This window comes from Hylobates moloch, unplaced genomic scaffold (assembly GCF_009828535.3).
Source record: "Hylobates moloch isolate HMO894 unplaced genomic scaffold, HMol_V3 SCAFFOLD_5, whole genome shotgun sequence".
In the NCBI taxonomy this organism is placed as follows: domain Eukaryota; kingdom Metazoa; phylum Chordata; class Mammalia; order Primates; family Hylobatidae; genus Hylobates; species Hylobates moloch.
The window spans coordinates 126,038,743-126,110,831 of NW_026652280.1; the positions used below are offsets into that span (position 1 = coordinate 126,038,743).

Here is a 72,089-nt window from a genome sequence, read left to right on the forward strand (position 1 = left end):
CAATGGCAAGAAAAGCCAAATTGACAAATGGGATCTAATTAAACTAAAGAGCTTCTGCACAGCAAAAGAAACTACCATCAGAGTGGACAGGCAACCTACAGAATGGGACAAAATTTTTGCAACCTACTCATCTGATAAAGGGCTAATATCCAGAATCTACAATGAACTCCAACAAATTTACAAGAAAAAAACAAACAACCCCATCAAAAAGTGGGCGAAGGATATGAACAGACACTTCTCAAAAGAAGATATTTATGCAGGCAAAAGACACGTGAAAAAATGCTCATCATCACTGGCCATCAGAGAAATGCAAATCAAAATCACAATGAGATACCATCTCACACCAGTTAGAATGGCGATCATTAAAAAGTCAGGAAACAACAGGTGCTAGAGAGGATGTGGAGAAATAGGAACACTTTTACACTGTTGGTGGGACTGTAAACTATTTCAACCATTGTGGAAGTCAGTGTGATAATCCCTCAGGGATCCAGAACTAGAAATACCATTTGACCCAGCCATCTCATTACTGGGTATATACCCAAAGGATGATAAATCATGCTGCTATAAAGACACATGCACACATATGTTTGTAGTGGCACTATTCACAATAGCAAAGACTTGGAACCAACTTAAACGTCCAACGACGATAGATTGGATTAAGAAAATGTGGCACATATACACCGTGGAATACTATGCAGCCATAAAAAATGATGAGTTCATGTCCTTTGTAGGGACATGGATGAATCTGGAAACCATCATTCTCAGCAAACTATTGCAAGGACAAAAAAACAAGCACTGCATGTTCTCACTCATAGGTGGGAACTGAACAATGAGAATACATGGACACAGGAAGGGGAACATCACACACTGGGGACTGTTGTGGGGTGGGGGGAGGGGAGAGGGATAGCACTAGGAGATATACCTAATGCTAAATGATGAGTTAATGGGTGCAGCACACCAACATGGCACATGTATACATATGTAACAAACCTGCACATTGTGCACATGTACCCTAAAACTTAAAGTATAATAGTAATAAAATAAAATAAAATTTAAAAAATAAATAAATAAAAATTAAAAAAATGTCTGGAATACAACTAAAGTAGTGTTCAGGGAGAACTATTTAGTACTAACAGCCTACATAAGAAAAGAAAGGTCTGAAACAAATGGCCTCCAAGTTAAATTTAAGAAACTTTAAAAAAAAAAAGCAAATGCAAAGAAAACAGAAAGATAAGAAATATTAGAGAAGAAATCAACAAATTTGTCAACATATAAATAAAAGGGAAAATCAATGAAATCAAAGCTGATTCTTTGGGAGCACTAATAATATTTGTAACTCTCTAGCCAATCTGGTCAGGCAAAAAGAAGAAACATCACTATAGACATTACAAACATTAAAATAGTAATAAGGGAATATCAGCAACAACTTAATGCCAATAAATTTTAAAGCTTAGATGAAATGGACAATTGTCTTGAAAGTCACAAGTACCAAAACTCACTTAAAAAGAAATTGATAGCCTAAATAGCCCTATATATTTTTTAAAATTAAATTTTTGGTTAATAATCTTCCACCAAAAAACTTTAGATCAAGCTTGTTTACTGATAAATTCTACAAAGCATTTAAGGAAGAAATATTACTAATTCTCCATAAAATGTTACATTGAACAGGAAAGAACACTTTCCAGCTCATTCTGTGAACAAGTAGGGGAACAGTTTGAGGCAGATGGAAATTGAGATGCTTATGAGATATCTATGGAGATGACCAATAGATCTCAGGAAGCAGAGAGGCTGAGTCTTGGAATGTATATTTGAAATTATGATCATTGAAACTGTAAGAAAGATGAGATCATCAGGGGAGAGTATCTAAAATGAGAGGAGAACCGAGTATGGAATCCATGGCACAACATTCAAAGAATGCATGAAAGAAGGTTGTGAGGGAAGTAAGAGCCAGAGAAGCAAGAGAAAAACTAGTATAATGTGATGTAACAAAAATAGAGAGATTTAAGGATTAAGGTGTGGTCAACTATCAATGCTGAAAAGAGGATGAATAAGAACAGAAAATTGTCTATTGCATTTGGTGCTATGAGAGGCTGAAATTTTCACACTACAATTCAGATGTACAAAAAACCCTGTATTATCTAGCACTGATTTGCTCTTGTCATGATTCATCATTTCTGCTGATACCAGAAAAAGTATTTCAATTAATTGAAAGCATTTATTTCACTTTAAAAGCATTTTTTATATTTACCGATCCTTTCAACATTCCTTCCCTGCCCTCTTTTCCTCCTCTTGGGTGCCATAGGGCATATGGAGGCAGTGGGAGTCTCGTGCTCCCCAAGCTGTTGCTGGCGCATTCTGACCTCTGCTGGATGACCATTGTCCTGTGCAGTGTTGCCAGTGTAGCTGCTCCCGCCTAATCTTGGCATCACATTATTAACTACTGAGAACTGTAGACCTTGCCATTTTGTCTGGTCGTAATGTTCCCACACTTTATGGTTTTCTAATTCCAGTTCCAGGTCACTTCTTGTCCGCTAACCTCCTCAGGCCTCTTTCCCAATGCTTCTCTATTGCTCTCATGCTGCATTAGAAAATACAAGTCTTCTTGGAGAAACTTCCACTTGTGGGGAAGGGGAGTACTAATTCCAATGCTTATTTAGTTCCCTCGAAAATATTTAAATGATTCTACTCCATTGCCCCTTCCATATTTGATCCCAAAGCAGAGAGCAGCAAGGATATTTGTGTTTAATATCTTGTCACTTTTTTCTTTCTTGGCTTCTCTTCCCAGCAGTAGAAGAGCTTTCTCCCCATCTATGTATCAGGGGCCTACTGTACATTTTTCATCTTCTCTATATTCTGGTTTATTACACTGTATCTTGAAGCTCTTACTATAATAGAAGAATTTCTGGAATGTAGAAAAGTGTTTCACTTTCTATATAGTCTTCCTTATAAAGCCATTGTATTCCTGTGGATTTAAATAAATCTGGTTGAAATCTCAAACTGAGCAATGATTCTTTCTTACCTGGCATCTCTCTGCCTCCATGAAACAATGAATGGCTGAGTGGAGAAACTGTGGGACAAGCAGAAATTAGAGATTATCAGAAATGAAAATAGCTTTATATTTCAAAATTATCCCCATTTTATTAGTTAAGAAAATATTACTAGTGAACTAGTCTTATAAGGGCTGGTAGAGATAGGGGATTGAAGACAGGAAAAAGTGTTTGAATGAGAGACTATTTCCAGAAAATGTAACAAGAGGCAGTTGTAGATTTGAAAGAAAGTTTAGAGGCCAGGTGTGGTGGCTCAAGCCTGTAATCCCAGCACTTTGGGAGGCTGAGGTGGGCGGACCACCTGAGGTCCGGAGTTTGAGACCAGCCTGGCCAACACAGTGAAACCCTGTCTCTACAAAAGATACAAAAAATAACTGGGTGTGGTGGTGGGCACCTGTAGTCCAGGCTACTTGGGAGGCTGAGGCAGGAGAATTGTTTGAACCCGGGAGTTGGAGGTTGCAGTGAGCCAAGATCACACCACTGTACTCCAGCCTGGGCAACATAGTGAGGTTCTGTCTCAAAAAAAAAAAAAAAGTTTGGCCTTAGACAGGAAAGGTCTTTTCAAAACTCAGGGTTCAATTAATACCTTCTAGGGTAAATACTTACTTTTATTAGAAGAGTGTTTCCCAAATATAGGGACAAAAATCACTGCAGATACTTTTAAAAATTTAATTTCCAGGCCCCACCTAACAGAGTCTATAACAGTAGGTTTGGAATAGTGCACAAGACTCTGTATTTTTAATGAGTATCCCATGAAATTCTCATGATGAGGAGAGTTTGGGAAATACTGCCAGGACACTAGTAAATGGCAAGTGTGTAACATTAAGAGTTAACTCAAAAATGACTAGACCATTTAAATAAGAGGAACTCAAACAAATAAGAAGCAAGGCTTTATGAGATTGTCACAAGGCAAAATAAACTGGCTTTTTCAGTTTTCTGCCTGGGAGCATGAAATTATTTTCACAAAAATGTAGAGTGTCCATAAAACTTGGCAAGACAACAACAGAAATCCCAGTGAAAAGCAAGTCCTTGAGTCTGCTGCTTTTTAAGTAGGATTCATGTGAATATTTCTAAATTTCTAAGTACCAAATATGACCCCAAGCCAAAGTAATAATGTTCATTTTTATCATGCATTCAAGGTTCTATATTTAATAGTCCTTCTTGTTAGATTTAGCATAATAATATTCAATGTCTGGTAATTGAATGAATTGTAATTGCATGCAAGCTAGATTAAAGAAAAGAAGAAAAGTAGTCATAACAGTCTTAATTACAAATTCTGATTTTAAAAATCTTTTTACATAGACTAAAACTTTCATTTGAGAAAGTTAGTTAAAATTCGTCACAATACAATTCAATTTAGTGGTGATTCACCATGCCCGCCTTACCCACAAAATCAATGTCGTCTCCTCATTCTTCTTCTTTTCAAGACTGAAACGCTCCCTTTGCAATGTTTTACTGCTCCATAATGCCCCCAAAGCCCCTTTCAATGAGAAAAGAACTAAAAGCAATAAAATGCTCTCTCCCAATAGCATTGTTCTTCACTAAAAAAAACAGACATTTGGTTCCATTCAATTTGTTATACTCAAGCAAGCCTTGCAGATTAGCCCCTTTTGAGAGAAACCATGCTCTTCAATAGCAGCAAAGCCTGAAAAGCCACGGCACACTTTTTTTTCTTTTTTTTTTTTTCAGAAGTGAATTTTCACTATCATTGTGACTAAAACAAAAGCTTTTCCCAAGAACATTACAAATGTTCCTTTTCTCTCTGCAGGGAAGCCTGGCCATTATGAATCCATAGCAGAAATTACTTGTTAGTGTTAGGATTAGTTTAAATATTTTATTTTTCTCCTCAAGACTCCATTGAAGTCGATTAAGCAAAGGACACAAAAAAGATTCCCTAGGTCTCTGTTTGGCTAAATGTAAGAAAACTTTATCTAAAATAAAGTGAGGGAAAAAAGTTACCCATTGGAAGGGATCTTAAAGTTTATCTGGCCAAAACTCTTAATTTTACACAAAAGAAAACTGAAGCTCCTTAATATGTAAGATGATTGACGCCAGTTATTGCCTTCCTCAGTAATTTTAGTGGTCACTTTGATTGGTTCTAGCATATTCCCCAAATCTGCAATTAGCAGAGCAAAAGAGGCATTTCTGAGGAGTTGATATGGGAATCAGACTTTTAAAAATTTCTTTGTTAGATCATTATTTGAACATGCATTTCCTCAAGAAATGTTTGTGAGCCTGTATAGACTTTTCTTTATTTGTAAGAAATCTTGATTTCTGTCTGATAATTTCCCTACATCATTCATCCAGAGCAGAAAAGGTGATGGTGATGGTTACATGATGTAGACTGCCATGAATTTTTTCAACCTGTTATTTAGTCATGGTTTGACTACCACAAAATCAGAATAAGAGATTGCAAGTTTCCCATAAATTCAGAAAATATTCTAGCAGCTGAGAACCAATACTATCAAAAGTCTATAGTGAGATTTGAATCCATTTCTAAGAAAACCAGACAATGAAACCTATGAGGTTACTAAAATTTTACTGATATAATATTATGAAAGTGCTTGTGTATCTCCACAGAAATCAACCATTTACTTCCTTCCCAGTAGAATATTGGACAAATAAATGAGATAGTTTCATATTCAGATTTATAGACAATATCAAAGATATCTGCTACAGAGGGAAAGCCCTGGCAGCTAGGACTATGCTTCACTTTAATGGCAGTCAGCCAGAGAAGATGATTGCATCCAACAGCAATCACTCCTACTTCAGAGACCAGGAGAGTCAGGGAAAAAAGTTTTCTTCTTCCCCAAAGTTGTCAGCTACCATCCAGATCTAAGACTTGCCTGTCTTCCTTTACCCGTCTCATTTCTGTTACGTCCCTCTAAAGGCTCACTTTCTTTCTTCCCCCCCCCTTCCTCTTTCTTTCTCTCTTTCCTTCTTTCTTTCTTTCTCTTTCTTTCCTTCTTTCTTTCCTCCTTTCTTTCTTCCTTTCTTTCTTTCCTCTTTCTTTCTTTCTGTCTGTCTGTCTGTCTGTCTTTCTTTCCTTTTTCTTTCTTTCTAGACAGGGTCTCACTCTGTCACCCAGGCTGAAGTGCAGTGGTGTGATCACGGCTTACCACAGCCTCGACTTCCTGGGCTCACGTGGTTCTCCCACCTCAGCCTCTTGGGTAGCTGCGACTACAGGTATGAGCCATCACTCCTTGCTAATTTTTTGTTACTTTTTGGTAGAGATAGGGTTTTGTCATGTTGCCCAGGCTGGTCTCGAACTCCTGGGCTCAAGTGGTCTGCCTGCCTTGGCCTCCTAAAGTGCTGAGATTACAGGTGTGAGCCACTGCGCCCAGCCTAAAGCCCCTCCTAACCAAAATCAGCAAGAAAAAAGAATCTAACCCTGTCCTTAAGGTGACGTTACAGTGCCCTGGGTTATTGACAAGGGCTAGGGCTCAGCAAAACTTCAGGTCATGTATAGCATCTTACTCGAAAATGAAAAGGGTTTATAGGCAGCTGTTTACTAGAAATCCATCTCTAGGCAGTGATGAGGACAGCTGACTTGGCTTCCCTGCAAATGGTGATGGTTTCTAGTGAAAGGCAAGTATGGTCTCTCTGAATGCCTTGGCTCAGCTTGCAGGAGTCTTCCTTGTGTTTGCCATTCTCTCTGTGTTGAATTCTCTCCTTTATCTGACGCCTCTCTATGCCACGTTATCCCTTTGAACACGTTATACTGTTTCCTCTAAAGTCTTATCACACAACTCTCCTTCTCATTACCCAGCATAGATTAAAAGTGGGAGGGAGGTGGGCAAGGTAATTTGCTTCTCTCTTTGCTCTCTTTCTAATGCATACACTCTATTCCCCCCGTCCCTCTAGGCCCTTGATTTTCAAGAATTTGCTCTATGAAATGTAAATTTTTATTAAAAGTTCCACCACCCAGATCAAGCAACAGAACAAAAACAGACCCAAAAGGAGCTCTTCTACTCCTTCTAGTCACTGTCACCAAAGGGGTAACTAATATCCTGACTTTTAACACCATGTATTAGTTTTGCCTGCTTTTGAGCTACGTATAAATGAAATTATATAGTATGGTCTCTTTTACCAATTGTTTCTTTTACTTCTTTTTGTGAGAGTCACCCATGTTGTATGTAGTCATAGTTCAAGAAACTACCTTTGAAGTCTAAAAAGAGTTCATTAACTGCTCTATTTGCATTTTTTATACCAATCTGAAATCTTCCATAGCAATGTGGATATTTGTGGTAAAGAGATGACAGATTGGAAAAGTCAAAGAAATAAAAGAACAAAAGTTAACATTTCCAGATCTTATTGTCAAAAAAGGTACAATTTTTAAAATACTAGTTTAATGTATTTGGGGATATATCCACAGTATACATAATTCTATTTTATGTATTAAATGTGTATATATGATATCATAGATTCCTTTTTTTTTTTTTTTTTTGAGACGGAGTCTCATTCTGTCACCCAGGCTGGAGTGCAGTGGCACAATCCCAGCTCACTGCAAGCTCTGCATCCCGGGTTCACGCCATTCTCCCACCACAGCCTCCTGAGTAGCTGGGACTACAAGCACCCACCACCACGCCCAGCTAATTTTGTTTTTGTATTTTTAGTAGAGACGGGGTTTCACCATGTTAGCCAGGATGGTCTTGATCTTCTGACCTCGTGATCTGCCCGCCTCGGCCTCCCAAAGTGCGGGGATTACAGGCGTGAACCACCGCACCTGGCGATTCTTTTCAAATATTTTATTTTTTACAGCTTTATAGAGGTATGATTGATATATATTAAACAGCACATATTAAACTATACAATTTGATGTCTGACATATGTGAAATCCATGAAACTATCACCACAATTAGTATTATAAAATATCCATCATTCAAAAATTTTCTTTGTGCTCCTTTGCAATTTATCCCTCCCTACCTCCCATCCTGCCCCAAAGCAACCACTGATCTGTTGCCTTTTATTACTCTGGATTAGTTTGTAGGTGGGCTTCATTTAATCAGTTTAAGTCCTGATATTTAAAAAAAGGCCCTCGTTTTCCATTTTCAGGAAGAATTTATGTAGGATTAGTAATATTTCTTCTTTAATTGTTTGGTAGAATTCACCAATGAAGTCATCTGGGCCTGGAATTTTCTTTTGAGACCACACATTTAACTTCTTTATTAGATATAGAGCTATTCACATTGTCTATTCCATTTCAATGAGCTTAGGTAACTTGTTTCTTTCAAGGAATCTGTCCATTGTTGTCAAATTTATTGGCATAAACTTGTTTATAATTTTCTTATTTTCCTTCAAATGTCTATACGATCTGGAGTGATATGTCCTCTCTCATTCCCAATATCAGTCTGGCTAGAGGTTTATGAATTTTGCTATTTTTCTCAAATAACCAGTTTTGGGTTTTATTGAATCACCGCTGTTTGCCTGTTTATTATTTTTAATCTTATCTTTAAATTTGCCTTTTCCCTGGTTACTTTGAGTTTTATTTTATCTCCTTTTTCTAGTTTCCTATGTAGAACTATAGATCATTGATTTGAGACCTTGTTTACAGTGTAAACATTTAGTGCTATATATTACTCTCTAAGCATTGCTTTAGCTGTATATCACAGATTTTTAATGAGATGTGCTTCCCCTTTCCTTTAGATCAAAATGCTTTGTAAAGATCTTTCAGTTATTAAAGGCATAATAATGTTTTATGTTATAAACAACGTAATGGCAGTAAACCCAACTGAAATGAAATGGATAAATTTCCTGAAAGACACCAACTACCACAACTTGCTCAACAAGAATAGGAAGCTGAAATAGTCAGTGGTCAAGTGAAAAAAATTTTGAATTTTTTTTTTTTTTTGAGATGGAGTCTTGCTCTGTTGCCCAGGCTGGAGTGCAGTGGAGCAATCTTGGCTCACTGCAAGCTCCGCCCCCTGGGTTCACACCATGCTCCTACCTCAGCCTCCCGAGTAGCTGGGACTACAGGCATCTGCCACCACGCCTGGCTAATTTTTTTAGTAGAGATGAGGTTTCACCACATTAGCCAGGATGGTCTCGATCTCTTGACCTCATGATCCGCCCACCTCAGCCTCCCAAAGTGCTGAGACTACAGGCGTGAGCCACTGCACCCAGCCAAAAAATTGAATTTATAGCTAATATCTTTCCCAGGAAGAATACTCTGGGCCCAGATGGCTTCACTAGTGAATCCTATTAAATGTTTAAGGAAGCAATGAGTCTAATTTTACAGAAACTTTCCCTAAAAATGAAATAGGAGGAAATGTTTTCCAACTCATTCTATGAGGCTAGCATTACTTATACCAAAACTAGACAAAAGATACTACAAGAAAAAAAAAACTGCAGATCGACTTTCTTCATTAACACAGGCCCAACCAAATGAGCTAATCTCAGTAATGAAAAAAAGTTAATTTAATATTTAACGGTGAATGCCGTTTTCTATATTAACAGACACAAAAAGAAACAAGAAAAACCACACGATCATCTCAATAGATGTATACAAAGTACTTGACAAAATTCAGTGTCTATTTATTATAAAAATCTCTCAACAAGAAAGAATAAAAGGGAATTTTCAACCTGATATAGCATCTAAGATAATTCACAGTTAACATCATAGTTAAAATACATTTTACATCATAACATTTACATCATACATGTAAATGACCTAATGCCTTTTTTCCTAAGATTAGGACTAAAGCACAAATATATGTTTTATCTACCTTTATTCAACATACTACTGGAAGTTCTAGCCAGTGCAATAAATAAAGGTAACAGAGTATAAGTTGAAAAGAAAGAAGTAAAACTATCTATATTCTCAGAAGATGTGATCATCTATGTAGAAAATCTTAAAGAATCTATGAAAAAAGCTACTAGAACTGAAGTAGGGAGTTTAGCAAGGTTGAAGAATACCCAATCAGTATACAAAATTGATTGTATACTCATATATTAGGAACAAACAACTGGAAATTGAAATTTAAAAACCTATATCATCTATAACCACATCAAAAACCATGATATACTTAAAGATAAATTTAGCCAAGAATGTGTAAGACTTGCACACTGAAAACAATAAAACATTGGTGAAAAAAACTAAAGAAGACCTAAGAAGATAAAACTATACATATATGTGTTGGAAGACTCAACATTTTTAGGATAATAATTCTTCCCAAATTAACGTATAGATTCAATGAATCCTGATCAAAATACTTGCAAGGTTTTTTACAGAAGTTGACAAGCAGATTCTAAAATTCATATGGAAAGGCAAAGGATCTAATCTAGCCAAAACTTTTTGAAGAAGTTTAAAATTGGAGATCTCACACTATCTGATTTCAAGGCTTATAATAACGCTACGGTAATCATGACAGTGTCATATGTGTATGAAAAGATATATCAATCTATGGAACACAAAAGAAAGTTCAGAAATAGCCCCACACACGCGTGCCTGTAGTCCCAGCTACTCAGGAGGCTGAAGCAGGAGAATTGCTTGAGCCCGGGAGGCAGAGGTTGCAGTGAGCCAAGATCATGCCACTGCACTCGAGCCTGGCGACAGAGCAAAACTCTATCTCAAAAAAAAAAAAAAAAAGAAAGAAAAAGAAAATAGCCCCACACAAATATGGCCAATCAATTCTTTGCAAAAATGTCAAGGTAATTCATGAGAGAAAAAGTCCTTTCAACAAATTGTGCTATAATGGTTGAATACACATATGCAAAAATGACTTTCACCATAGCCTCACATCATACACAAAATTAATTTGGATTGGGTCATAGACATAAATGTAAAACTAAAAGTATGATGCCTCTAGAAAAAAAATGAATGAGAAAATCTTTGTTGCCTTGGGATAGGCAAAGCCACTATTTAAAAAAATGAAAATACGGCCGGGCGCGGTGGCTCACCCCAGCACTTTGGGAGGCCGAGGCGGGCGGATCACGAGGTCAGGGGATCCAGACCATCCTGGCTAACACAGTGAAACCCCGTCTCTAATAAAAATACAAAAAATTAACCGGGCGAGGTGGCGGGCGCCTGTAGTCCCAGCTACGCGGGAGGCTGAGGCAGGAGAATGGCGTGAACCCCGGGGGGCGGAGCCTGCAGTGAACCGAGATCGCGCCATTGCACTCCAGCCTGGGCGACAGTGAGACTCTGTCTCAAAAAAAAAAAAAAAATGCAAGCCACTGCAATTACTGAAAGAAAACATTTGCTAAATGTATATTTGATAAAGAATTTCTATTCAGAATATGTAAGAGAACTCTTAGAATTCAATAAGAAGACAACCTGATAAAAATTTGGGTGATGGTTTTTAACAGATGCTTCCCCAAATAAGATATATAAAAATGATAAATACATGAAAAGATGCTCAATCTAATTAGTTACTAGGAAATTGAAACTACAGTAAGATACCATGACCCAATACTAGAATGGCAAAAATTTTAAATGCAAATGCCAAGTGTTTATGTAGTTGTAGAGTAACTGGGACCAAATCCTAGGTCTGTCTCTTTCTTTCTCTCCCTCTCTCCATATATATATATATATGTATATATATATATATTCCACATAAATATCTGTATTTAAATATTTATACCAGACTTATTAACAATAACCAAAACTCATAAACAACCCAATTGTCTACTGATGACTAGATAAATAAGCTTTACCATAAGCATTCAGTGGTATGCTCTAACAATAAAAAATAACAAACCGTTGATATACATAATGACATAAATAAACCTCAGGAGAGTCGAGCTAAGTGAAGGAAGACAGACGTAAAAGACTATATACTCCCCGTCTCTACTAAAAATACAAAAAATTAGCCGGGCGTGGTGGCGGGCGCCTGTAGTCCCAGCTACTCCGAGAGGCTGAGGCAGGAGAATGGCGTGAACCCGGGAGGCGGAGCTTGCAGTGAGCCGAGATCGCGCCACTGCACTCCAGCCTGGGCGACAGAGCAAGACTCTGTCTCAAAAAAAAAAAAAAAAGAAAAGACTATATACTGTACAATCTCATTTATATAAAGTTCTAGAATAGGCAAGAGTATAGTGACCAAAAACAGATTGATTTTTGCCAACGGCCAGAGGAGATTCACTGCAATGGAGCCTGACGGAAATCTTAAAGTGATAAAAAAAAGTTGTATTTGTTGATTGTGGTGGTAGTTAATGAATTTTATTGTATGAAAGTTATACCTCAAATAAATATAATTTTGAAGATACTACGAATAACAGTATAAAAATCCAAACTCCATAGAAATAAATTTTTAAAAGGAATAAGGCATTTATGAAATTAAAAAAACATTTCTGTAAGACATCAAAGATAATCTAAAAATAATAACTATACTTTGTTCATGGATTAGAAGACTCAATGCTTTAAAAATATCAATTCTATTCAAAGTGATCTATATATTCAATATAATTTGAGTTAAAAATCTTAAATTTTTGTTCTATATCTTAACAAAATGACTTTAAAATTCATATGGAAGTTCAAAAACTAGAATAATCAACAGACATTTATAAAAAGAAATATATATTAATTTATGAATATAAATATATATATTCATATATATAATGAGCTTTTCAATAAATGATATAAGGACAATTGTTTCATGCCCACCCTGCATTGTATAAAAAATCCATTCCAACTATACAGCCATAAAAAAGAACGAGATCATGTTCTTTGCAGAGACATGGATGAAGCTGGAGGTCATTATCCTTAGCAAACTAACACAGAAAACCAAATGCCACAAGTTCTCACTCATAAGTGGAAGCTAAATGATGAGAACACATGGACACATACAGGGGAACACACACACTGGAGCCTTTTGGAGGGAGGAGGGTGGGAAGAGGGAGAGGATCAAGAAAATCAGCTGATGGGTACTAGGGTTAATACTTGGGTAATAAAATAATCTGTACAGCAGACCCCCATGACACAAGTTTACCCATGTAACAAACTTAAACTTGTACCCCTTAACTTAAAACTTAAAAAAAATCCATTCCAAGTGGAGAAAAATGAATGACCTATAACTACACAACACAAACATATCATGAAAAACATAACTTTGAGTGAAAGAATAGTTACAAGGCAAATGTATAATTGGATTGTATTTATATAAAATGCAAAATCTAGCAAAACTAAGTAATGTACTACTTAAGGATACACAGGCAGGTATAAAACCTCCAATGGGGCCAGGCGTGGTGGCTCACGCCTGTAATCCCAGCACTTTGGGAGGCCGAGGCCAGTGGATCACGAGGTCAGGAGATCGAGACCATCCTGGCTAACACAGTGAAACCCCGTCTCTACTAAAAATACAAAAAAATTAGCGGGCGTGGTGCCGGGCGCCTGTAGTCCCAGCTACTCGGGAGACTGAGGCGGGAGAATGGTGTGAACCCGGGAGGCGGAGCTTGCTGTGAGCCGAGATGCGAGATGGCGCCACTGCACTCCAGCCTGGGCGACAGAGCGAGACTCCATCTCAAAAAAAAAAAAAAACAAAAAACAAACAAAAAAAAAACCTCCAGAGGAAGCATGGAAATGATCAATGTATGATTCATGACATTTATGGGTTACTGCTCAGTGAGGGAAGAGTGTTGCCATCACTATATGGTATATAAAAGGCTCTGAAGAATAGCTATACTATCTCTTGCTTTTAATGTTCTGTACACAGGTGTTCCTTTGTTGCCCATTAACAAGTGCATGTTCATCTGCATTAAATCTTTTTGTGTATATTTTTCTAAATTAAAAAATTGCAGATTCCAAGGACCAAAAACCAAACATTTCTATTCAATATCTTAGTCTGGCACCAAGAAATCTAAATTTTTATCAAGTTCCTACAGTAATTTTAATAATAGTAGTCTGAGGGTCACATTTTGAGTATCTGTATTATTTCCATAGTTTGAATATTTTACTCTTGTAACTTGGCATTTCAGAAAGAGCTACAATGTCAATCACTAAAGGAGGCAGTTTATAATAAATAAACATACAACCGTTCTAATTCCAGAAATTATCACTTTACTATACAAAAAAACCTAAACATTTACAAAAGAAAATAAAAAGAAGTTGCATTTTTAGGCCACATTGGGAAAGTTGCACAGGAGTCTGATGAACAAACTTCGTGAAACATCTCCGTACCATGCCAGTACTATACAGAGAAACCCAGTCAACCATTATACCATAGGTTGAGATATTTAGTACCTGAAAGTCAACCCAGTGCTCTCTTTGTTTATTATTTGTCTATAAAAATATAAAACCCGGCATCTTTACAAAACCTGAAATTATTGTCAATAAACTTTATAGGAATGAAATTTTGTTAAAGGGAATAAAATAGAAGAAAGGTGACAAAGGTCAGCTATCAGTCCATATTAATGTGAAATTTTCCTAACATGCATTAAATTATAATAGTCAGTCCAAGCAACACCAGTTATTTTAACAATCTAAATATAGAGTGTTGCTATTTTAAGCAATCTTGCTATGGCATAATTTTATTTTACATATGTACAAATTATGTTATTGTATATACAGATCAAGGAACTCCTCCAGTTCTCTCATCTTGATGGCAGTTACTGTATTTCAGGCAGCAAGTTTTCCTTTGACTTCTTGCTCACAGCAAGGGACATAGATGGGCATTTCTTTCCAAGTTCAATACATTCAGGGAAGTCTGCCTCTCAGCTCATTGTTTTTCTCATGGAATGATGAGCAGTATCAAGGATTTGCACAGATAAATAGTGTCTCCAGTTGAACATATCAAGCATTAGCTACACTTTTGATTTCTGTGCTTCTACAAGACTATATGACCCCTTCATGTTGGCTTTTCTTGCAAAGTAAATTATCATTCCAATGGCAGGTATTATTAAGGAGGATGCAAAATAGAGCCCGAGAAGCTCAGGAGAAAAATAGTCTTTGTTGTTTTCTCTTCCTGGAAAATAACAAAATGGATACAATTAATGTCTAGTACAAAAAGATAGCATTTAATAACAACAGTTACATGCTTTTTTATAACAGTACAACTAGTTCTCCAAAGAGAAGGGAATTAAAGCAGTGATAAGGACCATCAGGACCCAAGATGCATATTTCTCCGAATTATCCAAATAATCAGTTGGTGGTTGCTATGGTCATGATGGATCTAAAGACGATAGTTGTTGGCTTCCACAAACTTGGATTCAAATAGATTCAGGTTCAGTTGTAAAATGGAAGGGAGGATACAAGTTTTTAGGGCTCTTTGAACAAGAACAGGAATTGGAGAGAGGCACTTGCTTTGGGAAATAAAAATATCTGCTAAAGAACTGGGACTCTGATGACCATGAATTGAAATGATTAATCAGTTCTCTAAGAAAATCCTTATAATATGCAGAGTGTGACCATTATAGCTAAATGCCACAAATAAGATCGTAAGAGAAAAAAAGAATTTTGCCAATGGCTTTTTCAGAGATATATAAAAGTTTCTATGTTTTTTATGTCAGAAATAGGGCATATTAATATGCTTTTCCTCTTCAGCATTTATATCATCTTTTGATAAACTGGAGTTCCTTGGACAGTATTATGTTACAGCTTAAATGTTTCTTAGAGGCATTCTCTGATCTGTATCTCCCTCATTCTAAATTAAGAACCTCAACATATTCTCAAAACCCACTCGTTTTCCCTTCAAAACCCTTATCACAGCTTTTAATTAAACATTTATCCACATAATTACTTATTAAGTTTAGTTTCCTCCCCTGAGCTATAAACTACATCAAGACATGTATATCTATTTTCTTTTTAGTCCATCACTGAACAGCCAGCACCTGACTCACTGCTTGGCCTAGTTGGCACCAAAAAAATATTTTTTAAACACTAATAACACTTTTTTCTCTCTACATTTTGCTTTTGCCATTTAATTGTAAATGGAGTACAGTAGGTAACAGCATTCAAAAACTTTAAAATTAGCGTTCTTTCTAATCTGCTAAAAAATCATCTGACAGCTGCTAGACTGTTTAACATCTTAACTTTATAAGAATGCCTGAAGAAGATAGTGTGTCATTTACTGAAGACTCACTTCTGTTTATACTTTGCACAGCATCATGTCACTACACAAGTATTAAGTTTCACAAAGTGACATATACATTGTCTCAGTCCTGGCAGAAACTAGAGATCTGACTTTGGTGATTACTACATTCTTTCCAGAGCTTTCTAATCACTGGAGGTCAACCAAGTAAAAAGAATCACGAGCATCAGATGATGTGAAGTCATTTTTTCAAATTATTGAAGAAAAACAGTTCACCCTAAGCATAATGATAATTGCCTCACTTTTTGACTTTCCCTTGCTAGAGCTGAGCTAGTCAAAGTATAAGGGTAATATTTGAATGGGTTGACCATCAACATGATTATGGATAGGCATCAATATTGATGACATGCTGAGAAACAGAAATACTATTTCTATTTCTTTTCTTTCTTTCTTTTCAGTGTAACATATATTATCTTTTGCCTTTCAGTCTTCCCCGCAGGCATCGGCAGAAAAATACAAATTTGCTGCCAAGGTAGTTGCCAGGGCAACCTTCAAATACAAGTTTCTATTTGTTGGATAAACACTGAATATCTTTTAAAAAATCATGATGATTTCTATTAATGGAATACATTCAAGCTAAGACAAAATGAAACAAATAAAAAGTCCAGCCAAATGCAAAAGGAATCTAGTTCAAAATACCCAGAAAAATGTCAATTTTTTGGTCTTCATTAAAATTTAGCTAGTTTAAACTATATTCAGTTTGGGAGCATGAGTTTCTAGCTGAGTGCTTAATATTCTTTGATTGTTCATTTAAATAATGAGTAAAAAGTAGCAACTGTGTAAGTGGCTAACTTGATAAAGCAATTAGAAAATAAAGCAATGTGTGTGAGACAGAGTTCAAAAGTAGAGAAGCAGATTTGATGTGTCTTTAAAAGATCACAATTAATTAACAAAAGAATTACAGAAATGTTAGGGGACCAATTTCCCAGGGCTAGGCTTAATTAAAGGTGGCCCAGAGGCATTAAGGACTAAAGAAAATAGGGATGAATAAATTCAACCTACTCATAACTGAGATTGCAATCTGTCCAGAATCATCCCCAACCTCATTGGAAGCACTGATTACATATACCCCTGAATCATTTTGAGTGACATGATACAAAGTAAATGTTCCCTTCTTTGAACACATAATAACTTCATTGGCTAGATCAACTCTTTTCAGGATAACTACTGCAGGTGGATGACTACAAGTTTTATATATAATCGTGATGTTTCCCCCTTCTTTAACATTTCTAGATGGATGTATAGCTATATAGCTATTGTCATGTTTTGAGGAGGTACTGTGAAGATGGAAAACACACATACGGTAAGGCGTGCCATTTTGAGAAATTTGGGTAGACGAACAAACATTTTACCTGTTTCTGATGTGGATTCAAATTTTCTTTGCATTGACAAGTGATTGCTCATTCCAATAGCCAAGTGCCAGACCTCTTAAGACCTGGCATTTATTTGCAGTCCTGTTTGCACTCCACTGCCAAGTGTGGCCTCCATTACACAATAGCAGCTAATTGGTGTGCAAGGGGTGTGATACTGATCAGCCGAGGCTGATGTATTTTGCTTACACCAATAAGATCAGCAGATCCTACCTACTGTGCATTCACAAGAGGGCTTAGGAGATTAAGGGGCCCCTGAAGTTTCTCCAATGAGGACACTGCTCCTCTCCTTCTCCGTCCACCAGAATAGAGTAGGATGGCAAGTGGGCTGGAATTTTAATGAGGCTTTTCGATAGTCTAGAGATTTTTTTATGTTTTTCAGGATCAAGTTTACTATTCCCAATTATTCTCCTGAAAACAGTCAATCCAGAATATTGCAGTTACTCCATGTTCAGAAAATAGTGTTTCCTTCTGGTAGAAAGGAAGAGGGTCTGGATAGAAGCCTTCTTTTTCAATGTGCCAATCCTACTTCTTTAGTTTCCCTATAACCTCCAGGGAGAAGGTTTGAAAATATGGTTAAACATTTAGCAACTGCAAGACCTCAGAGACAAATGATAAATTGTAAACTGAAAAAAGCAAGCAGGAATTCCTCACTCACGAATGATTAATGTCAACTTCCTGGCTAAACTTTATAGGATAAAGCAGCTGTGCTTGATTTTTCTAAGAACCATTAAGAAATAAACCACAGCTCCATTTTGCCAACTCATTCGTCAAATATTGCAAACTCTTAGTAATCCTTGGAACCTCTGAACTATTACCAAGAAAACAAAAACAAAAACTCAAAACAAACTCACCTTGAACATCTAGTGTTAAACTTCTTAATTGTGAGCCAATTTTGTTTTTAGATTCACATTCATATACTCCTGCATCTTTCAACTGGGCCTTTTGGATGGTATAGGCGCCATCTATAGATTTTAGTACTGTGTCTCCTGTCTCTGCTTTTTTCTTCAGGATTATCCATGTTTCTGGAACATTTCCACATGTACAAGAGATGATGACAGTGTCTCCTTCTTTGACACTCTCAGAAGGAAAAGCTGTAAGTTTTATGTCTTTTGGAGTAACTGTAAAGAGAATTTAAAAGGCATCTCTGATTGAGTGAAATATAAACCATTCCATATTAATTTAGCGGCATCAACAACAGCTTCCATGGAGCTATTTGTGCTTAGTGTTTGCATTAAATGTTAAGAAGGGCAAGTAAAGAAGTCAAGCATTGCTGGATTGTTGGAAATGATCATGTTTTAACTAAGAGAGTACATGGCTTATGCTTCTTTCATGTTCCTTTATAAAATTATTTACCCAGCCTAGCACAAAGAATAGGTGTTTGATATGGTTTGGCTCTGTGTCCCCATCCAGGTCTCAACTTGAATTGTAATCCTCAGGTTTTGAGAGAGGAACCTGGTGAGAGGTGACTGGATCATGGGGGCTGTTTCCCCCATGCTGTTCTCATGACAGTGAATGAGTTTTTACGAGAACTTTTGGTTTTAAAGTGTGGCACTTCCTCACTCTCTCTTGCCTGCCGCCATGTTAAGGTGTGCCTTGCTTCCCTTTCTCCTTTGCCATGATTGCACATTTTGTCAGGTCTTCCCAGCCATGTGGAACTGTGTTAAACCTCTTTTATAAATTACCAATCTCAAGTAGTATCTTTATAGCAGTGTGAAAATTGACAAATACAGTGTTTAATAAAGAGCTATAGAATTCAGATGTGAAATAGAAACTTAATTTTTTGTAATACCGTTTTGCAAAAATTTCCTTGAAGTACAAAGGCCTTTACAGGTTTCTGAGTTTTGAGTTGGATCCTTCAATCAAGAAGTTAAGCTGTACAGATGTGGCTTTTTCACTATCCTTAACAATACTACTGCCATTTATTAAGTTCCAAGCACTGAGCTAAGTACTTGACATACAACATCTCTATTAATGCAACAACCGCTGGAGGCAGGTACCATATCACCAATTTTTAATCCCTATTAAGGTCTTCTATTTTGTAAGTTGATTTGAAATTCTTTCCCCATCCAAGGTCATGACAACCATCCAAAAGGTTTTTTTGTTTGTTTGTTTGTCTGTTTTTTAAGGATGTGTATTGCCTTTCCAATATTCTTCTTCTAAAATACAAATCTTATTGAGTTGAGATAACAAGAAAGTCACTAATATCTTAGTGGGAATAATGCCAAGGGGTAAGAGAGGAAATGACAGCCCTGGCAAAGAAAAGAACCCTGCTACCCAAAAGGGACGGGATAGAGGAAATCCTCACTGATCACTTGATGATTTTGCTCATAACTCCGTATGGCTTCAACCTGCGAACTAGGAATTGTCTTGTTCTCAATCTTGGGTCTCCATCCTAAAGAGAAGGGGCCTAGATCTGTTGACTTAATCTACTTTAGTGGTTCCATGCTCTCAGGCTGATGAACCAGAGGACAGAGTCACAGCTACTCATAATCTCAGAATTTGCAAAAGACTTAAGTGCCAGCTTAGGCTTCTAAGCAAATACTACTGGCCATCTTGTGAGATTGCCACTCAGAGTTCAATTCAGCCAGATATGGTGGCTTTAATCCTACATAATTCCAAATGCAGGTATTCCTCATCCTATTCTTATTTCAATACCATAACCATTGCCTCATAAGTGTAACTGGAACTTCTGACACAGGTCCTGAAGGCTTGCACTTCACTGGAGTTTAAAAGAGTCTCAGGATAAGAAACTTGTAACAATTCATGAGAAAGGACAATTTCGGGAGATTTCTCCATACATTGGAAACATCATAAACTCTTCGAAACCCTCAACACACTTTTGTAGTAAAAATTTTGTTTTCAAAGAAGACTTTACTCATAATCAGTAACATAACCAAAAACATTACTAGCAAGGATAACATTACTCACGCTCTGCTCACCTTGGATAATTAATTCCACTTCCTTTCTGCTTCTTCCAGCCTGGTTAATTCCTTCACATAAATAAACCCCAGAATCTTCCATTTTTGTAGAAATTAAGGTGAGAGTTGCATTCTCAGAAAAAGGCTGTAGCTCACCATTAGGGAGCTGCCTGCTCCACAGGATTTTCGGAGCAGGAAAGCCATGGCTCAAGCATGTCATATTCACAGAACTGCCTTCCCCCAGGATGGAGGAAGGGCTGACCAAGATGGTTGTATCTCTGGGGGCAACTGAAAAGGCAGAGACGCTTGTTAGCTTGACCTGTTATGCCCTGAGTTCCAAAGAGTTTTAATAATGTTGCAAAACTGGGCTATGGATTCAGCAGACTCAAACAGTTTATAAACCTTGATAATTTACCACAAGAGGTTTTGGTCCTCATTTACTTTAGCTGATACCAAATGACAGAGTAGAACATGGACACATCATGGTGTTTTCTAATGGAAGTAAGTTCAGTATATACTTCCTTGCAACCAAAGAATGACAAGGGTCAATGATAGTGTGTACTGCCATTTATAGTAGAGTCAACATGACTATGAATTATTTGAATCTCCTTCTGTGAAAAGATGTGGTCTATTTTTCCACCCCTTGAATCTCTAGGCTGGCTTCATGACTCACTTTGACCAATAGAATGTGGAAGAAGAAGTAACACTGTAGGACTTCCAAACCTAGGCCTTGAAGAGGCTGCTTTCATTTACACCTTGTTGAAACACTGAGCTCTGGTGAGTAAATCTAGGCTACTCTTCCTCAGGATGACACCACATAAAGAAAGAGAGGCCAAGTCATCCCAGATATGGCTCCAGACATGTGGGTGAACTCATCTGAGACCAGCCAGCCCTGCTAACCTTACTGAAAATGCACGAGTGAGCTCAGCTAATACCATATTGAACAGAATAACTGCCTAGCTGGCCCCTTCCGAAATTGCCTACTCAAAGCATCATAAGCCAGTAAATAGTTACTATTTTAAGTTTAGGGAGGGTGATTTGTTACAATCATCATTATTTTGAAATTTCTTTTCAGTAATGTTTTTTCTCCACAGAGGTTTTAACAATTAACCTTATGTTAACTATTGCCTGGCAAACACAATAAAGAGACAGGTATTAAACTGTAGGTACTTCACATATGTACTTACCATTGACATAAAGTGTTTGTGTACTCTGCCTTTGTTTGGGTTCGAATTCCATGTCATCAATATGTAACTTAGCCTGACAAACAAGAGCTTTTCCAGTATCTTCAATGGTAGGGATGAAGGTCATTTCCAAACTTTTGTTCTCTAGAGATTTCATATCCGTATCCTCCAAAAACTCTATATTCTTCAGAATAGTCTCCCCCTTAAGTAATTCAATCTCCAACCGGTCAAGGGGGTACACGCTAGGAACCTTGCAGCTTACAGTGATGGGGCTCCCACCAATGAGGTCACCACTCATCTCAATTTCTGGATCTCTAGGGAATGCTGCAAATCGCAAGCAAAAAGGATTTTTATTCTTCATATTCAAGGAAAAATTGAACTAAGCTTTATTAAATGTAAAGGCCTAAAAATGATAGCTTTAAGTCACCTGGGATAGAATGAGTGTCAATATATAAGTAATGACAGTATTTATAAATGACATATTTATGGTATTATATATGAATAATGTTAGAAACAAAAACTACTTAGTATATCCAGTCATTGAGTAATAAATTTTCACTTAATTTTTTCTTCTTAATATGCAATCTTTCTGTGTGCCATGGCTTGATCTTTTCCACCATCAGCTTCCACCATCTTATTTAGTAAGTATATATTTCACATGTTTTAAAATTTGCCATGTTATGTTGAATACTTACTGTAAACTAGTCCCCTAATATTCATTATCTCAGTCTTCAAAGCAGCTACATAAAATGGGTATTACTTATTTTACAGCCAGGAATACTGAAACATATAGAGGCTAAGAGACTTTCCTCACACATTATAACTAGTAAGTCACTGAGACGGTCTGAGAATCTGTATTTCTCTGACCTCAGAGCCCAGCTTTGGTTTTACAGAGCTGTGCAGTCTCTGAGTATCAAATAAGACAAACAAGAAGTTCTCAACTTAGTTTAAATTTTAATGACCAAATTTAGGCAGCAAGTTTTAAATATTTCTCAGATAATACTTGTAATCAAGAAAAGAACTGCCTTAACTGTATTCTTTATAATACAGTACAAATCAATAAAATGAGACTAAAATAGCTTTAAGGGCAAGAATAATGCTTAAACATTTTTTTTCCTTAACCAAAATGTTGTTAAAGTGATACATGCTCAAATATTTCTATGTTGCAATAAGACTCCACTGCTGGTTCTCATTTCTGCTGGGAATGTGCCTATCTCAGCAGATCATGGACTCTGGGTAACATGATAATGCAAATAAAATTTATCTTTCTTTGGAGAGATCCAAATCCCTTTACAGGCATACTCTAACTCATTCTGAACAAAATCCTGAAGGGTAACACAAGTTTGGGCAGGGTTTCTGGTAGAAAATCTCTATCATATGTTCTCTTGAGTTCTACTGAATAAAACAAGGCAGAGTGACCCCCTCAAAAAAAAAATAACTTTACGGTCACTTTGCATATTTTGTTCTTCATTCATTATGGACTGAGGAACTCCAGCAATGTCAAGTTCATAGAGATTTGAGGTTGCAAAGAATGTTTATTAAGACAAAAGAAGAGTGAGAGAAAGTGTAGTGTATGTAGGTGGCATAAATCAACATTAAGATCTAGCGCTGCTTCCTGATTCTGCTCTTCACCTGAGCCACTGCCACTGACCATCCCCATCTCCAATCTAACTTCTTATCTTTAATTTTGGCTTCCTTCTGCTTCCTATTCCCTTATTTTTTTCCCATCCTGCAGACAGCTCTTCAAATGTGCCTTTAAAACAGTGCCTTAAACAGTTTAAAACTACTCATTCCCAACTGGAGTAGCTGAACAGTAGTCACCTCCAACCCGGTCCTCTGAATGGACACTGACCCCAATGCACTCACCTCCAGCATGGAGTGTGTTCAAGTGCATGATGAGAGAGTATTGACAAGGCATAAACCAAGGATTGTGGGTGCTGTGTACATATGTAATATGTACTTAAGATTTAGGCTAATTATGTTGCATCAAACCATTCTGATTCAGATTTAGGAACAAAATTCACAATGCTAAATTCCTTTTCTAAACATAAGGATCTCATTGCACTTAACAGACTTGCATTCTTTTTCTTCCAATATAACTGAAAAAAAAAAAAAAAAAAAAAACAGTAAACAATTCTGAAAACCACTTACAGTAGAGCTCCACCTGGATTCCCTTTTCCAGTTTCTTATGTCCACAAGTCACTGTGCACAGATAAGAGTGTTCGTTCTCAAAACTCACAGGGCTCAGGGTCAGCGTGGAATTGGTCCCCTCACTCCTCACCTTGCCGCCCAGAGGGCTGTCTATCTGGGTTCTCCAGGAGAAAGATGGGGACTCACAGCCCATGACACTACATGTCAACATGACGGAGTCTCCAATCTGAGCAGCAATCCGGGGTCCAGGGGAGATCTCAACAGTAAATGGTTTCTCTGGGACAGAGGTGGAAAACAAGATGAAAACAACATAAGATTTTTTTCTTCTTTCATCACATTCTGACATATGATCTTTATTTTTCCTGATCTCCTTTCAGCTAATATCTATGCCAAGAAGAAATTACTCTTTTCCATCTTGGGACCATCAGAAATGAGAGCACATCTTTTAAGAATGAAACCATGATAGTTTGTTGATTCACTCATTTAACAAATGAATAGATAAAAATTTGTCAAGAAAGGTTGCTATCTCTTCAGAGCAATAATAGTCTCTGCTCAAATGTAGTTTATCAAATAAATCACTGTAAGAGTGAACAATCACTCAAATAATTTTTAAGTGGTTCTTGTGTGTCAAGCACTATCTAAATTACTATATATATATATATTTTTTTTTTCTCATTTAATCCTCACAACAATTTTGTACACTAGTACTATTCTTTCTTCTTTGCCTTCTCTTTCTGCTTCTACTCTTTCTCTTCCTCCTTTTCCCCCTCCTTTTTCTTCTTGAGGAAATTTAGGCTCAGAAATGCTAAATAACTTTGCCCAGTTTGCAAGTAGCAAAATTAGGACTTGATGCCAGGTGGGTCTGATTCAAGATCCCAGCTTTTCAGTTGCTACAACAACTAAATCAAGTCATCCTCATATGGAGATAAAATGATCTAAAAGAGGTACTGGAAAAAGCTACAAAAAATGTCTTCTAATTAGATATAATACCCACAGTGGACAAGCATTTAGAGCTTCCGTTCCAATAATACAGTTATACCATCGAAAGTCACATAGCATCATCCTGAAATCAAAGTCAAAATCTAAGCATTAAAATGATACATAAGTCACCTCCAAAATTTGCCTGATGCAATATAAAAATATTTTACAATTAATTCAGGGTCTGAAAGCTGAGATGTGAGGGCAAACTCCTAAGACTCAAATATCCAGGAATGCTCTTTGGCCATCAGCGCTATCCCTGCTGGGTGCATGGGCTTCTTTTGAATGACTGCTATTTAGGGAGAAAGGGAACACCACATCTTGGCTCTGTTTCCCTGAAGAAACTGGCAGTGTTTGGGCAACTCTTAAAGCAACAGATGAGACCCCCCCATAAGAATCACTGAAATCTTACTTGTAAATTACAGGCTTGAGGTAAAAGAAAGAAATCTCAATATATAAATAATCCAAGCATTATATTTTGCATAGTTCTCATCTGTGCCATAAGTTATTTTTCTCAATACGTTTGTCTAATCGTGACATCTTAGTATTTTCTGAAGAAAATTCTCCTCAAATTACCTCAATAAACTGATATGCTATTAGATTTTGAAAGAGAGCTCATTCACAAAAACGACCAGAGCTTCTGAATTTCTTACATGCTAGTGTGAGAATGAGGAACTTTTAAAAACAGATCCACTGCCTCTCTGTGAACACTTCTCAAGTCATTCTTTACAGTGGCCACATGTATTGCCATGTGAACTTGGAACCATTGGAGGAGTAACTCTTTTAAGTAGCTGAAAGTTTCTCTGAAAGTACTTTCAGTACTTTAGGCCAGTCGTATCCCATGTGATGCAAAGTGCAAAACAACTCTCTCCAGCCCCAAAATACATGTCCTTTGTACATTGAAATAGGATAAAGTTTATTATGGAGTGGCATTATTCCAGGGTGAATGATTAGCTTTACACACTTGTATTAGTATAACATCTTTCCTGGTCACTTGAGAATGCTAACCTAACATCCAACTGAGATAATCTACTCATGGTGAGTTTGATTCTTATTTTAATCATCCAAGTTTAAATACCATGTTTTCACATTTTAAAAATTTGTGTTGAGCTGGGTATAGTGGCACGTGCCTATAATCCCAGCTACTCAGGCAGCTGGGGTGGGAGGATCACTTGAGCCTAGGAGTTTGACTTCAGCCTGGGCAACATAGCAATATCTGATTTCCTAAAACAAACAAACATAAGACTATGCTGCCCATGTTTATAATCTATTCATTAATTCAGCAAACATTTACTGAACATTTATTATGTGTTAGGTACTGTGCTAAGAATCCAAACATTCACACACACACAGAATTCCTGATTTTAAGGAGTTTACAGATTTTTAAAAAATTAAATAGAAACAGGAGGTCTCACTATGTTGCCCAGGCTGGTCTTGTACTCCTGGCCTGAAGCAATCCTTCCACCTAAGCCTCCCAAAGTGCTGGGATTATAGGCTTGAGCCATCGTGCCTAGAGCAGGAATTTACAGTTTAGTGAAAAGACACATTTAGAAAGATATACTATTTTGGCTCTTACTAAGGAATATTTGAGTTACCTATTTATATGCCTGTCCTTCCTTCCTAGTTTGTATGCTCCCCTAGGGCAGTTGTCATATCTTTTTTTCATATCTGTACCCCCAGTACCAAGTACAATTCTTGGATTCTTGGACGAGGGCTCTTAATATGTGTTGAACTGAACAGAACTGCATACATGACTATAAGGAGTGTTGAGCGTACACGAAGGAAAGAATATGTAGTTTGGTCTGACACAGTCTGGACCTGGGGAGGCTGACATGAGCTTCGTATTGGAGAATGGCTAAGATTTTGCCAGATGAAGGAAGGAAAAAGGCCATTTCAGGCAGAAGGAACAGCATAAGCAGAGGCGCTGAGTCATCAACAAAGCTGCAAAGGTAGCTTCTGACCAGATCGTAAAGAGTTCTGTGTGACAGTTTTAAGAAATGCGATGGAAGTTATAGAAAATGAGCACCTTTTTGTTTAAGGTAATAAACCTTGGCAGCAGTGCAAAAGATTAATTATATTAGGGACAGAATGTTAGCAGGGAGACTATTTAAAGATAATTAGCCATAAAATATGTGAAATATTATTCAGCCTTAAAAAACAAAAGAGGAAATTCTGTCATTTGCAACAAAAGGGATGAACCCAGAGGACATTATGCTAAGTGAAACAAGCCAGGCACAGAGAGGCCAGTACCTCCTGATCTCACTTATATGTGGGATCTACTTCTAAAGTCATAGAAGTAGAGAGTAGAATGGTGGTTACCAGAGGCTGGGGCGAGGAGTGGAAGGGAATGAGGAGATGTTGGTCAATGGGTACAAAGTTTCAGTTAGACAGGAGAGTAAGTTGTTGAGATCTATTGTACATCATGATGACTATAGTTAATGATAATATATTGTATATTTAAAAATAGCTAAGAAAGTGAATTTCAAGTGCATCACCACAAAAGAGCAAGTGAGGCAATGGATATGTTGACTTGACTTAATAATTCTACATTGTATACCTATACCAAACATCACATTGTAATCTATAAATGTATACAATCATGATTTATCCATTAAAAATATTTTTAAAAAGAAATAATAAAGACAATTAGCTATAAAATTAAAAAGGCAAAGGAGTTTTCATTAAAATGAACCTGTATTAAAACCATAGTGAATGCAGCTAAAGAGCTATTTAGCCCCAGGAAAAGTATGAACTATGCTGAGCCTGGGATTTTAATAGTGTTGTGGTAAAGATTAATGAGATAAAATATATAAAGCAGAATATAGAATTCCTGGGAAATATTAGGTGTACAATCAATAGGTGGTGTCATTATTAATCTCTGGGAGATTCCACTCTCTCATCTGTAAAATGAATACAAAATACTTACTTTTTAGTTATTTCTTGAGGATGGCATATGGAAAGTGCCAGAAACATATATGGTGTTTAGCGAATGCTGTTATGTAAGAATATCTTGCAGGAGCCCAAGTGAGAGATGATAAACTAAGGCAATGGCAAGTGGGGTGAAGAAGAGGTCATATTCCAGGGAGCATTTTGAGGTAGAACTGACAGGATTTAACAGCATGGAATTGGAACATGAATTTGGGAGTAATCAACATATTGTAGTCCAATTCTTGGGAGTCTAGCGTGAGAACAGAAGAGGACCCAAGGGTGTAAACTTGAAAATACCAATATCCGATGGGCAGGAAGAAGAGAGAAAGTGAGGGAATGAAGCAGAGAAAAAGTGATATGAGATGAAAAAGAATCAGAAAAGCAGAGCCATGGAAACTCTGGGAGGGAAGACTTCCAAGAAGTACTAGTAAGATAAATATATTTGTGCTAAAGGATATGACAATCAGATAGGTCATCAGTGAAACTAAGGGAAGCAATTTCATCATTGAAGCTGTGTGACTATTGCTCAAATCCCACTGACAGCACCTTTATCATTCCTTTTTCACATTCTACTCACCTTGAACAATTAATTCCACCTCTTTTCTGTTTTTCCCAATCAAATTAACTCCTTCACACACATAAATTCCAGAATCTTCCATCCTCATGGCAATTAAGGTGAGAGTTGCATTCCCAGAAAGGTGCTGTAGATTCCCATTATCTAATTTCTTACTCCAGAAAATCTCTGGAGGTGGTAGACCCTCACTGGAACAGGTCATGGTCACAGAGCCACCTTCTTGCAGCTTTGTGGATGGATTCACAGAAATAACTGTATTCTTGGGTGATACTGAAAAGGCAAAAAATAATATTAGCAATTGCTAAGCATCATCCCAGTGCAACAGAGGTAATGTATTTCTCTTAGACAGTATTTATGTGCTTCCACCAATTTGACGAAATTACTCTGCCAAATTAGTATAAAGAACTGCTGAATCATTCAAAATAGTCTATCCAGTTTCTGACTAAACTGATCAAGTTTAGTTGACGTTTCATATTTTTCAGATGGTTATAGATACTCAGAAATTAAGAAGAACCATGTGGCTTAACCTCCCACTTAAGGGTAGGAGTCCCATTTAAGCATTCTTGCCAAGTGCCCATTCAAGTCAGCTTCAACATTTACTGAGAGAATCAACCCACTGCTTTCCAAAAGAGTCAATTTGATTTTTGGACAGCTCTACATATTAGCACATTTCTCCCTATTGAGCTGAAATCTTCTCTCTATACTGTTGTAAACATATTGACCATAGTTCAGCCCTGTGCTGTTACAGAATAAGGTAAATCACTCTTTCATATAACTGTCTTTCAAACGCTTAATTAGAGCTCTCTTTTCCAGGTTTTGTATTCTCTTTGGAAAAAAATCCTCTATCTTGACTATTCTTCTCAAAATATTGTTAAAATCCTTCCCAGCTCATTCTCTTTCAGCTAAACATGCCGTAGTTGGCAATACTCCTTTTAAATGTGGTGCCCAGTGCAGAACATAGCATTTTAGTCTAGAACAGAGCACAGTGAGCCCACTCTTACACAACGCTGGGACTACAGGACTCCCACAAATCCCCTGGCAGTATCAGGGAGATTGGAGGCAATCAAATCCCAGCATTTTTCCCCTGTCCAATGCACATATGTATGTATGTGCATATGCATACACACACACACACACATACACACACACAGAGAATAAGTGATCACCTTGTCAAGTTTCTATACCTGTGCAACTAATATTTCAAGGCATACTATAAGAGTTTACAAAACAATATTAAAATGTTTTATCATTTGAGCCTATTTCCCACTACCCAATCAGGTGATATTACGATTCCCTTTTTATACACTGGGAAATAGAGAAATTAAGTAACCCAAACTCACACAGTTAATAGAGCCAGAAATTAAGCTCAAGCCTTCTCAGTCCAAATCCAGTGTTCTTTTCACTGAATTATACTATTGGCAAACATTATGTTCTGAATGAATACAAATGGAATACAAACGATATACAAGTTTTCTTTTTTTTTACTTTTCTGCTAAGTGTATTGCTATACACAACCAAGGTTTGGATTCTCACAAAGACTGGAACACATCACACAAGTACTTACTGTAGACTTGTAATTCTTTTACAGCCTGCCTTTCTGTGGGCACAGAATCCATTTCATCAATGTGTAATTTAGCTCGGCAAACAAGAACTTTTCCAATATCCTCAATGACAGGAGTAAAGGTTACTTCCAAACTCTTGGTTTCCAGGGACTTCCTGTCTGCATCCTCCAGAAATTCCTGACTCTTCATGAGATGATCTCCTTTCAGTAAGTCTATCTCCAGCCTGTCAAATGGGTATACATCAGCAACCGAACACTTGACTGTGATCGGCTTCCCAGCCTCCAGAGGGCCACTGAAATGAATCTCTGGATCCTTAGGAAAAGCTGAAAAGGCCAAACAAATACATGGATGGGCTTTTTGCTCACGTGATATAAGGTCTCTTACTGCTTTAACACAATACAAATCAAGTCTAGTGTTTTTGTTAATACAGTCTTAATACAACAGAATTATTTAAATAGCCTTTCATGATTTGGGGTGAGTTCAAGGCACAAGAATTGGAAGCAAACATTTTTTACAACATTATTCAATTCTGATCCTGTATATATTAAGAGTTGCATGTTATTACAGCAAAATAAAGAAAAAAATGTTTATATTGAACCTTACATGTGGCTGTCACTGTGCTATAGATTTAACATGAATGATTTCATTTTATCCTCACAATAACTCTGGGAGATAGAGATCACATTTCACAGAAAAGAAGACTTGGACTTAGTACATTTACATAACTTGTCTAAGGTCACACACCTAGTAAATGGTAAAGCTGGGATTTAAACTCAGGATTTCTATTACTCTGTTTTGCTACTACAGATTTACATTATGTTACATCACATTTTCTTATTATAGTCAGGGCAGATATATTTCCATTTTACAGATAATGACCGTAAGGCTTGGAATGTCATTGCAAAGAATAGTTATTGTCAAGATATTCTAAGAAATGAAAAGACCAACTTCAAGTAATTAGCTTCTGAAAATGGTGCCTCTGACAGGAATTCATCCACCAGAAAGATACATTTGTGCAATCTTTATGTTCGGGAACACATATTTGCCTCCTGAAATGCCTAACTCACTATCCCAACGAGTGTTCCATTGAAGCTTCTAGTACAAGGAAATACACTACTTCACATGGCCATTGCCTCCTTTGCAAGAGTTACCTTTTTCATTACGCATTACCATGAAGTAACATATTGGTGGATTCAAAACTCTGTGTAGCAAAAAGAATACAAAGGTCTCAACTCTAACCACTATTACAATCAAATGTGGAAAGGAGACAGAACTGTTATACATAATGAGAAACAGACACTCTTGGAGAAAAACCTCAGGCAAGATAATTAAAACCAGAAGCGTCTTCATTTCTCTTTCTTAAATCTTCAACTATTTGGTACTAGTGGGCAAAAGACAAAGGAGCTGGAAATGCTTTGCTATGTGAAGAAACATGGTATTTTTCATTTTTCCAGCAATAATTTCTGTACCTCATATTCTGTAAGAAATGTTCCCTAATCCACACAGTTTGATGTCAGGTAACATAAGAACTTGCTACTTTTCCCTGTATTTACATAAGGGAAGCTTTCAAGGAGCTCGGGAGGCTGCACAGACATAAACTATGCACGTACAACCAGAATAATTGAAAGCAGCCAGCCAAGCACAGTTTCTTGGGAAGCTTGAGCAACACATGCAGCTTGTTGCAGAATCAATTAAGGTTACTGGGAAAAGTTGGGCTCCGGTACAATAGAACGGAACCAAAGTAATTATAATCAAATGAGGTCTTCATGAAGACATGACCATAAATGGGTTCAGTTTTTTAGAAAGAGAGGCCATCAGTAACAAAAGGCAAATGATTTATGTCTGGTTAGTTTTTTACTCCTCTTGCTAACTTTGTTTGCTGAATGGAGAATGGAGTGGGATGCATTTTGGCAGGCTGGTAAACTAGGGACATCCACTCACTTGCATGAGGCAAATCTAATTCATTATATAAATATCTTTGAGGTTGAGCAGTTAAGCACCAAGGCTTCATGGCACCCAAAAAAAAACAAAAAAATCCTAAATGTGTCAACACCAAAGTCAAATGAGTGAAACGTTTGCAGATATTAACAATTATGTCTAAGGAGAACACTTTTATACTAATACCTATTACTAATTATAGATCTACTTAATGTTTAAGCTAATTTTAAGCATCAAATTGCACAAGAATAAATGAATAGAAAATCCCTGAAGGATGGAATTCATAAATCAATCAGACACATAAGCAAGTAAACACATAAGGATGTAATCAAATGGAAATATTTTTTAATAAAACAAAAAGAACCTTAGAAATGATTTTACAGCTAAGGAAAACAGAGCCCAGAGAAGTTGAGTCTTTTTTTTTTTTTTTTAAAGACTTCACTTATTTTTTCAGCTTCATTTCTTTCTCAAGCTCTTAATTTCTTAAGTTTCTGAACTGTATTCCCCACATGTATCAATTGACTAGGATGGCAAAGTATAGAATATGCCATGTTTATTCCTCTAGTGAAGGCAAAGGGAATAGCATTTGATGCATTTTGTAATTCTGTGTTTGGTGTGGCTCAGCTAGATAGATGAAAATGTACCTTTGTTTTACCTAGGATGACTTTTAGGCCTGAAATGCCAGTCATATTTGTCTGTTTTCTCTTAATATATTTAGTACTCACTTCAGTATGATCTTTTCTTTCTATCCCCATGGTCACTGCGTTTGTGGCAGACGTAGAAATAGAAGCCAAGATTTGGATTCCTGCTCTCTCTCATGTTGGCCTTAGCTGTCCCTAGCTTTCCTGATGTTGTGTGTTCTTTAGCCAAGAATCTGTACATGAATATCCATTTTAAAACTTTTTTTAAAAATATCATTTTAAAACTTTTTTTAAAAACATCATTTTTAAAAAGTGATTTTAAAGCAAAATTGAGAGAAAAACAAAGATTTTCTAAAGCACTCACAGTAGATCTCCACTTGGATTCCTTTTTCCAATTTCCTAGAGTCACAAGTTGCTGTGCACAGGTAAGAGTGTTCGTTCCCAAAACTAACAGGATTCATTGTCAGCGTAGACGTGGTCCCCTCATTCGTCACCTTCCCATTCAGTGGACTATCTATCTGGGTTCTCCAAGAGAAAAATGGGGACTCACAGCCGGTGGTGCTGCAAGTCAATGAGACGGAGTCACCAATCTGAGCAAGATATCTAGATTCTGGGGTGGTCTCGATTTTAAAAGCTTGAGCTGCAAAAGCAAAAAAAAGACAGAAGCAAATTTACCACTAGTTTGTCTAGTATTCTCCTCCTTCTTCTCTGTATAATGTCTAAAATATGATCAGACTGATCTCTTTCCTAAGCTGCTTCAAACTAACTGCAAGGTAGCCAAAAAGCACCAAAGTCACTGCCAAAAAAGTTTATGGAATCATCTTCACTAAAGAGAATTCTCAGTTCCAACCTTGATGCCCATTTATCAAAGCTGTTTTGTTATTTGCTAAGTTTGACCTCATGGTCAAGTATAGGAAACTAAGGAGACGGACCAACTAGAGACAGAATCCAAATTACTCAATTGCCTTTGGAAAAAAAGTTACCAAAAACATCAATTTTCAGCTCTATTACAGTACAACGGTATACAGCAAAACTCAATTGCATATTAAAAGTTAGGCTAAATTAACTTTTCCTACTGTTTAAAATCCTAGTGTCTTTACTTCACTACTGTCGCAAAACTGACTGAAGCCAAAACCAGGGCTAAAATTGAATGCTAACATTTGAAACAGATGAAGGAAAATAACTTACAAGCTGCAAACATTATCCAAAGTATATTTGAGGCTCCAAAGATCACGGCCATCTTCCCAGGCATTTTAAGTTGCTGTTGTGATGAGAAAATAGTGGTTCCAAAACCCTTATTTGTGTCCCACCTGTATGTGCCTGGGAGGGTATTCAGCTCCTGAAGCCAGTGAGGCCCGATGCCGCGGAGTGAAATAGAAAGTCTGTGCTTTATAAAGGGTCTTGTTGCAGAGGCGGAGGGAAATCCCTTCAAGGGGAAACCCAGGGCAGAGCCAGGGAAAAAAGTTTAGTGGACACCCAGCCAAGTTTCACTATTAACCCCTTCCGTTGCTCTCACTGCCGAAGCTCCTCTCTCTGTCCTGGCAAAAGAAGACATTTCCAAGACTATAAAATACAGGCTTTTCCTCATCTTCGACTCCAAAAGGCTATCTTTACTGGAAAGATAAAGGACAATGCTGATTGCAGAATGAAGCTTTCTGAATCCAATGTGGGTTAAGTGGGTGGGGAGAGAAAAAAAGGAGACAGAGTAGTAAATTCTACTCTGGTTTTTGAACTGGATAAATAACGACTATGTCATGTGAATTGATTTTCTCCATCAAGGAAATATGTTTGCAATTCTAAAACAGATTAATTTTTTCTCTCAGAAGAGAAAAGAAAAAGTTATTTCTTTTGATGAGTCATTTTTTAAAAAGGAGACACCATAACTTCTCAGTTTTATATTTATTCATAAAAACAGTTCTTTTGGCAACAAACATCAACTTTTTGAAACTATTTTCTTGAGTAGAAAGTAAAGGAATATAACTGAAATTGCTGCCAAAACAAGGGAAATAATTTTTTTGTTGTTTTAGAAAAGTTACCAATAATTTGGTTAAATTGCTGGATAATTGAAATTTTTTTGCATACTTAAACGCAAGTGTATGGAATCCATCTGAAGCGGCAAATCTCTTGGGCTGTGAGATTTAACCACAAACCCAGTTAAAAAATTAAAAATAATAGGTTTTTATTATAGGGAAGGGGGCAATAACCAACTTTATGTTCCTTTTCCCCCCAGTAAAGTGCCTTTTTTAAAAAATCCCAATTAACTAACTGGCTTAGCCTTGCACACACATAGCCCAAGGCCTTGCAAAATGCTTGCCCATCAAAAAGAAACCGGAATAGCCACTTCCTTATATTAAACACGTGCAGGTCTATCTCCCCCATTGGATCATCAGTTCCTCTCATGGTCAGGACCAGTTCTTGTTCATTGTTGTATCTACTTCCACAATATCTAATGCATGATTTTCCACTTAGTGGATACAAAGAATGCAATAATAAATGTTATACATTTGAAGATGGAAATTCTAAATACTAGCAATAATATGTAAATATGGCATGAAAAAACTGTTAAATTCTACAAGAAAATTCTAAAGCTCAGAGGCTCACTGGGATGTGTACAATAAACTTGTACTATATAACATTTGTACTCTGTAACAAAGGCCATAGCTGAGGTCTGGAATCTATAACTGTCCCTACCTGGTTGGAGAGGCTTCTGGACCTCCTCTTGGATACTGATGTGGCTCCCACTAAAAGACAAGGAGGGAAAAATAAGTTGGAGATGCTGTTCTATGGTGAGGGGATATATAGGTATGACTTCACCTACCAAATATCTAGGGATCAGAAAAATTGATTCAGGAAATATTAGCTTATAAACAAGTAACCCAGAGGTCCTTTACAGTGTTTGTGTCATCATCATGTAAGTTCACTACTTAACTAAAGAATAGATCAAAAGGGTGTTATGGATTTTTAATATGTTCCTTTGAGGCCCAAAGACAAATGGCCAATAGGATCCTTGGGATCATTATGACCAAGCTATGTTGTTCTGAGTTTGGATATGATTCGAAGCTTGCAACATTGGAGAAATGCCTAATCTCTTCATTTAACTCATAGTGGTCTTGGCAAATGTTTGATCAAGTCCCTCACTATATCTTTGAGTTGGATGACATCTGAAGTCCTACCTGCTCCTCCCAGGTTGGGTGGATTGCACCCTCCTCGGTGGCCTCACTACAACAAGTACACATTGATGGAGCATTTATCATTCTGCATTTACTGGTTAATATGCCTGTATTTCCTACTTTGCGAACTCATATGGTTTCATTTTTTCATCTCAGCATTTAGCTTAAAATAAGGCATTTATTAAAATTTGTAGAATTAATGAATGATCAGAGTTGCAAGTGTAAGGCTAACAGATTGAGACCAACCTGCTTGAATAAAGTATTACTGAGTTTTGTCTTTGAACTTGTTTGGTTTAACCTTTTTATTGGTAGCATAGAGCACATAATATGGTTTGGCCATGTCCCCACTGAAATATCATTTTGAATTCCCATGTGTTGTGGGAGGTACCCTGTGGGAGGTAACTGAATCATGAGGGCAAGTCTTTCCCATGCTGTTCTCGTGATAGTGAGTAAGTCTCATAAGAGCTGATGGTTTTAAAACGAGGAGTTCCCCATGCAGAAGCTCTCTCTCTTTGCCTGCCACCGTCCATGTAAGACGTGACTTGCTCCTCCTCGCCTTCCACCATGATTGTGAGGCTTCCCCAGCCAGGTGGAACTATAAGTCCATTAAACCTCTTTTTTTTCCTGGTTTTGGGTATGTCTTTATCAGCAGTATGAAAACAAACTAATACAGCACATGATTATCTAACTATTAATAATGCAAAACTGGGAAAGACAGCCTTAGAGATGACAGAAGCAAGATAAAGATCTCAAGGTATGGAATAATATTCCAGATGATTAAGTAAAATTTAATAGGAATGCATTAAAGGTCAGCATTTAAATGTTTCCAATGTTTGAGTACAGTATGGGAGAGATCTGACTTGGTCACAATTCATAGAAAGAAGGCCTTGTGATTTTAAGAACCATAAAAATGAACACTGCCATGAGAAATCAAAATAGCTGTGATGAGCCCAGGTGGCACTCCTAGTAATTCAACCTTCAAGTCTTCTGAGGCCACAGTCTCTGAACACTACACACCCACCAGATCATACTGGGAGCCTGGGTGTCTAATTCAGAATGCCACTCCTTAAGAAAGATGCTGACAAAATTGAGGGTGTCCAGAGAAAAGTAATAGCTCTTATTAGGAGCTGTTGAAGGAAAAGGACATATTTTGTCTGGAGAAGAGGCACCTATGAAGCAATGTGATAACTGAATGACTAATGCACAGGGGAAGGAATTTACTTGCTACTCTGTGCTATACCAAAAGCTAAAAGTACGACTTATATGTAGACAGTTACCAGATTATTAGCTCTAGAAGAACCAAGAATGTCTATGTCTTGTTCACCATTAGTGCCTCAGCACTTTTAACATAGTAACCAGTAGATACTAGGGGCTCAGTAAATCCCTACTGATTGAATATATAACAATTTAAAGGAGATCTTGACTCAGAGTCTAATAGTCTTGTGTTCAAGTCCAGGTATTCTACCTAGGAATTGTGAAACCTTGTACTACTATATGTAGCCTCTCAGAGCAGGTTTACAAATGCTCAGATAGTATTATTTCAAGTGATTCATATCATTTTATGACTATCAATCAACACTGATCATATGAAGTCTCTTAAAATAAATATAGTAAAATGCTATATAAATGGTATAGAGTAATAATAAGAGTAGGGGGCTGGGGGAGGGCTAGCATTAGGAGAAATACCTAATGTAAATGACAAGTTGATGGGTGTAGCAAACCAACATGGCACATGTATACCTGTGTAACGAACCTGCACATTGTACCCTAGAACTTAAAGTATTATAATTTTAAAAAGATACAACTATATTAAGTTGATTGTAAAAAGGACTTTCCAGTTAAATCTTTTCAGTAATGCAGTAGATCACCTTCTGAATTCACTAGCTATTAATCACTGGAAGTATTCAAGCAAAGGTTGGATGACACCTGTGAACAATATGGTAGAAGTCAAGTTTTGCCTTATTTGAGACATAGAACTGGATGGCCAGTAAGGTGCCCTCCAATGCTAAGATTCTGTTATCAGGGTCAGCGCTCTCCATTGTTTCTAGTCTAGCTTCACCAATCCCTTCATTGTCCACATCAAAATTATAATCATCATCTGATGCTGCTGTATCAGTTGGTATCTCAGTCGGGCTCTGAGATACTTCAGGCATACTTCTTTCCACTTATTTAATAACTACTGAATGCATTACAACTCCAACATTTTCAGGACTTCCAATTAGTCAATTTATTATGAGCCTCCCTGAAGCAGAGATGATTCTTAACCTTTTTTCTTGGGTGGCCTAACACATCTTAGGGAAGTGACATTCTTAGCGGTACCTGTGGCTCACTATGGAAGCAATTCTTTCTTTTATTTTTTTATTTTTTATTTTTATCCTTGCAAGAATATGGCAGCAATTCTTACCCAGATGAGAGGAGTAATTTTTTTTTTGCAGGGCATTATCAGAATGGGGTAGAAAAAGTGAAAAACCATCTCAGTAGATTCTGTAATGTCAACTACTTCCCCACTAAGCTGGACAGAGTCAAAGGATCTATGCCTATGACTTCATTTGCCTTTATGTAACAGAAACCTTTCACAGTGGCTTAATTAAATAGAGGTCTAAGGGTACACAGCTCAAGGCTGGACCAACTACCAGAGAGAAACATTAAGGACCAAGATTGATTTCAGATCCAGTTTTATCATCTTTTAAGTGTAACAAACCCTCATAATTCTAAGATGGCTTTGTCATCAAACAGTACCTCTGCATTTCAGTCAGCAAAGCAAGGAAAAAAGTGAAGGGCAAGAAGTCAAAGCCAGTGGAGTTTGTCTCCTTTTAAATAACTTTCTAAGAAGTCACAGGCAGTGATTTCCACTCATATCTCACTGAAAAAGTAGGAAATTAAATATTTTAGCTGAATACATGGTGGCCTCCAAATAAATTAGGATTCTGTTTATAAGAAAAAAGGAAGAGTGGATGATGAGTAGGCAGGCAATTAGCAGCATCTGTCACAATTTCATAATTCAGTTCAATTCATAGAATGTTTATTGAGAGACTACTATGCTGCCACCTTTCTAGCATTGAAATATACAGATGAAGACATGGACACAGTTCCTATATCAGAATGGAAAAGATCTGTGTGGTATTAGTAAAGAACTTTCACATAGTTCAACTCTTCTGAGACTTTGTGACTCAGAAGTGTAATTTTATTTCCTGATTGCAGATAAATAAATGGCACCTATTCTGAGTCACCAGAATAGGTGCCATTTATTTATCTGCAATCAGGAAATAAAATATATTTGAGTAAGCTGATAGAAGTGTGAGATTTTTCTGGAAAGTAAACTACAGGAAAGATCATTATCTGATAAGAATCTTGCTTAACCATGAATTTATTGTGACCTTTTGTAATTTTGAAAAAAAAGTTATTTCTTATTGAGTAAAACTTCTATTTAATAAAACGTAGACACAAGATGTGATTTATTGAATTTTAATATCACACTAAATGATTACATGAAATAATAATAGGAAGAAGACTGCCAATATCAAAATTATTACTCCCTTCCCTTTTCTAAATTTGCTGAATGGAATTCAGAATTTGATTGTTTATGCTTTTACTATCCCATGTGTTTAAATTTGGCATTTCAGGTGGACAGAGGATCCTTTGTATATTCCAGTTCTCCTGTTTGGGATGAACTTCCCTCTTTGCAAATCTGTCTCTGGCTTCTTAAAAAGCATTTTGCCTTGTACTTGTTTTATTATTTACTATGTCCAGTTGGGGCTTTATTTTCTCGACATATTTAACGTCTTTAAGTAGAGAAGTCTTACTCGTTTTTACATATTACCTGATCTGATGCTTTGTCTGCCCCAAGTGCCTATGAATTTATATGAAATAAATAAACATGTTTTTGAGGCAATAATTCAGTACATTTCTTTCAGTTACTAATAACACTTCACATTTGTGAAACTCTGTTGTTTTTTGCTTGCCTTTTGTTTTGAGACAAAGTCTTGCCCTTTCACCCAGGCTGGAATGTGGTGGCACGATCATGACTCACTGCAGCTTTAGGACTACAGGCGCAGGCCACCATGTCCAGCTAATTTTTATGTATGTGTGTAAAGACAGAGTCTTGCCATGTTACCCAAACTGGTCTCAAACTCCCACCCCAAGAGATCCTCCCACATCAGCCTCTCAAAGCACCGGGATTACAGGCATGAGACACTGTGCCCAGCCTCACATTTGTGTAACTCTTTATCTAAAGCAAGCTTGTCCAATCTGTGGCCCAGAACAGCTTGGAATGTGGCCCAACATAAATTTGTAAACTTTTTTAAAACATTATGACATGTTCTGGCAATTTTTTAAGCTCATCATATATCATTAGTGTTAGTGTCTTTTATGTGTGGCTCAAGACAATTCTTCTTCTTCCAATGTGGCCCAGGGAACCCGAAAGATTGGACACCCTTGATCTAAAGAGTTGTCCAAATGTGTCTGGAATTGGCTCCTTCTGGTGGGTTCTTGGTCTCTCTGACTTCAAGAATGAAGCCACGGACCCTCACGGCGAGTGTTACAGTTCTTAAAGATGGTGTGTCCAGAGTTTCTTTCTTCTGGTGGGTTCGTGGTCTTGCTGACTTCAGGAGTGAAGCTGCAGACCTTTGCAGTGAGTGCTACAGCTCTCAAAGGTGGTGCGTCCAGAGTTGTTCGTTCCTCCCAGTGGGTTTGTGGTCTCGCTGACGTCATCTCGCTGATTTCAGGGGTGAAGCCACAGACCTTCGCAGTGAGTGTCACAGCTCTTAAAGGTGGCGCATCCAGAGTTGTTTGTTCCTCCTGGTGGGTTCGTGGTCATTCTGGCTTCAGGAGTGAAGCCGCAGACCTTTGCGGTGAGTGTTAAAGGTAGTGCAGACCCAAACAGTGAGGAGCAGCAAGATTTATTGCAAAGAGTGAAACAACAAAGCTTCCACAGGTAGAAGGGGACCCGAGCAGGTTGCTGCTGCTGGCTCCGGTGGTCAGCTTTTATTACCTTATTTGGCCCTGCCCATGTCCTGCTGATTGGTCCATTTTACAGAGTGCTGATTGGTGCATTTACAAGCCTTTAGCTAGACAGAGAGCGCTGATTGGTACGTTTTTACAGAGTGCCGATTGGTGTGTTTACAAACCTTTAGCTAGACACAGAGCACTGATTGGTGTGTTTACAATCCTTTAGCTAGACAGAAAAGTTCTCCAAGTCCCCACCCAACCCAGAAGCCCAGCCAGCTTCACCTCTTGCAAAGTGCCTCAGGATTATGGCCTGTGAGCCTCACAGCAACCATATGTGAGAGGTGATGTGGATGCTTTTATCTTCACAGTGTTGATCAGGAAACAGAGGCCCAAAGAAATTTGGTTACTTGAGCAAGCTCACGCAGATAGTGGCAAGAATTGGATCTTTACCCCAGCTCATCTCATTCTCACTTCTCTACTTGGTGCACTATGCCAAGTCACCTCAGTGTTTGTGGGAGAGATGCACCTTCCCTTCAAATATTAATGCTGTCACTTAGAGAACCCAGATGCCCATAAGGTCTCATTCCAATCTGACACTTTGAATATGACAATGACCCAGGAGACTGCATCCACTTCTCTTCAACTTGATGACTACTATAAGCTTCTTATCACAACTTTCAGGACCATTTTTGAATATTAAATACTGGGACATCTTACAATGAGCATTCAGAATCTGCTTTAGGAGTCCAAGAAGGAAAGGGATGAGTAGACACTATGGAAACACCTTGTCCATATTCACTCTAGGGGCCTAAGACTGTAACTCCAAAAAGGGAATTCGCTGTGCCGCTTGTTGGTGCTTAGAAGGGACATTAATGGAGCCTGATATGGTCTGGCTTTGTGTCCCCACTCAAATCTCATCTTAAATTGTAATGTTAATTGTAATCCCCAAATGTTGGGGGAGGGACCTTGTGAGAGGTGATTAGATCATGGGGGTGGTCCCCCCATGCTGTTCTCATGATACTGAGTTCTTACAAGATCTGACGGTTTTATAAGGAACTTTTACCCCCTTCACTCTGCACTTCTTCCTGCCACCATGCGAAGAAGGACATGTTTGCTTCCCCTTCTGCCATGATTGTAAGTTTCCTGAGGCCTCCCCAGTCCTGTAAAACTGTGAGTCAATTAAACTTCTTTTCTTTATAAATTGCCCAGTTTCAGGTATTTCTTCATAGCAGTGTGAAAATGGACTAATACAGAGCCCTGAGTACCAAAACATTCCTCCTCTACATGTTCTTGTGGCTGCCTTCAGTCAGTCCAAGTGCAATATCCTTGGAAAACAGCCCTATATGTCCATCCCACCATACTTTCTGGCCCCACGTGGATTCAACTCTATAACTCATTTGCAACACAAAAGAGCTGAGGAGGTAAAAAGTATTCAGCCCCCCCCCATTCTAAAATGATCGCAAAACATCTGTTTACATTTTTGAGAGGAGACTTGGACATTTCATGAGCTTTTGGTAGATAGGAAACAAGTAAATACATGAGGAAGAAAAGGAGCAAATAACATGATAGAAAATTACTCTAAACAAATGTATTATATTTATTTATAAATGACTCATGTAATTTGGGAATTATCTCATAATGTACAATGCTCAGAGTTTGGTATGTCAAACAAGTAAAATAAATACTTTTCCCATTTGACTATAACATAAACATGATGATTTTTAGTTATATGTTAAATTAAAATGACAATTTTCATAAGCAACACATAAGATTTCCTTTTGGAACCTAGAAGCCTTTCAAGAATTATAGGTCAGCATTGTACTGTTAAACTGTTTAAGACATTTTGACATCTGCAGGGTAACATTAAGAAAGCAGAAGTAGGCCAGACACAGTGGCTCATGCCTGTAATCCTAGTACTTTGGGAGGCTGAAGCAGGCAGATCACTTGAGGTCAGGAATTCAAGACAAGCCTGGTGAAACCCTGCCTCTTGTATACACACAGACACACACACACACACACACACAAAATTTGCTGGGCATGGTGGTGTGCACCTGTAGTACCGCTACTCAGGTGGCTGAGTCATGAGAATCACTTGAACCCAAGAGGCAGAGGTTGCAGTGAGCTGAAATCATGCCACTACACTCCAGCCTGAGTGACAGAGTAAGGCTCTGTCTCAAAAAAATGAAAAGAGAAAGAAAACAGAAGTAGTCAGAAGTAAAGAAACCTAGGTTCTTATCTCTATTCTGTAAATAAAAGGGTAATCTGAGGTAAAACTCTTTACTTTTAGGGCCTAAGTTTTCTCACCTGCAAAGCAGAAGAATGCAGGCTAGATGGTCACTAAATTCCTTCCCTTGCGTCAGTATGATTTCTGGGCTAATAATGAGTAACTGAAGAACCATAGACAAATTGGCCAAATATCTGTGAATCCAGGTATTATGACTCCAAGAAAACGAACACAGGTCTTCTAACAAAGCACCTATACTTAGTAGGAGCTTCATGGGAATCTTATTTCATGTCTTCAGGTCATTGCTGTTTGCTTTTTTATGCTTTAGACAGACTTTCTGCTTTTGGCTGCAGGATCTAGCCTCTTGAGTTTACCTTGTATGTTCCAGTGTTTCTATCTGAGTCCCTGGACATGGACATGTCTATTTCCCTCTATGTTAAGGTTGGTGACAAAATGAATATTTTTTAGTACCTCCTGTGTGCCAACCACTGCTAGTTGCTCAGGAATACAGAGATGACAAAGCAAACAATATTCCAGCTTTCATGGAGTTCACATGCTAGTGAAACTGAACAAAGAAACATGAGGAGCAAAGGAACCAGGAGAGGGAGGGTAAATTGGAAAGGAGAGGGAAACAAACCCCAGATGGAAGTACAAAATGGTTGAACAAGAAGACGACAAGCCTCTTTCAGAACCTCCCCCTCCTCAGTCTATTAAAAGAAAGAGGCAGGGTGTAGTTAGTAGCCTACAATAAAGAGTATGGATGGTGTGAAATAAATAGTCATTAAAGAATGATGTAGTGTCACCAGAAGATACCAGGAGGCTAACGGTGATAAGATTCGGACAGCAGTGGAGAGGAGAAATGTTTTGGAAGTGGCCACAAGAAGAAGGATTCCTAATCTGACTTCCAGGCTCTGTGGCATGTAGGGTCACCATCTGACAAGTCTCAGATATAGTGTTATTTACCAACCCAGGCTTCCATTAGGATAAAAAGATAAAGGCTTAATGGAGGTAGACAATATCAGGAATTTTGCAGACGATTCTAGAGGGCACAATGAAAGTCTTGAGAGACCCAGAATTGGCTCAGAATAAGGAATGTACAGAGATATATTGATAATGAGTCCAGAAGTTTGGACTTATTGAGAGAGATGTGAAGAAAGATGGGATTACTCCTGATCGTCTGTTAGAGAATGATCTGAGACCAGATCACCATCTTCTGGGTATGGCTTCATAGGCAAATTCATAGGCAATTTGCAGTGGTAAGACCAGCAGTGGAGGGGTGATCTTTTCAGAAGCTCACTGAGCTTTGGAAGAAGAGCAGAAGAGGGGAGGGTAGTCTTAACAGAAATAACAGGAACTCAGTAAGCTCCTCTTACATCCTATAGCAGAACCTGCCCCAAAAAGCTAGTAAGATAGACTTATTAGAGTATAAATAAATTGTTATGATATAAGCACCACCATGTCCTGACAAAGAAAAATGTCCCAGTTAATCTTGCCATTATATCCAATTTAAACATTGGGTGTTCAAAGATTAACTGAATTATAGAAAGATGTTATAAAGATATCTCACATTAGTAATGTGCTTCATAATCTTAAAAATTATTTAATATAGTTTATCTTATGTGAGCCTTTTAACAATCCTAGGAAATACGCCAGGTGAGTATTTTTTTTTAATTGTCATTAAAAGATGAGGAAACTGAGGGTCAGAAAGGTTAATTGACCTACTCGAAGCCACACAGCTAGGTAATATGAAAACTAGGACTAGAGGTTAAGTTTCCTGATTCTACATTGAGTGTTCTTTCCATTCTAGCACACTGGCTACTTTCAAAACAGTCTCAACTCAGCTCAACCCCAGACCTTTTTGAGTCTTCCTGTACTGGTGGCTGTCCAGGAAAGCTTTGTACTTAACTTAGGCGTCGTCATTTCCTTTGATATGGTATCATCAATGCAAACTATTTTTGCCATTTTTTCCTCTGAATTTATAAAAACCAACTTTCCATTCCCAAATCATACTTAAAATTCATTGCCCTGCTAAGCAAATATATCTGCAAAAAAAAAATGTTGTGAAGTAAGCCAACTAGATTCAAAAATTCCCTGCTTTCTGTCTCTGTATATTTTTGTTGGCTCAGAACATAAGCTGTGGAAATTCCAAGACTTCCATATAAAAAATTCTAAAAGCTTGCTTGCAATTTACCACATTACAGTTAAAATGGGACTTAAGGAAAATATCCTGTTTTTGAAGCCTTTGTGCCAGGATAAATAGGATAAATACTAAGTGATTAAAATGCTCAAAAAGGAAATTATAACACAAGTATTGCATTGTACTTATGGACATCACAAATATTTTCTACAATTTCCCCAGGCAGGCTTTTTAAAATCCGAAAGGAAAAAAATAAATAAGGAGAAGTGCTGAATGTTAACATGTAAGTAAACAGTTTAACTTAAAAGATTTCCCCGTTTGACAGATTCAGGCATCTACCATTCAGGGGGTTCTATTATCTTCGCCATCCCAGGGCTGAGGTCATCTTTGTTTGAGATGACGATGATCTTCACAAGCCAGCAGGTACCACACAGCCTGACATTTTCCATGTCTCTTGAGATTCTGCAGGAGAAATGATGGGGTCTAGTCATTTTGTTTTCTTCTCAGTGTTGTTCTCAAGTGTTTTCAAATAATAACCACTGCACCTTGTTTTCAGATTAGTAAACTGGACAAAAACTGAGAAATAATTGCACTACGTAACTCATCTTCCAAGCAGTGAATCCAGAAAGATTTTCATGAGGTCTGCTGGGTAAAAATCCAAGGCTGTAAATGAGATGTTTGTGTAGGAAGGGATCTGAAAAATCACTGTCTTGTAATTCCAGCCACAGAGTGGTAATCAGGTGTGAGTACTATCATCAATAACTTTTTGTTAATAATAGTGTGCTGCCTTTTGGAAACGTTCTTGATCCAGAGAATTAGAAAATGAGGGCAATTGGAGGCGTCATAGTCTAAGGTCTCATTGTAGTTTGCTTATTTCCTCTAGGTTTAATAGGCTAATAGTTTTTGAACTAGGCAATATCTTGGCCTTTGTCTAGTCCATCTAAAGCCCAGAGTAGGTATCATGTTCCCAAATATGTAAGGCTATTTGCAGCAGAGAGGGCAGCTTGAGCCCAGGCCTCTGGCCTACAATTAGCTCACTGTTTTTCCAGTAAACTAATATACTCTCCTACTTTTTGAAAAATAAAAATATCATGGCAATTGAGGGAACCTACAAGAATTTTTTTTTTTTCTAAAATCCTAATCTGTCCTGTCAGTTAAGTTAGTTTCCTAATACTTGTTTTACAAAGTCTGTAAAGACATTTGCTCAAGTAGCTGGTGACATTGCCATTGTCTGTAAGGCTGATTGTCCTAAAAGTCACAGGATGAGGTGGAGGGCAGATGTAACAAAAATCACTGGGGGAGGGGATCGGCATCTTTTAGGTAAAAGCTCAGTTTTGAAAATCTCCCACTTCCCAAACACACATACTTTGAACAGAGTTTTCTTTCCCTTTTCCTAAGTTAAGATCAATCATTGCTCTTTATAAAACTAGTTTCCATCCTGATTAACAGGATGCATTCTCCCTTATAAGCAGATTCTTTGATTCAGCATCAAAGTTCAAGGCTCTTGTAAAAGACAGAAATGTCTGTATGAGAATGTCTGGAATGACTGTATCAGGTTTTCTCAAGGACCAAGAACCTTGTGTTGATAAGAGAGATATCACAATGTGGCCCTGAGGCTGCTATGTGACAGTATCAGAAGAATGTAGGGGCTTTATCTGGAATAACATTAAAAACAAACAAAACAAAGCTTATATGATGATTATGTGAACTACAAAATATGATTGTTTTAGTTCTCATATTGGTTATCATTGAGTGTTTATCAAATATTTTTGAGGAATCATTATAAGGTGTCTTTACCTCATTTTCTTTTCCCAGCAGATTGAAACCTAGTCTCCCCTTTCACAAGCCCATAGTCATTTTTTCAGGCCTCCATATGTCAGACATACAAGAGATATGAATTAAAAAGCTGTATTGCCCTTGCTTTAATGGACCTGCAGGAACCAGTCATCTTGGAAATTTACCTCTGTGTCCTGTGTCAATAGGTTGCAGGCATTTGCTTGCCGTTGATTTCAATGCAGAGGTACTATTTCTGGTTCACCAGAAAACAGTTAAATGAGGCCACCAGAGTTGCTCTCAGCCAACAGGGAACTTGCATCTCCCACATCATTAGCTTAGCTCTGTGAGTAGCTACTTATACCATATTCCCAAATGCGAATTTAGCCCCCAGGAAAAACAATGCAATTAATCTAATCTCAACATTTCTCAATTTCAGGGAAAGACAAGTTTGTGGAGACAATGTGATGTGGTACAAACAGTGAAGAATGCTGTAGTCAGAAAAGTAAAGTATATACCTAGGGTCCACTCTGTATTCACTGAGTGACTGTAGTATCTCACTTAATGTGTGACCCTTCCGTTTATTCACTTACAAAATGTAATAATAATAATAATGCCAGCCTCACATATATTTCATCTATAAGAAAAAGTGGAACAAAAACTGGAACAGTTTAAGTGTATTTTAACCTTATTACCAGCTATTTTGCTCTTGCACATAGAGTTCAAAGTAATTCTCAAACCGTTCCATAAGGGTCAGGTACATGTATATTGGTTTCAGCATCATTTGGGGGTGTGATAACTAGAGGTAATATTGGTCAACATCACTGGGAGGGTATGTAGGGAAAATGTGCACATTGTGTAGTGGTTAGAGGCAAGGGATTATATGTACACATAGCAACATGGATGGCTCTTAAAATATGGTCCGAGGAAAATAAAACCTAAAATGGATTGAATTTTATGATGTGATATTATTTATGTAAATTTGATGTACACAAAAATATGCTTTTTGCAAGAACACATGCAAACAAAAAGGTACACATTTAATATATTAGAAGGGCTACCTGTGGGGAGGCGGAATGGGAATGAGGAATGGAAATAAAAAGGAAAAAATTTTTAAAAATAAAGCCTTGCTGTGGCCAGTGATGATAATGACCCATGAATTGAATCATGAACTCAATTATCTGCATCTGATGTCCAGAAGGGAAAAAGAATTATAATATAAAAATGTTTGTTAAGATAATTGTTGTGTCTCACTCCAAATTCTTCAGCTTTCTTTCAGTGTTCCATTGAAGGATTTTCCTTCCTCTGATCCTTTATCAACTATTGCATTTCCTCTAGTAGAGAAACTGATATGAATAATTAATTTGTGTTATGTTATTTTGAATCCCACTATCTTATTTCCTCTATCTTTTATTATTAGATAAAAAGAAATGCTTAAAATAAAAGACTCCCCCTTCATGGTGGAATTTAAGGCCAAGGCAAATGGGGGGACTATTTGGAAGAATGGAAGGTACTCCACTAGAGCCAGGTCAAAGGCATCAAAGGTCCTCAGAGGTCAGTGACAGTGGATTGAAAATTTGGATAACACATGGACACAGGCAGGGGAACATCACACTCCGGGGACTGTTGTGGGGTGGGGGGAGGGGGGAGGGATAGCATTAGGAGATATACCTAATGCTAAATGACGAGTTAATGGGTGCAGCACACCAATATGGCACTTGTATACATATGTAACAAACCTGCACATTGTGCACATGTACCCTAAAACTTAAAGTATAATAATAATAAAATAAAATAAAGAAAAGAAAGGAAAAAAAAGAGAATTTGGATAGGATCTCATATAATTAAGGAAAGAAGACCACAAGTGGCTGATTATTTTCTTATCTTCTTGAAAATTGGCTCCTGATAGAGGGTTTCAGGCCAAGGTGATCCCCCTATCGCTCTTCCTCAGTACATATGAAGAATATGTCTGCCCTAATCAGTAAATATATCTAATCTATTAACTCCTATGAGATTTTATGAGTGGGACAATAAAAGGAGAGATGAGGTGGAGTTGGAGGACTTCAATAACCAGGATTTAGGGGGTACAAATAAAAGACTGATGAAGGTGAAATACAGCTTGCTGGATGTGTTGCCCAGTTAAGTCTTTCACACCAGGCACCATCACACTTTCTAGCCATCTGATTTCCCTCCACCAAGGAAGTTAAGGAGTTACAGTGAGAGGCTCTCTTTTATCTATTAACAAAAGGGCAGGTGTTTGTAGGTGTACTGTGGAGGAGGCTTCTGACGTTTCTTATTCCGTGGATTATGTTTAACTTGTCACCCTGTCATCTTTCTTTTGTGTTTCTTGTATTCCTCTTTTAACATTTTCACCTTGCTCTACTGACTTCTTTGTTCTATGAGATGTTAAGGGTCATCAAGACTTCATAGCCATTGTCAAGACACTGTCATTTTGTCAGGAAAATCAGTCACTGCAATTGTCCCCTTCTGCCTGGTAACTTCTTTGTGAAGTTAAAAGTGTTGCAGACACTCTTCTTGTTCTTTGCTCCATCTTGATTACTCAGTCTCTTGGATCATCTAAGGCAATGAAGGAGCATAGTACCTGGCCTTCCCATAAGAGGTTTATCTTCCGAAAAGTAGTTTACAATAACAGCATTAACAACCAACAGCATTATCAGCTCCTGTTCTTTTCCTTGTTTGCTTGATTTAGGAGCATTTTTGCAGTAACTCTTTGGCCAGTGTGCTCTGTTACTTCCAAGAAGGATCCACATATTGAATTGTCAGGTGCTGAAAAAATAAATAATTTTAAAACATGATTATTTCTTGTATACTGAATTAGTGATTGAACTTCATTGCAGTTATTTGTAGGAGTTTAAGTTCTATTGTGATGTCCAAATAAGAATAAAATTTAGTCTATATCATTTGCCTGGATTTCCTGTGTCTTAGTATTGCAGGGCCCTGGAAAATTTATCTCGGAGACACACAGAAAAGTGTTGGCCAGGCTGGATGCTGCCAGTTGCTCTAACCAGCCACAAGTCAGCATTACAAGAAGGATGTTTTTTCCTTTGAGTTTCTAAGGAAATATTGCTGCAATTTATAAAGTCAAAGGGAAGAATTGGGCAGACAAATTACATTCCAAAATAATAAGAGCAGCTGTTAGTCATGGTATAGCCTTCCCTTGTCACTTTTAGGAACAATTGAGACAACCAGGTTTCCTTAAATGCATTCCTATTCTGGTAAACGGGCCAAAAATTTACAATTCCTCAGAATCCTGTGTTTCAAAGTATAATCTTGCTCGACCTTTACCCCTCAGGCAGATTTGTCGGAAAAGAACTGTGCCAAACAAATCTCCAGAAAAGCTAAGCGACATAATCGAAAATGTCATTCATTTCTTTCATTATTTTCTTTATATCACTTTAATAACTTCTTACAATGAAATACAAAATCTACGTTTACAATGTTATTACAACTGACATGACAGCAAGTATGTGGGCTGCTAGCTTTTTCCCACCAACCTTACTGTCACCACACATGTGATGAGGAAGAAGATGGAGCCAAAACATCAGAGGCCCCGGTTGAAAGGCAATTGTGTAGCAGCTAGTGGAGATGACTGGGGTCGGGTAAGAGTGGGAAAGCACCAATAAAGAGTTGTAGAAAGCTGGAAAATATGGCCGAGAAATAAGCAGAGGAAGACATTTGCAGTTATTTTCTTTTCCTCTTTATTGCATTAGAAGAGCTTTCCCTATTTGCCGTGTTGCATGCAGGGCAGAAAAACCAGGCCAAGGCAGTGCTAGCCAGAAACAACAGGATAACAATGTGCTAGTGCCAGAACCCAGCTGGGGTAGAAGCAGGTAACAACAGATGCAGGCAGAACAGCAGCCCCCTAAGAGTTCCTTCTTAGGAAATTTATTTGAGGGAATGATTGAGATGAATTTTCCTGGCCTTGCTAGATATCTAAACATCCAAATACAAGAAGCTCAAAAAACTCCTGAGAAATCCATCATAAAAATGGTTATTATCTAGGCACATAGTTACCAGGTTAGCTAAAGTCAAGATTAAGAAAATAATCTTAAAAGCTGTGAGAAAAAAGCATTAAGTAACCTATAAAAGAAAACCTATCAGATTAACAGCTGATTTCTCAGCAGAAACTTTACCAATCAGAGGAATCAGAGTCCTATCTTTAGCCTCCTTAAACAAAATAATTAGCTAAGAATTTTATGTTCAGCAAAACTAAGCTTCATAAATGAAGGAGATAAAGTCTTTGTTAGATAAACAAATGTTGAGAAAATTTGCCACTACCAAACCAACAATACAAGAAATACTACAATAAGTTCTAAATCTTGGAGTAAAACCTCAAAATACACCAAAATAGAACCTCCTTAAGCACAAATCTCACAGGCCTATAAAACAATAATACAATGAAAAAAATGAGGTATTTAGTCAACAACTAGCATGATGAATAGAACAATACCTCAAATCTCAATACTAACCTAAATGCTCCACTTAAAAGATACAGAATGGCAGAATGAATAAAAATCCACCAACCAAGTATTTGCTGTCTTCAAAAAACTCATCTAATACATGGCTTACATAAACTTAAGGTAAAGGGGTGGACAAATACTCCATGCAAATAGGTGTAGCTATTCTATTATATTGAACAAAACAGACTTCAAAGCAACAGCAGCAAAAAAAAAAAAAAAAAAAAAAAGACAAAGAAGGACATTATACATGATAAAAGGAGTAGTCCCACAGGAAGATATCACAATCCTAAATACATATGCATCTAAAACTGGAACTCCCAAATTTATAAAACTAGACCTAAGAAATGAGATAGACACCAACACGATAATAGTGGGAGAATTTCAATACTCCAATGACAGCACTAGATAGGTCATCAAGACAGAAAGTCAACAAAGAAACAATGGACTTAAACTATACCCTAGAACAAATGGACTCCACAGATATTTACAGAACATTCCAGCCAACAACTCCAGAATATACATTCTTCTCATGAGCACATGGAATATTCTTCTCCAAGATAGACAATATAATAGGTCACAAGACAAGTCTGAATACTTTTAAGAAAATGAAAATTATATCAGTTATCTTCTCAAACCACAGTAGAATAAAACTAGAAATGAACTCCAAAGGGAACCCTCAAAACTGTACAAATACATGGAAATTAAATAATCTGCTCTTGAATGATCTTTTGGATTAACAGTGAAATCAAGATGGAAATTTTAAAATTCTTTGAATGGAGCAATAATAGTGACACCAACTAATCAAAGCCTCTGGGATACAGCAAAAGCAGTGCTAAGAGGAAAGTTCATAGCATTAAATGCATACATCAAAAAGTCTGAAAGAACACAAATAGAAAACCGAATGTCACACCTCAAGGAACTAGAGAAACAAGAACAAACCAAACCAAACCAAAATCCAGCAGAAGAAAAGACATAACGAAGATCAGACCAGTAAAGAGAATTGGGATCATGGAGGATAGGAGACAGAATTAGCTTGCAGCTCTGACTTAGACAGACAGAGCAGCATGTGAAGGTTTGCATCATGAATTTTAGCTCCAGATCAACTGCAAGAACAAACCAGGAACCCCGAGAGCACCAACAGACCCTCTTAAGGAAGTGGACTGCTCCTGCAGGAAGTGGGAGATACCCCAAATACTACGAGTGCCCCACCTGCAGAAGTGGAAAAGGAAGATCCTCCTCTCCTGAACACACGCCCTCAATGGGGAAACTGAAAATCTGTTTGCAGGACAAGTTTCCGACCTTACCTGGAACTGAGTCAATTTAGAGAGCTGAATGAAATACAGGGATAGAAGAAGCAGCAGAAAAGGCCCTGGGAGCTCACTGGGTCCTCAAGCTGGCCATTCCTGCCTGGCACCACAGGGATCCATTGGGAGGGTGGTCAGAGGAGCAGGGGAAAATGTCACAGAGAGAAGGAAGTCTCCAGCTGAATTTTGTAACAATTTGAACCGGGCAAGAAGCCTCTCGGCCAGAACTCAGGAAAGAGCATGAATCCAGTGGGCAGACTTTACAAGTGGGGGAAGAACCAAGCCCTTTTCTTTAGCAGCTGGGAGGCAGGTAGCCTGGGGCAAGTTCTCAAGCCCTGTTCACCCATAACCTGGAAACAAACTTGGTGCTGTTATAGGGGACATGGTGGGAGTGAGACCGGCTCTTCAGTTTGTGTGGGAGCTGGCTTTCCCCCACTTCCCTGACAACCTGCATGACTCAGCAGACACATCCATAATTCTCCTAGGTACACAACTCCATTGACCTGTGAGCCTCACCTCTATGCCCCAAAGCAGCTGAAGCAAGCCCTGCCCAAGGAGAGTCTGAGCTCAGACATGCCTAGCTCTGATGGGCCTTTCCTATCCACCCTGGTAGTTGAAGACAAAGGGCATATAATCTTGGGAGTTCTAGGACTCCACCCACCACTGGTTCTTCTCCATACTACCACAGCTGATGCTTTCTGTTGGCATCACCTACTGGCAAGAGGCCAACCAGCACAAAAATAGAGCATTAAACCACCAAAGCTAAGAACCCTCACGGAGTCTCCATTTCACCCCACTGCCACCTCCACTGGAACAGGTGCTGGTATCCATGGCTAAGAGACCCATAGAGAGTTCACATCACAGGACTCTGTGCAGACAACCCCGAGTACCAGCCTGGAGCTAGGTAGACTTGCTAGGTGGCTAGACCCAGAAGAGAGATAACAATCACTGCAGCTTGGGTCACAGGAAGCCACAACCATAGGACAAGGAGGAGAGTACTACATCAAGGGAACATCCCATGAGACAAAAGAATCTGAACAACAACCTTCAGCCCTAGACCTTCCCTCTGACAGAGCCTACCCAAATGAGAAGAAACTGGAAAACCAACTCTGGTAATGTGACAAAACAAGGCTCTTTAACACCCCAAAAAATCACACTAGTTCACCAGCAACGGATACTAACCAAGAAGAAATCCCTGGTTTACCAGAAAGAAAATTCAGGTGGTTACTAAGCTAATCAGGGAGGCACCAAAGAAAGGCAAAGCCCAATGCAAAGAAATCCAAAAAACAATATAAGACGTGAAAGAGAAATATTCAAGGAAATAGCATAAAGAAAAACAATCAAAACTTCAGGAAATATTGGACATAATTATAGAAATGCAAAATGCTCTGGAAAGTCTCAGCAATAGAATAGAACAAGTAGAAGAAAGAAATTCAGAGCTCAAAGACTAGGTGTTTGAAGTAGCCCAATCCAACAAAGATAAAGAAAAAAGCATAAGAAAATATGAAAAAAGCCTCCAAGAAGTCTGGGATTATGTTAAATGACCAAAGCTAAGAATAATCAGTGTTTCTGAGGAAGGAGAGAAATCTGAAAGTTTGGAGAACGTATTCAGTGGAATAATCAAAGAAAACTTCCCTGGCCTTGCTATACACCTAGACATCCAAATACAAGAAGCACAAAGAACACCTGGGAAATGCATCACAAAAAGGTTGCAATAGGCACATTGTCATCACGTTATCTAAAGTTAAGATGAAGGAAAGAATCTTAAGAGCTGTGAGACAAAAGCACCAGGTAACCTATAAAGGAAAACCTCAGGTTAACAGCAGATTTCTCAGCAGAAACCATGTAAGACAGAAGGGATTGGGCCCTATCTTGAGCCTCCTGAAGCAAAATAATTATCAGCTGAGAACTTTGTATCCAGCAAAACTAAGCATCATATATGAAGGAAAGATACAGTCATTTTCAGACAAACAAATGCTTAGAGAATTCACCACTACCAATCCACCACTACAAGATCTGCTAAAAGGAGCTCTAAATCTTGAAATAAATCCTGGAAACACATCAAACCAGAACCTCTTCAAAGCATAAATCACACATGACCTATAAAACAAAAATACAGCTTAATAAGCAAAAACTAAAATAAAAAAAACAAGGTACACAGGCAACAAATAACATGATGAATGCAATGTTCGTTCATATCTCAATACTAACATTGAATGTAAATGGCCTAAATGCTCCACTTAAAAGATACAGTACTGCAGAATGGATAAGAACTCACCAACTATCTACTGCCTTCAGGAGACTCACCTAACATATAAGGACTCACATAAACTTAAAGTAAAAAGGTGGAAAAAGGCATTTCATGCAAATGGACACCAAAAGCGAGCAGGGGTAGCTATTCTTACATCAGACAAAACAAACTTTAAAGCAACAGTGGTTAAAAGAGACAAGGACGTTATATAATGGTAAAAGGTCTTGTCCAACAGGAAAGTATCACAATTCTAAACATGTATGTACCTAACACTGGAGCTCCCAAATTTATAAAACAATTACTAATAGAGCTAAGAAATGAGGTAGACAACAACACAATAATAGTGGGGGACTTCAATACTCCACTGACAGCACTAGACAAGTCATCAAGACAGAAAGTCAACAAAGAAACAATGGATTTAAACTATACCTTGGAACAATTGGACTTAACAGATATAGAATTCTACTAGACATTCAAAGAAGAATTGGTACCAATCCTTTTGACACTATTTCACAAGATAGAGAAAGAGGAAACCCTCCCTAATTAATTCTATTAAGCCAGCATCACCCTAATACCAAAACCAGGAAAGGACATAACCAAAAAAGAAAACTACAGGCCAGTATATGATGAACACAGATGCTAAAATCCTTAAAAAAATACTAGCTAACTGAATCCAACAACATATCAAAAAGATAATCCACCATGATCAAGTGGGTGTCATACCAGGGATGCAGGAATGTTTTAACACATGCAAGTCAATAAATGTGATATACCACATAAACAGAATTAAAAACAAAAATCACACGATCATCTCAATAGATGCAGAGAAAGCATTTGAAAAAATCCAGCAACACTTTACGATTAAAACTCTCAGAAAAATCAGCATACGAGGGACGTATCTCAATATAATAAAAGCCATCTATGACAAATCCACAGCCAACATAATACTGAATGGGGAAAAGTTGAAAGCATTCCCTCTGAGAACTGGAACAAGGCAAGGATACCTACTCTCACCACTCCTTTTTGACATAGTGCTGGGGGTCCTAGCTAAAGCAATCAGACAAGAGAAAGAAATAAAGGGGATGCACATCGGTAAAGAGGAAGTCAAACTGTCACTTTGGCTGATGATATGATTGTTTACCTAGAAAACCCTAAAGACTCCTCCAGAAAGCTCCTAGAACTGATAAAAGAATTCAGCAAAGTTTCTGGATACAAGACTAATGTACACAAATTAGTAGCCCTTCTATACACCAACAGCGACAAAGTGGAGAATCAAATCAAGAACTCAACCCCTTTTACAAAGCTGCAAAAAAAAAAAAAAAAGAAAGAAAGAAAAGAAAAGTAGTAATACACCTAACCAAGGAGGTGAAAAACTTCTACAAGGAAAACTACAAAACACTGCCAAAAGAAATCATAGACAACACAAAGAAATGGAAAAACATCCCATACATCCCATGATGACGATGGATAGAATAAATATCGTGAACATACTGCCAAAAGCAATCTATGAATTCAATGTAATCACCATCAAAATATCACCATCATTCTTTACAGAATTAGAAAAAACAATTCTAAAATTTATATGGAACCAAAAAGGAGCCTGCATAGCCAAAGCAAGACTAAGCAAAAAGAACAAATCTGGAGGCTTCACACTACCTGATTTCAAACTATACTATAAGGCCATAGTCATCAAAACAGCATGGTACTGGTATAAAAATAGACACATGACCAATGGAACAGAATAGAGAACACAAAAATAAACCCAAATACTTAAAGCCAACTGATCTTTGACAAAGCAAACAAAAATGTAAAGTGGGAAAAGGATACCCTTTTCAACAAATGGTGCTGAAATATTTGGCTGGCCACATGTAGGATAATGAAACTGGATTCTCATCTTTCACTCTATATAAAAATCAACTTAAGATGAATTAAGGATTTAAATTGAAGACCTGAAACTATAAACATTCTTGAAGATAACATTGGGAAAATCCCTTCTATACATTGGCTTAGGCAAGGATTTCATGACCAAGAACCCAAAAGTAAATGCAGTAAAAACAAAGATAAATAGTTGGGACTTAATTAAACTAAAGAACTTTTGCACAGCAAAAGGAACAGTCCACATAGTAAAAAGAGAATCCACAGAGTGGGAGAAAATCTTCTCAATCTATACATTTGACAAAGCACTACTATCCAGAGTCTACAACTAACTCAAACAAGCCAGTAAGAAAAAAACAAATAATCCCATCAAAAAGTGGTCTAAGGACATGAATAGGCAATTCTCAAAAGAAGATTTCCAAATGGCCAACAAACATATGAAAAAATGCTCAACATCACGAATAGGAAAATGTAAATCAAAACCACATTGCAATACCACCTTAGTCCTGCAAGACTGGCCATAATCAAAAAATCAAAAAACAGTAGATGTTTGTGTGGATGTGGTGATCAGGGAACACTTCTACACTGCTGATGGGAATGCAAACTAATACAGCCACTGTGGAGAACAGTGTGGAGATTCCTTAAAGAACTAAAAGTAGAACTACCATTTGATCCAGCTATCCCACTACCCAGAGGAAAAGAAATCATTAAACGAAAAAGATACTTGCACATGCATGTTTATAGCAGCACCATTCACAATTGCAAGATCGTGGAACCAGCCCAAATGCCCATCAATCAATGAGCGGATAAAAAAACTGTGGTGTGTGCATATATATGTATGTATAAATATATACATATACATATAGTATATATACATATACATATAGTATATATACATATACATATAGTATATATATGCACATACATATACATGTATATATACATATATACATCATATATAGTGTATATATACACATATACATGCACATATGATGTATATATGTTATATATGTATATATAACATATACATGCATATATGATGTATATATGTTATATATATGTATATATACAAATACATATGTGGGATATTTGGCTAGCCACATGTAGGAGAATGAAACTGGATTCTCGTCTTTCACCTTATACAAAAATCAACTCAAGATGAATTAAGGATTTAAATCGAAGACTTGAAACTATAAATATATGTATATAGATATGTGTGTGTGTATATATATATATATATATATATATGATGGAATTCTACTCAGCCATAAAAAGGAATGAATTAACAGCATTCACAGAGACCTGGAAGAAGTTGGAGATTACTATTCTAAGTGAAGTAACTCAGGAATGGAAAACCAAACATTGTATGTTCTCACTGATATGTGGGAGCTAAGCTATGAGGATTTAAAGGTGTAAGAATGATACAATGGACTTTGGGGACTTGCAGGGAAGGGTGGGAGGGGGGCAAGGGATAAAAGACCACAAATAAGGTGCCGTGTATAATGCTCTGTGATGGGTGCACCAAAATCTCACAAATCACCACTAAATAACTTACTCATGTAACCAAATACCACCTGTACCCCAATATCCTATGGAAAAAATTTTTTTAAAAATTTGAAAAAGATCAGAGCAGAACTAAATGAAATTGAAACAAAAAAATACAAAAGATAAATGAAACAAAAAGCTGGTTCTTTGAAAAGATAAACAAAATTGATAGACCATTAGTGAGATTAATAAATTTGTTCTCCGATTCTCATTTCCCAATTTTTAAAATAAATATTTAAAAATACCTGCCGTGTCAATTTCGCCAGATTGGTAACTCTCAAATAAGAAAATTTATGTGAAAAGTGTTTGATAAAAGGTGTTTAAAATATTATTGTTGTTCTTATCAGTATATCAGCAATTTGCTCACTGTTTAGCTGTACTTCTCTAAAAATTGCAACACAAAGATGTCCTTTAGTAGGTGAATGGATAATAACTGTGGTATATCTAGACAATGAAATATTATTCAACACTAAAAACAAATGAGTTATCAAGCCATGAAAAGATATGGAAGCAACTTAAATGCATATTACTAAGTGAAAGAAGCCAATCTGAAAAGGCTATGTACTGTCTGATTCTAAATGTATGGCATTCTGGAAATGGCACAACTGTGGAGACAAGAAAAAGATCAGCAGTTACCAGGGGTTAGTGGGCAGGGATAATGAACAAGCAGAACACAGAGAACTTTCAGGGCAGTGAAAGAGTGAATCTTAATGTAAACTATGAATTTGGGGTAATAATGAAGTATCAATGTAGGTTCATCAATTGTAACAAAGGGGCCACTTTGATAGCGGATATTGGTAATGGGAAAGATTATGCATATGTGGGGTATATAGGAGATCTGTATACCTTCCTCTCAATTTTGCTGTGAACCTAAAACTGCTTAAAAGGAGTCTTCTTAGAAAAGAACATTTTCATTATTTACTCAGTAGTCATTCAGGAGCAGGTTGCTCAGTTTCCATGTAGTTGTGCAGCACTATTCACAATAGCAAAGACTTGGAACCAATCCAAATGCCCATCAATGACAGACTGGATAAAGAAAATGTGGCACATATACACCATGGAATACTATGCAGCCATAAAAAAGGATGAGTTCATGTCCTTCGCAGAGACATGGATGAAGCTGGAAGCCATCATTCTCAGCAAACTAACACAGGAAGAGAAAAACAATCACCACAAGTTCTCACTCATAAGTGGGAGTTGAACAATGAGAATACATGGACACAAGGAGGGGAACATCACACACCGGGGCCTGTTGGGGGGTGGGGGCCAGGGGAGGGATAGCATTTGGAGAAATACCTAATGTAGATTACTGGTTTATTGGTGCAGCAAACCACCATGGCACACGTACACCTATGTAACAAACCTGCATGTTCTGCACATGTATTCCAGAACTTAAAGTATAATAACAAAAAAGAACACTTTAATATAATAAACTATCATATACATATGTTGAATATGTATATTTTCCCATTATTTTTCACCACGTGAAAAGTTAGGTATTAATATTTCCAGTTTAAAGATAATGATGCTGTGGTTCATAGAGACCACAGTACTTCACCAGGAGTGCCCAGTTTGAAAATTAGATCTAGTGTTGAACTCATATATTCCTGAGACTGATACTAAAATACATCAACACTATATTCACTAAGGGAAATATATGTAATAAATATTCTAACCAAATAGTGAGTAGACACACTGAAAAGAGTTAAAACTAGCAAAGGAAATGGCCCCTTAGTCCTCAAGGAGGAGTGTAGGGTGTAAGGAAGTAATTAAAGAAGCAGTCAGCTTTCATTGCACCTCAGAGCCTGAGAGAAACTGCAGAGTCTTAAACAATAATGAGGTGTCTGGTTCCGAGTCCTCAGCCAGTGGTCACTAAGCATGGCACAGAAAGCCCATGTACCGTCGGCTATCCCATACGATGATCTATTTCAGAAGAAATGTATGCAGATAACTTTTTCTTCCTCACATGGAGATTTCTAAGAAAGCACAAAATGAAGCCAGATGCTGAAATGAAGGAACAGCCTTTCTCAGCAAGATTGGAACCAGCTGAATCTCCTGGGTCCTGGGCTCTGTTCTCTAGGTTTATCAAGAGCATCCAGGAACCTGTGCCTTTCTCAGCAGGGAAGAGCAATCAATCCATGTGCAATGGAGACAAGACGATCAGAAGAGTCTCAGTGGTCCCCTTGCTTTAAAGATACCCAAGACATCAGTCAAGTACTTTCACTCAGTGTCAGCGAAAGGCAAGACTTAGTTAAAGTTGTGAGGAAGCCACTGCAGATCCTCCGCGTGCCCTTCATCCCATGTTTCAGATTCTTCTTGCTGGGAAAGTCCCATTTCCCCTTCCCCTTGCTGGCCAGCTTTCTCCAGCTTCCTCTTTGCTCTGGCTACATATATTTTTTTTAATCATTTACACCTCAGGGTAAAAACAAAAGGCTTTGTTCTGGGATACACTTGCTTTTGAAGCTTCATCTCTAATTGGTGACTGAGAGACACAGTCACCTCCTCAAGGCAATTGTGGGAAGACAGAGGAGGAGATTTGAGCAGAAAAAGCTGAAGGTCCTTCCCAGGCCTATGAAGTCTCAGGGCTGAGGCCACTTACTCCCAAGCTGCAGGACAAAGTGGGCAATTCCCCTTTCGCTCATCAGCTGTCAGCTCCAAATTGCACTATTTACTAGCTGAGGATTTTGAGGAAGGAAATTTTGTGGCTACCTGGTCAGTGGGGGAAAAAAGTCCAATTGAAGTACATGGGTTGTTTCACTAGCCACAAGAGGAAATTAAAATCTGTTGCCACTGAAACATGAAGCTATGTTATTTTTAGGCCAGAAGTAATTAAAGCAGAAGTAGAAGAAAAACCGACACAAATCATGAGATTTTATAATTAAATAAAATATTTCAACCTTAGACCTTTCTGCAGAAGGTAAGACTTGAGAATAAAAACAGTCCGAGACTTTTTTTTTAAACTTTTAACCATAAAAGTAGAAATTATTTGGTTAATGGACTCCTCAAGAACAGAAAGTGCAGTAGGAGTAGGGAGGGAGAAAAGGGACTTTTTCTTTTACCTACTAGCATGCAGTGGCCTTGAATGCAAAGATTGTGTATTATTCAACTTCGTATAATCAGTGTTTGGCATACAGGGGCCCATGGATAGTGCAAAGGTTTTAACTTGGTTGTCAACTGTAGTCTATTCATAGTTACTATGGGGTGTTCTGTGTTGAGGATTCCAAGGCTCAGAGGAAAAGAATGCTGCAATCTATTAGTGCTGTCTTCCATGGAACAGGGGGCAGAGGGTGGAGGATGGGGCTGCAGAATTTACCATCCCTTTAGTGAAGAGTGAATAAATTTGCTTTTGGTAGGGAAGGATGTGAAGAAAATTTTAGCAATGTAAGAATTTATGTTTAGGGGACTTCTCTGCAGAAATAAATAATCATTTGGCAATGCTATCTCAGTGTCTGACCACTTCTTCTCCCCACCTCCAAAAAAGAAAAACCTCAGGCAGAGGAGTCAACATTTCTGTTCAGTAGTAAGCCACAGGACCAAAGCTAAGTGTCATCTGCACAGGCGTTTGTTTGATAACCAGGGATTACGGCTAGAAGACCAGAGCTAGTAGTGGGACCTAAAGTGAATAAAGACCACAGAAAGGTTTTATTCATAGCTATCTTCTTTTGATTATAAATCCTCAATAAGACCACAGTGTTATAATGAAAGTTTAGAGGAATTAAACTCGGGCATCTCAAAATTATGTTATAAATTGCATTCACCTTCAATCAAAAGGGCCTGACACCTGAAGGCTGTCAATTAAACAATAGCAATGGCAGCAGATAATGGTGCAAGTCAAGTGTGCGGACCAAAAATTTTGAATGGCAAAGAGATTTCCGAGACAAGAATAACTTGGTTCATGCTTCCTCTAAGATCACTCCAGTTACAAAGTAAACTCACTGTAAGACATTCAATTTCTTTTTCCTAACGAAAGGATGATTGATAGCACCCAAATGAACAAGGGAATTCAGGAAGAGGAAAAGATAAATGAGCCTTCCTCTGCCCAAAGGAGATATTTAAACTCTTGAGTTTAGCCCACAGGATGGGCCTGTTTCCCGTCCTCTATACACACACTGCAGTCTTGGAGTCCAGTAGGGAGCAATTGCCAATGATCTCCATATGCATTAGACATGAAGCACTGTGGAGCTGCCAAACACTTTCGGTGTGACAGGCATACACAACTTCCTTTAAAACGATGCTGCTATAAAAACCCTTCTCACACAGTCATGGAGCTTTTGTTAAATGCTAGAAAACCGTAAACTTTTCTGCCTCTCAACCACTTTCTAGATTTGGAGAGGAAGAAAAAACAAAAAGAAACCGATAACAAGGAGTAGGAAACTTGTCAGGAAAGATTTCATAGAAGGGATAACCCTTGAGCTGAGACTTGCAAGGTGAGTAAATATTCTTCTGGAATTTTGGAAGAAAGGACAATCTGAGCAAAGATTCAGAGGTGAGAAACAGCCAGACATACAAGATTCACATCTTCCACATTATTCTCATTATCTGGCATAAGCTTATAATTTGGGATGAAGGCATTATAGCCTGCTCTATTTAAATGGTTTTTCTCACCTACTTGCTTCCCAGTGGCTGGTCAGACAGATCCATTCTAAGAATATCCACCGTCAGCAAAGAGCAGCCTCAGAGTTTTAATGGAAGAGATAACATGATCAGAGTTGTGCTTTAGAAAGATCACTCGGGCAGCAGTGAGGAGGATGAAGGGCAGAAAGACAATTTGGAGTGAAATGAAATAGCCCAAAAATAGCAAGAAAAGTTGGTGGCTTGAACTAAGATTATGTGGGGAACTTGAGTAGGCTGATTATTCCTCTTTCCTGCAAACTGATGTTTTTAAAATATTTGCTCAATATTTGTTCATAGAAGGAGCTAGTTGCTAGTCCCCACTTACAAAATCAGAGCCCTGCATTATCCAGAACCCATTTGCTTCCTAATGCAGTTTAGTAACTATTGGCTGCAACTGAAGCAGGCCCCATGAAGGTTTCAGCCCTCACCCAAAGGCTTTTCAGTGTACGTCTTTCAATCAATGCAGTATCCTCCTTTGTAGGCTATTGGTATATACAAGATGTACAATGGTCTGTAAGCACCACTTATAGATTAGCATCTCAAGCTCCTAGCTGGCATGACCTTACCCCTTGGACTGCCTTTGCTTGAATTAAAGCATAAAGAACATTTGGTCAGAGGTGGTGGCTCACGCCTGTAATTCCAGCACTTTGGGTGGCCAAGGCGAGCGGATCACAAGGTCAGGAGATTGAGGCCATTCTGGCCAACATGGTGAAACCCCATCTCTACTAAAAATACAAAAATTAGCTGCATGTGGTGGTGCATGCCTATAGTCCCAGCTACTTGGGAGGCTGAGGCAAGAGAATCTCTTGAACCCAGGAGGCGGAGGTTGCAGTGAGACGAGATCATGCCAGTGCACTCCAGCCTGGGGACAGAGTGGGACTCTGTCTCAAAAAAGAAAAGAAAAGAAAAGAACATTTAGATAGGAGAGAATTGATACAGGCACTATTTTAAAAAGTATGATCTATATGACCCAGTGACTATAAAGCAGGAGATAAGGCAGAGGAAAGCAAAGTTAGCAACGGACACTGAGAAAGAAGAATTGGAAAATAGGAGAAGAAACTTGAAACAGATGGACTTGAAAGTTGCATTAGACAGTGTTGATTAATCGCTCCCAAATCTCAGTGGCTTAACATACAAAATTCTCACTTATGCAAAATCCAATGTAATTCCTAGTAGGAAGGGCTTCTTGAGAGGCTACCCTCAAAGTGATGACTCATAGACCCAGACTCCTTCCACCTGTGTCTCTGCCATCTCATGGTTTCAAAGTTGTCCAGGTACCAGCCTGTCAGCAGATGTTTAGAGTATCATGCATACTCAGATACAATGCACACACTTCCTCTCACATTCCATGGGCAGCTACTTGTCATGAAACCCACCTAGACATGCGAGGGAGTCAGAAAGTTAGTCCCTGTCTGGGCATTGCTCTCCAACAACTCTACACCGTGGAGGGGATCACAGATTTGGTCATCACCCAGCCGACTCTGTCACAGAGTTAAGGGAAGAGAAAGTTTCAACACATGAGTGACTATTACATTTAAAATTTTATAATTCAACAAATGAATGGTTAAACAAAATGCAGTATACACACAATATGCAATATTATCCAGCCTTAAAAAGGAAGGAAATTCTGACACATACTAAAACATGGATGAATCTTGAAGAATTGTGCTAAATGAAACAAGCTAGTCACAAAAAGACAAATATTGTATGATTTCACTTATATAAGGTACCTAGAGTAGTCAAATTTAGGGAGACAGAAAGTAGAATGGTGGTCAACAGGGGAAGGGGGGTGAGGGAATAGGGAGTTATTGTTTAATGAGTACAGAGTTTCAGTTGAGGAAGATGAAAAAGTTCTGGAGGTGGGTGGTGGGGATGGTTGCACAACCAAGTGAATGCACTTAATGTCACCAAACTGTACATTAACATGGTAAAAATGGTAAACTTCACATGTATATTTATCGTAATAAATTTTTAAAAACTTTTTATGAAGATGTTTAACCCTGTGTTACAATATCTACTATCTCATATTTATTGGCCATAAATCCTTCCAGGATAAGGTCAGACCTAAATAGATAACACCTAACTTTTTAATTTTTTCATATGTTATCTGCTTTAACTAAATGAATAGTCACAGAATAATTTGTCTCCAACTTGATTTCCAACTCTTGTGGAGACTACATACCACAGGCTTTCAAGTCTAGATGTAAAAGACAACTGGATTTCTTTAAAGCTTTGCCTTGTTCCTTCATGCCTGGATTAAATACCCCAAATTCTTGACAAGTTGGTCCAGCACAAAAAAAGTAGATCAGAATGTCAGTGGAAGAAAAGCATGGGAGCAGATCATACATACAAAATATCACCCTTCTTTTTCTCATATATATGATATATATTTACTTATTAATACATATATCACTTAAAAAGTTAACTGTAATCTGTAAGCATTGTGATTACAAGAGTTGGTTGCTTCATTCTGTATATTTGCCTTCTATTTCCAAAATGTAGTTCATATGTATATATTACCTTTCCAATCCACTAGTCTAAAAAGCTGTTAGGTTGGTGCAAAAGTAATTATGGGTTTTGCCATTAAAAGTAATAGCAAAAATTGCAATTACTTTTGTACCAACCTAACATACAGTGCTCAGGCTTTGAGACTGTTGGTATTGTTAATGCTGGGGAAAAACTTTTGGCATATACATAAGGGTGGATCTCTGGGATACATCTTTCCTCCAGAGATTTTCTATCTAAAAAAAATTTTAAGTATATTTGACTCCCTCTAACCTGAGCCTGCTTAATCCTTCTATAGGCTTAGTTGACCACTGTAATTTAACATTTTTCAGAGGAATAGAATATCTCTTGCTAAGAAACATGCCACATAAACAACTTTTTTAGTGATTTTAACCTTCCTAACAAATATTTCTGTTATAGAGGGGACAGAGGAAGTGACAGGATGTCCAAGTAAAATATGCAACGATGGCAAGAAATACATTTATGAAACTGCCCCCAAAGTCCTGACAAACACAATATTTGTATTCTTCAACTTTTTTGCCCTTCATTCCTCTGACTCTTTTGTTTTGATTTCTTTATTTGTCTGTTCTTCTTTAGCCATCTCTGCAGCATCTTTTCAGACAGTCATTGGGCAAAAGGGAACACAAACTCAATGCTCGTCTCCTAAAAACAAAAGTGCCTGGTATTAAGTAAGCACTTAATAACTCAAAAAAACACAAAAAAACAAAAACAAAAACAGAGCCAAGACTGAAGACTGCAAAGGCAGCCATTACAGTAGCAACGTAGAGATTAGCTGTTCAGTAGACTCCTCTTTCAGAGAGGCTTCAATGGGACCAAATTTGTAGAACCTTAAGGAGGAGCTGGAACAGAGTAATTCATTTTTATTATCATCCTTTGAGTACGGGAAAAAAATTATAAATTTAATAAGGCTCTTTGTTTTATACATTTTTTAAACATTAAAGTTCATATAATTTGAATACAAAACTTCTTTGGGTTCTTGTCGGATTTAATCACATCTTTTTCTTTAATTGTTTCTTACATAAGCATTGTAGCTTATATACTCCAAAGTAACTTACAGTCCTGGAGTAGCAGAATCATGTTTTATCACTTTTCTTATATCATGATCAGAGTTAAGCACTTTTCCAGGTACTGGTAGTTGCTTTATACATACATATCAATTCATTTTTTAATCAAAGAAATAAATGTGCTTGTAAAAGAAAAACAAAAATATTTTTAAAGCCTAAAAGACTTTTGTAGAAAAATAACACAGTACCTTTTGAACATCCCCTATTCCCTACCTACCCTTGACTGAGGCAACTACTTTGAGTTCTTACAGCCATTTCTTCTAGTATTTCTTTATATATTACTTTCCAATATGTGTGTTATTTCTTGATTTATTAAGTATACATCTTCTCTATTGATTTTTTTTGCATTTAATGCCCTTACACCATCATTGCTCACACACTCAGTACTCCTGTCCCCTTATCCCAATAAAGTCATATCATGATTTATGGTAAAGTAAATAATCAATAGTTGTACTACAATAATGATGTGTTATTCACTGCTGAGCCAAACAGTATATAAGAATTATACTTTCCTTTATCAACAACCTGTTTTGCTTTTTTTTCATTTTCAAAGTTTTCTCCATGACTAATTATTCCATCACATCTGTGATGTGTTTGTCTATATTATTTTTCAAGAGCCTTTTTCTTTCTTTCCCCTAGAGCTCTCCCTTCTGGGCTTCTGCATGCTGCAGCACAGTTTTCATTCTGGTACTTCCTTCCCTTGGCTACTGTTCCTTAGCTAGCCATTTCCCAAGCCTTGTCTTTCTCTTCCTTGTTTTACATATTCCCCCAAAAGCTTTCTGTGACAGGATGCATGAGAGTTACATTTTTTTGAGCTCTTGTATGTGCAAAAATGGATTGTTTTTCCACACTTGATACCTGAGTATGAATGAACCAATGAATGGAAACGGACATAGCATGTGTAAAGGCCCAGAGGAAAGAAAGGATTGCACATTTGTGGAATGGTGAAAGAGAAGAATAACAGGCTTGTAACAACTGAACAAACAATAAGAAAATGGACTGCACCATTATTTTCATAAGAAGGCTATTTAAAAACGAGAGCAAAAGAAATAACTTTGCTTGAATATTAATTCAATAAATTACAAAAGCTAAGGATCCTCTAGAAGAGCACAGGGTTGTCTTATCTATATAGCTGCATTGAGTTAGAGACAATATCATCAACGATTTTATACTCTATATTTTAAAATTCTAATAACAGCAAGATGCTGTGAGGAAAAATGATTCACAGACACATTTTCCTGCTGTCTTCTAGCAATTTCTCGTATAATATCTATGTGAGGTCACTGAGCCTGTTAGGTCATATGGTAGTTTCCAAACTTGACTGAGCATCAGAATTACCAAGGGGAGCTTTAAAAAAAAAAAAAAAAAGAAAGAAAAAAAAATCAAGTTCCAGTTCTTACTCCCGATCCACAGACTGAGAAGCTCATTTGGCTAGAGTTTGGGAGTAGGAATGGGGGATAAGTGGGAAAGGATCTGAGATGTTTGTGGGATTGCCAGTGAATGGAAGCTCACCTCTCTTGCACAGTCTCAGAGTCCAGCAACCCTGAGTAGGTTATTCAGGGGCAGAGGCTATGCCTTGTACATCCAATGCCCAGAACTCTCTCTGGCCAAAGGCACACACTCAATAAACTTATGCTAAATTAAAGAAGGGTTGACACTCTTCACCTTAAACTGTAAATGCTGAATATATATCTGCTCCCACATCCTGCCATCCCTAACGAGCCTGCAAGATGCTCAAGGTCCTGAACAATATCCTTTATATTAGCACACCAAATAAAATACAAAAAGTGTAAATACATGGAAGCAATAAATATAATAAGGAAGTTATTGAAATATATAAGAAATAGAGTATATAAACTTACTATCAATTTTAACTAGTTTTCTTTCTGATATCAATGCCACAAGCCAAGGCCTGTTGTGTTTTTGTTTGTTTGTTTGTTTTAAGAAAATGTAAGAGAAAATAAAATGTCAAGACTGGAGATAAGATTGAGAGGTCGGGAGAAAGAATCAGTCGAAGACCTCCAGAAAACTGCTCCATGCTGAAGCACTATTGCATCGGACAGAGGAAGAGTCCTATTAAAAGGAGATTTTGCAATGTTTTTATTGTACAACTGTTCCTTAGCAGCATATAGTCTCTGTTGGATTTTTGAATAAATAAATGTTTATATGATGTGAACTGTATCCAACTATTATTTGCAAGAGATAATAAAGAGCTGACTAATACCATCTTTAGTAAGGACATTGAAAACTTCCTCATCCAGGAAGACAATGCTTCACAGGGCAAATTTAACCAATGAGGTGCCATGTTTTTTTAAAAAAAGAGTCAAATGATAATGATAATTAATAACAAGCTTCAAAGCAATTTTCCCCAAAATGTAAAATTCAAGAGCTAAAATTCAAGAATGTTAAGTTTCCTACATCTAACAAAATGAAATATTTTATCTTGTGCATCATGCTATGCAAATACATAAAATCTCCCACACACATAATTTTTAGTGTGTAACTCTCATATGAAGGCAGATTTTTGTGGTAAGTAATTTTTCATCTATTTCTTTGGGAAGGAAATGGAAATTGTCAAAATAGCCTATGGTCATTTTTTTCCTTTCAGTTTCTAAATTTTTTCTGATTATTAAAATAATATGTTTATTCATAAAGTACATACAAATGTAAAAGAACAGGAATAAAATTACCCATTAATATCTTGCCATATTTTATCTTTTTTAATTCTTTACATAACTGAAATCTAGTATATAAATTTAGTATCTTGACTTTTTTCCACTTACCATCTTTGTGAATATATTTAAATCTGTTTCTGATTGCTTTCTCATTATACATCCCTAGAAGAATAAATAGGGTGTAAACATTTGAAAGACTTTAAAGTATACTGCCAAATTGCTTTCCAGAAATTTTGTACCCATTTGATAAGGATGCTCATTCTGTCTCACTCTGCTTAGCACTTGATTTAAAGAAAATTGTTCTTTGCTAATCTAAAAGACAAAAATGTAGTTTTCTTTTTATTTTAATTTGCACTTCTTTGAGTCCTAGTGAGATCATTTACATTTACTGGATTGTTATATTTTTATTATGTGAATGGAAGATTCACATCCTTTGCCCATTTACCTCCCAAGGTCTTGCTGCTTTAAAAAAAATCATTTTGTATGAGTTATTAATAAATTAAAATTATACATCTGTCTATCATACTTCTTGCAAAAACCACTTTCTTCATTCTAAGTTACACTGATGGGAAGTTGAACTGATGAGAAAACATTACTTTTATAACAGCTTTTAAAAAAATAAAGAAGGGAGACAAGATGGTCAAATAGGAACAGCTCCAGTCTACAGCTCCGAGCGTGAATGATGCAGAAGACGGGTGATTTCTGCATTTCCAACTGAGGTACTGGGTTCATCTCACTGGGGAGTGTCATACAGTGGGTGCAGGACAGTGGGTGCAGTGCACTGTGCATGAGCTGAAGCAGGGCAAGGCATCACCTCATCCGGGAAGCACAAGGGGTCAGGGAATTCCCTTTCCTAGTCAAAGAAAGAGGTGACAGACAGCACTTGGAAAATGGGTCACTCTCACCCTAACACTGCGCTTTTCCACTGGTCTTAGCAAAGGGCATACCAGGAGACTATATCCCATGCCCAGCTCAGAGGGTCCTATGCCCACAGAGCCTCGCTCATTGCTAGCACAGCAGACTGAAATCAAACTGCAAGGTGGCAGCAAGGCTGGGGGAGGGGCACCCACCATTGCCAAGGCTTGAGTAGGTAAACAAAGTGGCCAGGAAGCTCGAACTGGGTGGAGCCCACTGCAGCTCAAGGAGGCCTGCCTGCCTCTGTAGACTCCACCTCTGGAGGCAGGGCATAGCCAAACAAAAGGCAGCAGAAACTGTTGCAGACTTAAATGTCCCTGTCTGACAGCTTTGAAGAGAGTAGTGGTTCTCCCAGCACACACCTGGAGATCTGAAAATGGACAAACTGCCTCCTCAAGTGGGTCCCTGACCCCCGAGCAGCCTAACTGGGAGGCACCCCCCAGTAGGTGCAGACTGACACTTCACATGGCTGGGTACTCCTCTGAGACAAAACTTCCAGAGGAACGATCAGGCAGCAACATTTGCTGTTCACCAATATCCACTATTCTGCAGCCTCTGCTGGTGATACCCAGGCAAACAAGGTCTGGAGTGGACCTCCAGCAAACTCCAACAGACCTGCAGCTGAGGGTCCTGACTGTTAGAAGGAAAACTAACAAACAGAAAGGACATCCACACCAAAACCCCATCTGTACGTCACCATCATCAAAGACCAAAGGTAGATAAAACCGCAAAGATGAGGAAAAAACAGAGCAGAAAAACTGGAAACTCTAAAAATCAGAGCGCCTCTCCTCCTCCAAAGGAAGGCACCTCCTCACCAGCAATGGAACAAAGGTGGATGGAGAATGATTTTGACGAGTTGAGAGAAGAAGGCTTCAGATGATCAAACTACTCCAAGCTAAAGGAGGAAGTTCAAACCCATGGCAAAGAAGTTAAAAACCTTGAAAAAAAATTAGACGAATAGCTAATTAGAATAACCAATGCAGAGAAGTCCTTAAAGGACCTAATGGAGCTGAAAACCACAGCATGAGAACTACATGACGAAGGCACAAGCCTCAGTAGCTGATTCAATCAATTGGAAGAAAGGGTATCAGTGATGGAAGATCAAATGAATGAAATGAAGAGAGAAGAGATGTTTAGAGAAAAAAGAATGAAAAGAAACTGACAAAGCATCCAAGAAATATGGGACTATGTGAAAAGACCAAATCTACATCTGATTGGTGTACCTGAAAGTAACAGGGAGAATGGAACCAAGTTGGAAAACACTCTGCAGGATATTATCCAGGAGAACTTCCCCAATCTGGCAAGGCAGGCTAACATTCAAATTCAGGAAATACAGTGAATGCCACAAAGATACTCCTTGAGAAGAGCAACTCCAAGACACATAATTGTCAGATTCACCAAAGATGAAATGAAGGAAATAATGTTAAGGGCGGCCAGAGAGAAAGGTCAGGTTACCCACAAAGGCAAGCCCATCAGACTAACAGCAGATCTCTTGGCAGAAACTCTACAAGCCAGAAGAGAGTGGGGGCCAATATTCAACATTCTTAAAGAAAAGAATTTTCAACCCAGAAGTTCATATCCAGCCAAACTAAGCTTCATAAGTGAAGGAGAAATAAAATCCTTTACAGACAAGCAAATGCTGAGAGATTTTGTCACCATCAGGCCAGCCCTAAAAGAGCTCCTGAAGGAAGCACTAAATATGGAAAGGAACAACCACTACCAGCCACTGCAAAAACATGCAAAATTGTAAAGACCATCGATGTTAGGAAGAAACAGCATCAACTAAAGAGCAAAATAACCAGCTAACATCATAATGACAGGATCAAATTCATATGTAACAATATTAACTTTAAATGTAAATGGGCTAAGTCCTCCAATTAAAAGACACAAACTGGCAAATTGGATAAAGAGTCAAGACCCATCAGTGTGCTGTATTCGGGAAACCCCTCTCACGTGCAGAGATACACAAAGGCTCAAAATAAAGGTATGGAGGAAGATCTACCAAGCAAATGGAAAACAAAAAAAGGCAGTGGTTGCAATCCTAGTCTCTGATAAAACAGACTTTAAACCAAGAAAGATCAAAAGAGACAAAGAAGACCATCACATAATGGTAAACGGATCAATTCAACAAGAAGAGCTAACTATCCTAAATATACATGCACCCAATACAGGAGCACCCAGATTCACAAAGCAAGTCCTTAGAGGCCTACAAAGAGACTTAGGCACCCACACAATAATAATGGGAGACTGCTACACCCCATTGTCAACATTA

General features: G+C 37.7%; 1 protein-coding gene across 1 annotated transcript; it reads right to left on the minus strand.

Annotated features, from left to right (window-relative positions):
- Positions 1-14,017: 14,017 nt before the first annotated feature.
- On the minus strand, positions 14,018-33,678 carry VCAM1 (vascular cell adhesion molecule 1). Its single transcript, XM_032155243.2, has 9 exons — positions 33,505-33,678; positions 32,681-32,956; positions 29,740-30,060; positions 28,179-28,445; positions 23,696-23,971; positions 21,548-21,868; positions 20,382-20,648; positions 18,294-18,560; positions 14,018-14,944 (listed from the first exon to the last, which is right to left on the minus strand). The coding sequence occupies exons 1-9, from the start codon at positions 33,566-33,568 to the stop codon at positions 14,784-14,786; spliced, it is 2,220 nt and encodes a 739-aa protein (XP_032011134.1). The 5' UTR covers positions 33,569-33,678; the 3' UTR covers positions 14,018-14,783.
- Positions 33,679-72,089: the final 38,411 nt, after the last annotated feature.

Bases quoted from the DNA above. Each gene is read 5' to 3' on its own strand.
- VCAM1 (XM_032155243.2), bottom strand. From the start codon at position 33,568: ATGCCTGGGAAGATGGCCGTGATCTTTGGAGCCTCAAATATACTTTGG. The intron at 28,446-29,739 runs GTAAGTACTTGT...TTGCCTTTTCAG, and splicing joins AAAAGAATTACAAGTCTACA to TATCACCCAAGAATACAGTT. The intron at 21,869-23,695 runs GTAAGTGGTTTT...TGCGATTTGCAG, and splicing joins AATCCAGGTGGAGCTCTACT to CATTCCCTAGAGATCCAGAA.